The following is a 60,315-nucleotide window of genomic DNA, read 5'->3' as shown; positions in this document are numbered from 1 at the left end:
GCGGGAGCGACGGCAGCCGCGCCGCTGTGATGAGTCACGCGAAGGCAGCCAGACGCGTAGGTTCCTCACAGGAACCCGGAGGAAACCTGAGCGCACATCGCCTGTTACCTAATCCCTGCCTCCTTCGGGGCTTCCCTGGAGCTTCCGCCGCCGCCGCCGGCGCCTCCGCGGCTGCCGGAGGGTGCGCGGGGCCGGGGCGGCGGCGGGGGGCGGCCTGGGCTCACCCCGCCGTGAGGGGACGCCGCTGTCCCGCCGAGCAGCGGCCCGGGCCGGGGCCAGGAGCTGCCTCGGACAGCGGGTTTGACATCGGAGCGTGTTTGCGTGAGGGGAACTGGCCACGAGAAGGGAAGAGGGTAGGTTTAGTTTAGGTGTTCAGAAGTATGAAGCAGGGAGCACAGTGCCTGGGGAAAAGCAGGCCGCATAACTTTCTCAGTCTGGCCTGAGAAAGTGGCCTGGGAAATCATAAGGAGGAATTAAAACAATCCTCAGAGATAGAAGACAGCCTTGCAGGTGCTGTTTGTCAGTTTCTTGTTTTCTTGTAGGAGAAGGTCGAGGGGTGGTGTACCCCACTGACCCGTGATGGTGATGTGTTAGTTCACTGACCAATAAGAGTTTTATCTTTGTATACTTTCGCGTATGGGTCTATAAAAGAAGATCTGAAGTAACAAACTTTGCTCTCCTGTTCATGCACAAGAGAGTCTGTGTTGTTCTTCTCACCGTTCCCGGCAGAGCGACACGGAAGGAATTCTTGGCTGTGAGGGTGGAGAGGCCCCGGCAGAGGCTGCCCAGAGAAGCTGTGGCTGCCCCTGGATCCCTGGAAGTGCCCAAGGCCAGGCTGGATGGAGCTCTGAACACACAGGGTCAGTGGACAGTGTCCCTGCCCACAGCAGGGGTTGGAACAGATCATCTTTAAGTTCCCTTCCAAGCCAAACCATTCCATGATCCAATGATAAATTACATATTACACAATATCTACTCATTCCATGTTCCGGCAAAGGAGAATTTGTGACAAGCTGAAGATGCTACACCAACCAAAACTTAAAAGATAACCTGTCAGTGGGAGTCTAACTGTAATGAATATTCTCTTGCTGTCTAATAAATGTCTTTCATTTGTGAAAGGCATTTTGGCTTGTTTTAATCACTGCTGCTGGAAAGCTATTTTCAGAGCTATCAGGTCCATAAATACCAATAAATGAACAGGTATAATTGCCACACGTTTAAAATAGCTTGTACACATGGGAGGGAACGCTATCCTTAATGTCAGATATACCCTGAAAAATGGCCAAATCACGAGCCTCATATGCAAAAAGATCCTCAAATTTTTATGTATTGTAACAAGGACAGTATCTGGCTGAAACCTGTTGTTCTCTACATTGTAGCAATTACCTCCCGTGTGTCAGGTGCTCCTGTAAATCTGTCTTCTGTTTGGTGAATTATTTTAGAGCCAAACTAATTTTAGAATATTTCCGGCAACTGCATTGACTGATCATATTGCAATCTTGTGAATATGTAAAAGCCCTGAGAGTTAAAAATGTGATTGTCACAGTTAGTCTTAGTCTTTCACAGCCGACAGTGACAGAAAATCATATTGCTTGTCCTGGAAGGTTATCTCTAAGCAATATTTTTTTGATGCCATTTCTTTATTTTCAATTTAACACTTATTTGTTTAGGGAATGCCAGGTGGATTTGAAGGGTAAGAAACATTGGAGGGTAAAAAACATTGCAGTTCTTTTTGAGCAGAGAGCTCTCAGTTGCAGCTGACTATGTCATTGCTGTATTTTGGTTTTTTTTTTTTTTATGTTTGTGTGTTCTGCATCATCAGTGAGTCACAAGCCCCGGGAGGATGTATATCAATGCAAGTATCACAAAGCAGTTTTAACTTCATGGTCAGTTGTTTTTCACTCAGCATCCAGAGGCAGTTGGAGTTTCTAAGAAACTATAATCCAGATAATCTTAATGTAATATGATCTGAATTATAAAATTCCTATTATTACAATGTCTTAGGGAAGTCACAGCTAATTCAACAAGATGCAAGATCAGCTTTATGTTTTATGACAAACAGCAATTAAAACTAGCTAAGAAGAGATTCAAAAGTATTTAGGCAGCCTTTTCCTAAAATTTTTGTTAATTTTATATATTTTTTAGTTGTTTCAAACAGCACAGAAGAGTATCTGGGAGTAATACCTACTCTGTTTCATGTTGAAATGTTAAAGTTACCAGATGTCCTTGATTCATCTTGGCAGTCCCCATGTGCTTTTCATCATTTGTCTCATGGCAGAAGACACTAATTAAAATGAAATAGAGTAGAACTCCATGCTCAGGACACTTTGTCAACTTTTGGCACTATGGTCAAGCCAGGATTGTTTTGCTCTGGTATTAAGCAGAGAGCTGATGGCTCCGAGCCATGCTGACATTTGTTTCTGAGAGGAAAAGGTGGAAAACCTTTTTCATTAAGCTGGAACACAGAGCATGCGGTGGCTGTGGGTGGTGAGGCGGAGCCAGGCAGGAGGAACCTGCTGGCCCTGCTCTCCGTGGGGCCAATTCCCCCAGGAGGAGCCATCCCGCTCCTCGGTGCTGCCCAGAAAAGGAAGCTCTGAGCACCCACTGATCCCTCAGAGCGTGTGCTCCGTGCTGTTACAAAATGTTTGGAGTGTTCAGGAACTCTGGGAGCTAAATTTAGAGTGCCTAGCTGTGCTCTGGATATCGTTGGGTGGATGGCTCCTATGGGATAAGGGGAGGTGGATGGAATTAAACTCACAATTCACAACATTCTGAGACTGAGACCATTGGAAATCATATGGAGAATAAGGCTTGCACTTGATGTGAGAAGGAAACTCAAGTGTTTGCATCCTTTTCAGCTTAATCATATTGCTTTTTGTTTTAAAAAAACAACATTTGATAGTATTCTTTTGGAAGAAATCTGTTTTATTTCAGCTTTAAAATGCAGCCTTCCTCTTTCTCATTTGCTGCTGGGAAATAAGCAGGGTTTGAACAGGCCTCAGGGAGGTGACCTGAATTGTATGGAGGGCAAAAAGAAAAGTGCTTCGTAATTCTTTGTAACCTTTGGAAGTGACTCCTGTGAGCTGACAGAAGACAGGCAGGATCATGAAGAATGCTTTGACAGTTCTTAGCATAACTGTGATCCATGATCTGGTACCATATAAATGAGTTTAATGGCACAGATCCAGTGGTAAATGCCTCTTCAAAGTAGGGCTTCTTTCTTTAAAAAGTAGGACTTCTGCAGCAAACCTGGATTAATTTTAGCAGCTATATTCAGTTTTAATAATTCCAGTTTCTTAAGACTAAAGACAGCAAGAATTGTAAGGAACACAACGAGAAGTCTCTTGTTGTTGACAGAGTCAACATCCATCAAACTGCAGTTAATTTTCTTAGGTCCAGTCTGATCAGCTGCAGCTTGAAAAAGCTAAGTAACTTCTGTCACCACAGTTTTACTGGCTCCTTGACCATATTAAGGATTGTTTTGGGGTGTTCCTAAACACCAAAGTAATTCTTTCTTTTTGTTTATCTTACCATATTTTTTTTTAAGTTTTTGAGGTCAAGTCAGCTTTTCCAGATTAATAGTCAACGATTATTCTGAAATATCCCCATCCACTGCAAAACACAGGATTTCAGGCCTGAATCCCACTTCCAGCTGTCATGGAAATTTCCAGTCCTATCCCAAAGGAAAATTCCATTTTCAGCCTTCCATTCAAACTCCTGTTTAGGAAAGGGTGTGCTTTGAATTAGTGTCCCCCTCAAATCTCATTGATGCAGCTCATTCTAACTTCTTTCAACAGTATCAAACCCTGTGATTTATCCACAGAAAATCGTGCTCATTTCACAAATCAATGAATGAATGGCTTTTAAAGAGATAGATTTATGTGATGTAATACATATACTATCAAAAGTGTAGTAAGCAGTAAGTTTATCTAGTAAAAAAAAAAAAGAAAAAGGTGTTACAATCTCTTATTGACACACTGCACTTTATAGACATTATTTTCTTGCTGAGGAGACAACTTGTTCTTTAGCCCAAAACATTTTAATTTAGTAACATATATGATACAAAAAGAATTACTAAGTGAGTGTAGTTGTAACTGTGTTGCTAAAATTGCAGCAGTTCACACTAAATAAATTAAGGGTATTAGAGCGACATGTGTCAGAAATTTAAACCTCCAGGATAATGGCAACTGAGCAAGTATTCAAACAGCGTATTTGTGGCTTTGAGAAAAACATCCAGACCCAATTAGAACTATTTGTTGAGGTCTGTAGAGTTTCTTTTTTACTTTCCTATGTATGCTATAAAATATTTTAAACATTCCTCATTCTCATTGTTTGAAACTGAAATGTGATTTTTTTTTTTTTTAATATCCCAATGCTTCTTTGTCTCTGTTTTAATCAGTGGCAAGTAATTCTTGTAATAAAATGAGCAGTATTAGCTATAATTCTTGAAGGACAACTTAGTAAAATACGGACTTTTCTATGCATTCTTTTGGCACATAATCTAACATTTTTACTGCTTGCATAATGATGGAACTATTGGTTTTAATGCCATTTATTATTTCAGTAGAGTTCAAACTGTGTAGAGCCTAGGCTCTCTAATAGATAGATAGTGGATATTGTAGGAATATTTCTTGCTCGTGGGAAGCAAGACAGGAGCTGACAGTTTAACAGTGGGTGCATTTGTGGGTGAAATTCAGTACTGGGAAAGAGGCCAGTTCCCGGTGATTTCATTCTTCAGGAGAGAACATTAATGCAGGCATCTTGCTGTAGCCAAGGGAAGCCAGCTCCCCTGACCCTCATCATCCCAAATGAGAGCATGGCCAGGAGCCACGAGACACCGAGTGCCCAGCCCGGGGAACAGCGGAGGGAAGCCCGGAGCAGGGAGCAGCTGGCACCGGCTCCTGGAGCCGAGGGGCTGCGGAGGAGGAGGAGGAGAAGGGCTGGCCCGGCTGCTCCCGGCCACTGCCAGCACCACATTCCCCTGCAGCCAGGCTCCCTGCGGAGCTCTTAGCACGGCCCTGCTGCTTTGGGAACACAGGCTGACCCCTGCTTCTGATCCTTTTAAAAAACTGTTATTTCCCTTCTGTAATATTTGTGTTACTGCCATGTCAGTGCTCTGTTTATTCCATTTCTCTCACGACAAGAAAGCATCAAACCATACTTCTAAACTTACCACATATACTTCATATAGAATTAACATGTGTTAAAAGGGTAAAACACATCTTAATGTGCCCTTCTAAAGAATCATTATCCTGAGAATGGTAAAGCCAATCTTCTTGGAGAAGCTGGAGCACAATGACTTGCCCTTCCAACTTTCCTATCTTCTTTTGTTCAGGACAAGGGTGGAATTCAGAAAGCAGGCAGTAAGGATTTCACCTTTGTTGATAATCCATGAAACACCTGAGAATAAATCTGATCCTAAATTTAGTCCCCCTGTAAAATAACTAAAGGAACAGTAACTGAAATTGTACAGGAAAATGGTTATTATACTTTAAATGTACTTTTCTCTGCTCTGTATTCAACACTCAGGTTAGTGGCCAAATCTCCTTTCCACACAAATCAATCACTTTGTGACTGACTTCAATAGGAAACTGATTTCCTACTTTGAACCTTGGCTACACCTTTGTACCTCCAGTTAAGTTATTTCTTCACGTTTTCTCAAATTTACTCTACTTAGAGGCTTGCTGCTTTCCCAGTATTTCATAATGGAAAAGGTGCAGAACACATCAAATCAGGAACAAATAAATTGTTATTTTCCCTGTACAAACCAAAGAGTTTCAAAGAAGGACTCAGGGCTTGAGAATTCTCCTGTGACCGCATTGTTTGCCTGTTGCCAAGGCCTGTGGTGTGATCTGGGTTCTTGTTGTGGTGACAAAATAAGTTCTTCCACCACAAGTAAATGTCGTCCCCACAAAATGGAATAATTTCCAACTCAGCATGACAGTTAAAGCCCTTGGCTTTCAGTAAACTGGGACTTAAGCAGCAAATCAAACAACCCATTTTCTTTTTGATGCAGTGCCATGTGGTTGGCTACTTAGAATCTCACTTTTTGTGCAGTGATAAAATTCTCTTCTGCCCCTCACTATTGGGCATTTGCTGTGACATGCATGAGAATTCCAGGCACATATAGGAAAAAATCAACTTGCTATGGAAGATTTACTGGTGAGGCAACGGTCAAATTTTTTCTTTCTCTGCAATTCTGAGCCTGGAACAGCTTCCTTGTCTCCAGCAGATGAGAACGAAATCTGGCTCATTTAATCTAATTTTGTCTCCGCCAACAGATCTTTCTCTCAGTTCTGGTCTGCAGAGCTGATTTTTATAATAGCTTCAATAGGAAAAAAAGAGAGAAAAATTTAAAAATCTCACTGTAGAGAGCCTCCAATGTTTCCTCTGGACATATTATAACTCCCACTGTTAACCAGTAACTGTGTATCTTTTTTTTTTGAATAATGATGCACATAATACTGGAAGCTCTAACATTTACTCAGCCAAGACCATTTATCTTGTTATAACAGGATCAGCATCTCAGCTGGGGCTTCTGGATGCGACTCCACTACAAACAAAATTAAAACCACCAGTCAGCTGGAATTAATAGTATATAGGAGCCACACTGTTACTCTGCTCACACACAGAAGGACGTGTGGAGGGTGTTAAATCCCAGCACAATGCACTGAGAGAAATGGATTTTTCCATAATTACCAAACCCCTTAGATAGCAGCTATCACCAGGAACCAGGAGAGCTCCTGAAAATATTGCTCCAACATTCCTAATGGATGGTTTTCCTCGTGGCTACGTCGGCAAGAGCTCAGTGCCAGCTCCCCCCTCCTCCTGCACTGCAATACGTAGGAAGCCTTTATTCCCAAACGGGAGCGTTTGCTTGCTGACATCACATGCGGTAGGATCCTTTTGTTTGCCTGTGTCTCCTGCATTGAAATGTTTGTCTGAGTCACAGATCCCGCTGCCTCTCTTCCCCTATGTCATGCTGCTTGCTTCAGAGCTTCTCCCTGACTCATAGTTTTTAAATTTTGACACAGCCCAGTTTGCTGCATGGCAACTCAATACTTTTCCCTTTAATATTTTATTACGTAATTTTTATCTAAACCTTATAATGATGCAAAAACCACTGCCTCCCCCCCCCCCCTTTTTTTTTTTGCAGCCTTTTTTGAATAGGGAGATTTTATGACTCAGATTCAGCACTGAATTTCGTTTCAAGGCAAAGTCAGTTTAGTGTATACTAAATAAAAAATTTAAGATAGTGACTCCCACAACTTGAATTCTCCATTTAGCTGCTGGCTGAGTTTCCTCAGCTCTAACGTTACCGAGTGCTCTGCCAAAAGGGGTCATCTCTGTGCATGTGTACAAACACTCCTCATAATTGAAGTAATTACTGTTTTGCAGTGCAGCACCTTTCTTCTCCTCTAATAATCTCCTTGATTTGCTTTTTCTTAATAAAAAGAGGACAAAGAGCTGCTGTGCTTTCAGTATACTTTCATTCTCTGGGTTTAGACTCTGGAGCTGCTGATATTGCTGGTGCCTAAGTCTGGGTTTCCTCTTTATTACAGCCATGAACAAAAGAGATCCTGATTACAGCAAGAAATGAAATGAAGAACGTGGAAGTAAGGGCTATGCAGCAGTTTGGTTCAAGCCTGAGCCACGGTAAAATATTCCCACTTACTGAGACAGGAAGATAAAATTATCGTGCTAGATTAAATCCTTTGTCCTTCAGATACAGCCTTTCATCTCTTGTTGCCACTACAGGATAAATGAGAAGTTCAAAGCAGAGCTTTGATTGTCCTTGACCAAGGACTTTGCGGCAGGTGAGGGCTAAAGCCCCACTCTGGTGTAGCACAGAAAGCTGCATTTCTCTTCCAGCATCCACTGCCTGTGTCCTGCTCTGAGCCCGTGGTGAGCACACAGTGCTGCATCCAACCTCCTTAAAATTCAGGTACACACAAAGCCAGATGACTGATCCACATGCCTGTCATTAAATGTGCTGTGTTAGAGGCTCTCATTTCATTGTCATTTTACCCAGTGTGAAAGATGGTTGTAGCCCACCCCCCCCCAAAAAACAAACAAACGAACAAACAAACAAACAGCCCCAACCCTAAAGCTGAAACTGTTTGTTATAGAAAACATAGATTTTTTATTATAAAAGTACAATTATGTCATACACAAAGGAATTTTGTGCCACAGGAATTTGCACGTTGCAGTATTAATGTTCAAATAAAGTCCTGAGCAGGAAGTGAAGCTGAGAGTCTCTCAGGCTGCCTTTGGCTGCGTGTTCACTCTGCCACTGCTCTCCTGCAGGTTTTTAACATTCCACTTTGGAATCACTGTTGCTTCTCCTCCTCTGTCCGTGGCCGTTTCCGAGGGTTCAGCTCAGTTCCTTGTGCGTTGTGAGTGACAGCTGGAGGCTGCACATCTCGGAAGCCATGGGACTGGAAGATGGAAGGAAAATCATGTGCTAAGGCTTGTAGGGATAGAAAGCATGAGTAACCAGTCCCCAGAAGATCATGCTGTCATTTATTCAGGATGAGCAGCCACTGAATGTTTATAGACCAGGTTAAGCTCAGCACTGCAAACTTTAGAACACATGTGCCAACTTATGTCTGCTCATTTTGTTTTTTAAAGATATTTTATTTTCATCAACCAGGCTATCACTTTCATTTTACTGTTTATCACCCCTATGGCTATGAAAAACTGCTTCTCTGTAAATTAACTTATGTTGCCTATTTAAATAAATCAAAAGACAAATCCATCAGCTCCCACAGAAGCAAGGAGATGACTGGATTAATTGCCTCAGTCATTTTCAGAAACAAAACTGTGAATTTCTACAACCTAGGATATTTTTGTTCCGTGTACCTACTTAATGAACTGAAAACATCAATGAGACATTGTAAGAGAACAGCAGAGCTGAATCTGTCTCTAGACTGCAAAGACTCTTCCAGCATAGTAATTTATGGGACACAATGGGATGAAAACCTTTGACTGCCAAAAACTAAATGTAGAAGTGAAAACTACATGCTGCTACTCAGGAGAGTGCTTGAAGTGATCTATCTGGCCTAGTACCACTCGTATTTTCTGCAGTTCACAATTTAATTTTTAACCATTTTAAAATATGAAAGATCTCCAAGTCAGTTAGTTAAACATGTCATGGATGCAGATGGAGATGATGAGATGTTGTGTGAAGCCTGCAACTCTGAATTGCCATCTCCAGACAAATGCGGTGCAGAGAGCACTGCTGACAGCTCAGTGAAGACTCTGAGTGCAGACTTAGCGAGGAAAAGGCATTAATCAGAACACAAAATTGCTTTGCTGATCCAAAATGCTCAAGTAGAGACAATGTGGGGACGAGAGCATTTCAGGAACGCTGACATTTTGGGTTGGTGCAGTGTGAGGAAAGCAGGCAGAATTACCATCAGACGTGACTCTTCCCAAATGCCAGTGTGTCCCACACCAAGATCAATCCCAAATCCCAGCAAAATGTCTTGTTTAAGTCTCCCATTCTGTATTTCTATTTCTGAATGCCTCACCTCACCCAACCCAGGCTTTTTAAAGGAACAAACATCAAGAGGTGTTACAAGGGCAGGATCTGTGCAGCCCCTCTGCTATTTATAAGCAACTCAAGTGTTATTCTAAAGAGCATAATGGGGAATCTTCAAGTTTAATGTTTCACTGCATCTAATCTCTGCCATTTCCCTGAGGCACAAAGGTGGATCTGTAGCCAAGTATCCACTTAATCCAGAATGCTGACTCCCAGTGAAAGCATTCCAAGGGTTATAAGGGCCAGAACATAAAGCAGGCTGCCCAGGATGGGTGTCTTGCACTTGGTTCCAGGCAGTACCTTGAAAATGCAAGAATTTTGTGTATATTTGTGAGGTTTGGTAGTGAGTTTCAGATGGTGAGGATGTGCCTGCTCACATCCTTTGTCTCCAAGGACAAAGCTCAGTCTTCTGTCATTTTGAATTGTTCCTTGATGTCCTCTGGATTTACACCCTCTGCAGCAGGACTGGCAAGGGTAGATGTCTTTATTACCTGAGCAGCGCTCCCATTGCTGGCCTGGCACACCCTCCACAATTCAGGGAAACACAATTCCTACCCGGAATTTAGATCCTGGGTCTCTGTCTTTCACTATGAAATAATCAGGTCACATTCCTGGGAAATTCAGGTGAATCAGCCGAGCTACTTACTCCCTTGTGCATAAATCAATTTCCATTTCTATACTCTGCATTTAAGAATGAATCCTTATCAGCCTGTGGAAGAAAGGATTTCATGGGAGAGGAGTTCCACAGCCCCCTCAGAGTGGTGACTGACTCCAGTGTGCTGGAAAGGACAGGGATAAAAAAATCCCAGAGCTCACTCATGAATTTACACATTTCATCAGCTCATGGGTACTGAGAAGCTGCTTTGCAAATGGTACCAATGAACCTCATTTGCACATTTCTGAGTCCTAAGGAAATTTTTTTTTAAGTTTTTTTTTTTTTTTTTGTATGCTGGTTATACACAAATCTGAATTGGAAACACTGGACATGTACTGACATCTTTCAGTTTAACTATGGAATGAGAAATGGTAACAGCAGACTGTTATCAGACCTGAATTTCATGAAAGAAATGGGGATAATCCATTTTTTACTAAAAGAAATCATCTGCTGAAGCAATTCATCAGGATTAAGGGGAAAAAACACAGGGATAATCTTAAATTTTAACTAATCTTCGATTAGGATTCACTCTCAATTCCATTTCAAGATAGTGTGCATTCACACAGAAGAGAGCATAGATGTCTTATGGTGCTTATAAAACTGAAAGAAAAAGGCAATTAAACTAAGATAAAATCCATCTGTTTGTCAGCTGGAGAAAAAAGGACTCATATCACATGATCCAACCAACCTTGGGATGTAATCCCACTTCCCCTTCCAGTCTTTATAAAAGTATATATTTGCAGTATTTCTTCTGTCCAGGTGAATACATTCAGGAGTGTGGGGAAAAAAAAAATCTGATTTCTGTTTGAAAGTTTGAGGACCTCATCTGATGGCAGCATTAAAATCTGCAGAAAATGCTATGGCAACATGTTTCCATGAGGACATGTAGCAAATAGTTATGGAATTGTACCTATGGATCTGACATCTGAGGATGTAAGGGTTGAGTGGTGCTGTCTTTTTAAACCTAAATACAGCTTAGACAGCATCTCTTCTCATTAATATGTATCTAAGCACTCCACAACAGGAAATAATCACAGGATTTAACTAGGGATGAATAAGGACTCCAGCCATAAGCTGGAATCTCCTTCTATGATAGGGACAGAAGAGAAAAATCTGTGTATATTGGCTGGTGCAGGGTCAGTGTAGGATAAACTGGGTGGGTTACACCACACATAGAGCTGGGGAAATACCTATGGAACAAAGCACTGGTGAGGCCTCTGGAAAACCTGGTTTAATTCTGGTCATTCTCATCCCTCAAGATGAACTCAGCTGGAACAGATGCAAAGAGGCACCTGAGAAACCACACCCTACCTGACCAGAGAGAAAACTGTTCAGGTCTCCCAAAATGAAGGCTCAGATCACTCCTGGTGATCTGGTTAAAACTGCATTTAGGGCAAAAGTTAACATCAGGGGCAGATAAAATAAGCAGCACCAGCAGCAGAACAGAGGCAGACAGGCTGCCTGAAAGTTTGATCTGGAAATCAAAAGTATTTTGAGTAGACAAAACGCTGGACCACTTTTCTAAAGAAAAAATGAGCAAATTAGCCCTAAATCTGGAGATATCCCACTATTAATGCTTCCCTTCAGAAGGCAGCTGAAAAGCAACACTAAGAAAGCAAAGACCACTCTGAGATTTGTGTGAAATTCCTTTCCAGCTGACACTGCTCCCACCTGTGAATTTCCATCCCCAAAGGAATACTCACTGTGATGTGATAGGCTACGGTGGATTCCTTCTGACTTGGTGATTTGTACAACGTGGCCAACCTGGTAAAACAAACCCCAGGTAATTTTAATTAATTAATACACTAATAAACATACCAAATAGACAGTGACTAGACACAAGTTTTCCTACAGTACCAGTGGAATTCTTAGGGATGTATTTTCATATAGGTCATTCAAAATGTGGATTCCCATCCTTACATGACCTGTCAGCTCAAACACAATCTAGACCTACTAAAAAGAGTGAATGATTAATTAGCCTTGTTTCATCACAGTATTTGATGACATTTTTGGAACAATACTCATCATGAATTAATTCCAAATGTCACTTTCTTAAAATGCAAACAAAAAGGGTTTTGAGCACAACTCTTCCTTACTCCATTAATCACTTGTTCTTTGACCTCTCAAAGCTGGGAGAGACCTTCAAGAATTCCAGTACTTCCAGAGAGGCTTTTTCCAGAGATCTCACAAGCCTGTCAATATAACCCAGCAGCTGGAGATGTTCTATTTCTAAGCCTGCCCTTGCCACTGACACATAGCACAACCTTGAGAAAATAGTTTCCTTTTTATTTCTCCTCTGACACTTCCCTGATTTGCTGCATTTAGATTCTAAGCAATACACCTTGATTTGTGTTCTATAGTAAATGCTTGCATAATATAGAGAGAAAATTGCAAAGCAGCTTAAAAGGAAAGGGGTATTCAACCCTTGCCAGGGCTGCACCATGCCCACCTCCCCAAAACTCACACTTACATAAGGCAATCTAGAAAGTGTTCTGCTCTCTGTAGCAAGACACCCTGCCAAAAATCCTGTTAATTATTTTCGGGGGGTTTTTTCCTCCCTGAGGTGCCATTCTATTAGAGAGCACGTAATTACAGCCTGAGGAACGCTGCCACTTCATGTTAGCTACACAGGGAATTCCTCAGAACACTCAAATGCTGGGTTATACTTGACAAAATTGCCCAAATCTGGAGCTGCAGAAGCCAGGCTTTCACAAGAGCTCAGCTGGAGCCTCTGACTCAACTGGATCTTTCTTCCCAGCAAAGAGAACCCTTAGAATTCATCTCTGACATTTTCAGTAGTAGAGAGAAAGGAGGAGACAGGTATCAGAGTTGGCCAAAGACACTTCAAAAGTATTTTATAAAAGGCAAATGGATCCTCAAATGATCTTTGTGCCTCAATAACCTGGTATGAAAACAACAAAACCACAATGGGATCATCAGCTATGGGCAGCCTGTGCAGAAATAAGACAGCACTGAGCTATTTCTACTTTTACATTTGTATCCAGAGTTGCTGTTTCTGCAGGCCCCACTCCATGTCAGCTGCAGATTTACATCAGTAAATAAGCCAGGTTTGTCTGTCCTTGGCTTGTTTTCTGGAACTTCTATTTGCAGCCTTCCTAGCTCTGTTGCACAAGAAAAAAAGTTCTTTTCATATATAAAATTAACTTTTGTTCACTCTGCAATCATTATGTTGATGCAACTTGTCCTAAAAAGACTGTTAACTAATCAGTGATGTTAATTTAATTCCAAATTAAACAGCCTGCTGTAATCATCCTGCATTGCCTTCAAACTTAGAATGTAAAAACAAAACTCCCCAAGAAAGTGTCACTGCATTTTTCTTTCAAATTCAACAAGCAAAACTCTGCACAACAACATTCCAGCAGCATTTTTGCTCACTGTTTGCACAAGATTAGGGAATTATAGCACAGCTCCTTAATCTCAAGCTGCTGCATGATGATGTTATATACAGGACAAATTTAACTGACCAGGAAAGAGAAATGACCTTGCAATGTAAAGAAGGGAAAAAAGAATCAGGAAGCAAGAGGAGATCTCATTGCAACAAACAGAATTTCACAGTTTTGAGAAGGTTCAAGCCCTGAAGCTCAGGGTCAGCAGCCTGTCCTGAGGGTCACTGGCTACGTGGCTTTAAAACCCTCTTTGGCATCTCTGGCTTTGGACTAACAGGGGAGGAAAACATTGAAGCAAAAAAAATTCTTCTCAAAGTAATTATAGTGGCTACAACCAACCATGGAGGAGTGGGAGGTTCTTTATAATAAGACTGTTGAAATTTCACCTCTTCAGAGTGGGGCATAAAAACCACCTTGTGACCCACCAGCTCAATACCTGCACTGAGTCTATGGCAAAAATTCACATTAAAGTAAGTTTTACTCAAAAAAAACCCCACCCTTATCTCACAAAATGCAGATAGTAAATGAAATTTTCTACTCAGCCATCAGATCCTAAATCCTTGTGTGTGAACAACTGCCATTAGGACACTACACTTTTATAAACCATGGCATCTTGTCAGGAAGAACCCACCATGGTGGGGAGGAGGAACCTGACAGTTCAGCCCACACTGTCCCAGACTGAATGAGAAAATTCCTGAGCCTTGGGAGTCTGGGATGTAGCAGAGCAAGGCCAGGAGCCAAATTCAAACCTCTGCTTGGCCCCCATGGCCAGTTTGAAAGATTTTCCAGTGCCATTCTTGTATTTTCATGGATTTTCCTCACGTTTTCCCTCACCTCTGACTGTTGTCCCAGTGGAAGATTAAACGGACAGTGGCAGCGTGTCCCCAGCTTTCTCCTGAGGAACACAAAATGACAGATCATTATCTCTTACACCACCCCCAGCAGCAAGCTGAAATAAAATTAATCTTCAAACCCCCTCCCCCAACAATGATTAAAACAAAATATGCCTTTTTTGCTCTGATGCATCACATCTTTTTCATCCTTGCAAGGATTTCACAACAAATACACCGAGACAAGGAATAACCTCTGTAGTACATATGTTTTATGGATATCTTGATGCAATACTTCCATATTTGTAGAAAAATTTTATGGATGCCTAATAAAGGACAGGTACTAGACAAGTCTTGAAAACAGAGGCAGCTTGAAGAAGAGATTTGCCTAATTACTACTGAAGAAGTCTGGTGAGGAGATCTAAATCCTACTTCAGAACTGTGATATTCTGTCTCTCAGGCATAATTATGAGCAAACATTAGTCCCTTTGGGATACCAGCTTTGGGAGAAAGTCAACGATTATTAAAGTATTAAAGGCCCCTGAAGCAGTCTTCTGCTTCTGACAGCAAAATGCAAAATAACACAACCAAAAGCAAGGAGCAGGAAGGTGTGGTGGAGAGAAGGAAGTTTGGATTTTTATCCTGCTCCAGGGACTCAGTCCCATTGTTTCAGCTCACACCTGACCACAAGTCACTGTACAGACATCTTGATTGGGTGCTTTTTCCTCTGTTTATCCTGTCAGCAGTACAAAGCTGGATTGCATTTTAAACCAGTCAAGTTTCCCCTGTCCACCTGCTCTTTCCTGTCCACCCCTCCCTGGTCTCCTCCACATCCCCAGCCGCTGGTGCCCCCTGTGCTCTGGTATTTATTAGAGCAGAGTGAAGGAAAAAAAAATATGATCCCACTGTAATGAAGACCTAGACCCTCTGGGCATCTTGCCAGACCTTGCTCCACTATATCTGAGCTGGGATTAAAGATTTTGGCTCTCAGAAATGGCTCTGAGGCAGAGATCAAAACACATTTTACAATGGCTACAAATTCCACACCAACACATTTCCAACTGCATTGAATATGAGTGAAAAATGCTACTGTAAAATGAGATATTTCAGAGTTGAACTGCCTGTAGATTAGTATTTGACCTCCTTTCTAAATATATTTAGTAGAAATGTCTAGGAACACCCAGCTTAGCTATCACTAGTGGGAAAGAAAGCTGTCCCCTTCATAAAGCTCCTGACTTAATACCTTGCAGCATCTGTGCTTCTTTCTTTTTTCTTTTTTTTTCTCATAATTAAGATCTTCCCTTCTGCTAAGGAGCTGAATAAGAATTTAGAGATTAATGCTTTCATGAAAAAACTGTTTCTCAGGCAATGGGGGAAAAAAGCCAATTTAGTGATTTTACTTGGGGGTTTGCTGCTGACCCCTCCCTCAACAGTTCCTTTGGTTTCACCAAACCATGGAGGAGTGGGAGGTTCCTTAGCCTTTATGATGGGACTTTAGAAACACCATCTCTTCAGAGCAGAGCATCAAAACCACTTGGTTAAATATTTTCCCAACTGGGACCAAGATGCATTTTTGGAAGAGTTCACACTGCTCACTTTAACAATACTGTGGTCACACACACTGGGGAGAGTCACAGTCAGCTCCACAGGAGGTCATGTCAAATTAATTGTTTGTGAAAGAAATTATGCACAAGGCAAGGCAGGATATCTGGGAATTATAACCTCCCCTGAATGTCCTCACATTCTTTACTGTCCCCATGACTCAATAAACACAACAGCTCCCAAACAATGCTGGCCAGTGAAAAAAGACAGACTCTATTAGCTTTAATTGAGTTTGTAGCCAGAAAGGCTGCCAAAAATAATCCATCAGAGAGAGCAAGAGGCAAAACTGACAAAAAGGGTTTGATCCTGGGAGCTGGATCTGCTTGCACAGCTCCAAATTCCACGTTCTTCACATTCCTGCAGGAGATGGGCTGTGTTTGCTCATTTTACCCTATATCTCTGCCAAATGGTTTGGTACCTGTACAGACTCTGGGAACATCTTTGCCTTTGTACTGTCCCCTTCCCTCTCCTCTCCAGAGCAAGGGAATCATTACTTAGCTCACAGAAACTGAAGGATTTGTGCCTTTTAAATGAATCATAAAATAATGCAAAGCTACAGCCTGAAATAAGATTTAAATGCTGAACCTTTCCTTAATTTGTAGAAATCTCCACTTCAGAACTGTTTTATTTTCCCCTGTGACTGCAGCAGAAAGGCATGGATGAGGTATCTGCTCATTACAGGGCAAAATTGAGCAGCCTAGAAAAAAAATCTTTAACCTGTCTCAGGGCAGGCTGTGCCTGAGGATCCCACACAGAACTTCCCTCTACATCATAACTGCAGAGAATTCCAGTGGTACAGCAAATAAGAAATGCATTTGCAAATAATTAATGGGACATATTCAAGGGTAATGGGAAAATAAACAATTTAGACTGTTTGGGAGAGGCAGTGAATGGTTCTCAGGGAATTTAGGAAATTGCAGCTTAGTTTGGGGTATGCAACCATTAAGCTGGGTTTCTTTTTGAGTGATTTAACCTTCTCCTCACCACATCCCTGCTAGAGGTTTACTGCTCCCAGGTACATTTTTTGTATTATTTTTCTTGGTACATAAAGCCAAAGTAAAGGAACTCATATATCAATTTCCAACTCAAAGCTAAACACTTACCTAAAGCAGGTACCAATGTAGACTGGCTTTGTCCAATTCTTGTTGTCATTTGGTTTGTCAGAACTACCTGAAAGGGGAAACAGAAGCAAAGAAATAAGAAAATCTCCTGGTATTCATATTAGTGGTGGGAGGGAAGAGAGGGAATTTTCAAAAAAGCTTTTACTGATGAAGCAGTTACTCAGGCAAAATTCTTGGCAACTGTGATGAGGAGAGGCTGAAAAGGTACCTCATCTTTTCAGAACAAATTAAGAGAAACCTGCAAAATGTTATTTTTGGTTTGAATAGGAGATTTCTTTCATTCAAGACTTTAAAGAAATCCCAATTTCTCCCTCCCCAAGGAAGGCAAGCTCCACACAACTGATTTATCCCACAACATTTGTCCTAAATGCTGTTTGGATCTGTGTTTAGCTGCAGGTGACTTGCACTGGCCCTCCACAAGGAGCCAGCTCTCAGTCCCTGGGGTAAATGAACTTGGTGGTGCTGCTCACAATGTGTATTAGCCTGGTGATTACCTGAATTTCTGTGCTTTGTAGTCTAAAAATGCACAAGTGGGTACAACACAAAGCAGAATGGAAGTGAACAGACAGAGTGGGGGAGTGTTTTCGCAGCCCAAATCACTTGTGGGAGGCTCACAGACAGTCTAGGTTCGATCCCTGGTAGAAGTGGGGGTGAGTAAGACAGGAAAGAGCCAGGAATATTAATGACAAAGTTCATTAAAAATTAAAAATTGTACCCATCTAAGACCCTAGAGAGTTCCATTGTTTGACATGCTCAGATGATTCTTGCTGGAGCAGCTCAGAAAAGTGTGTGACAGCAAACAGTTCCACTGGGCACACCCTAAAACATTCACAGAGCTGAGAGCCCAGCACAGATATTGCACATTTTAGAGAAGTAACTCATCACAAGTGCATGGTAACAGCCCCAAATAGCCTCCTCATCTCCCTGCTGGAGAAGGGCTGGGCATCCTCACTCCGAGTCCAGCTTTAGGATCTGACTTCCTACCATATTAGAGCATCCAGAGCTGCCTGACAAGCAATCCCTGGCATGCAGGCTGGATTTAGCCTGCTCACAGCTCATGGAACTCACTCAGACACCACTAACAAGAGGGCAAATCCAAGTAAAACCATTCCTGAAGCTCTGACTCCTTTAGCAAGAGTTTATTTAGCAACTTTGTACTAAACTGCTCCCTGGTTCAGAAGAAATTATTTATGTATTTCATCCTTGACCAAAGAAAAACATTGTCCACTGACAGCAACTGCTCTTCAAGGTCACCACGTACCAAGCTGTGGGGGAAAGCACTCAGGAAACCTGAGGTTGTGCAAACCCCAGAACATCATCTCCCTGGTGCCCAGAGCAGCAGGAAGGAGCTCCACAGCTCATGTCAGGACACTTTGGGAATGCTGGGCTCTTCCCTTCCCACAGCTCCCAGAGGAAGCACAAGAGGAGTTTTATTTTTAGCAGCTTGGAACAAAAGCCAACTGCACCAGAGTGTTGTGGGTGACAAGGTCACAAATCACCTGGACACTCTTAGAGGCACAAGCACCATTTTGAGGGCTGGGGAAGCTCCAATTCCTAAACAATGCTTCTCTGAGCTGCCAGAGACTTCCAAAACAACTTCTGGAACAGCTGCAGCTTCCCAGTGCCATCTGCTGGCTGCGGGTCTGCTGCCTCCAGACCATCAGTGACGTAGGAACAATGCCCAGGAAGGAGGCTCTGGGTTTCCATGGATGCCAGAAGAGGAGGCCAATCCAGCAGATAAAGTGGTTTTCCTCCCTAGGAATGCTAAAACCATAGTTTATTTTTAAATAGAGAGTGGAAAGTTGTGTTGGAACTGCTGAATGTTCCGAGGTTTTTTTGTAGGTAAAGTCACCAGAGGAGCATTCCTTGTCCAAGCAAATCATTGGAGATGATGGCAAACAGCATTAAAAATGCCATACTACCACTTAATTAAGATCCATAGGATGCTGTTGATGCAAATTTTACTTATTTTGGCAAGTCTAGGAATTTGCCACCTTTTAGGTGTTTTACCTTTGTGATCTCTGTATGTTTACCAACTAAACTAGCAAGAGTGAATGCGGAGGGTCTTACTGCAGTTTTATTTTGCTATTTAGAGACAAAAGCAATTCACATTTCCTTAATTCTTTGTCAAAAAAAGTAGCATCTTTTGGGATTTAAGCCTGCCCTGGACTTACAGCTGATTTATGGTCGTTGGCTATGATGATGAGCTGCTGTGCCAGCCCGTTCAGCAGCCTCGTGCGCAGCGACAGGTCCTCAAAGTCGTGGCGAAAGGGAAAGGCAATTCCATCAATCACCACCAGACGGACCTAAATGCAGGAGAAAAGATAAAATACTGCCATTACCATCCTATAAAAAAATGACAAAAAGCAGCAAGACCTGTTTTTAAGTGCACTGGAGTGTTTTATATCATCCTTAGGTGAATACAACTGGCAAAGCTGAACTTAAAGCCTTGCAGAGGAGAAGCTGGAGAAAATAATCATTAAACAGCAGAACTGTACTTCAATCAACTCTCCACAACCATCAATTAATCCACCTTCTTCCTCAAAAAAGTAAATCCAAATCCAAATCAGAATTCAGGCTCTCTGGAGCCACTGCTGAGATAATTCAGCTGTTATCTGTGATCTGTCTTGGAAACATGTTTAACAGATGCCTAAAGACATTCCAGGCACACTGCACTGGAGCTGAGGATCTATCTTGCCTCGAGATGTTTGCTTTGCTGAATTATTTCTTTTGTAGCAATCATTAGCTGAAGTCAGAGAACACTGCAGCTGCTGGCTCATCACCCTCACGACACTGTATAAACATTAGTCTGGGATTTTGATTTATTCTAACTTCATTTGTTGTGGCTGTTTTGATGACCCAAGTCTGAAATACAGGAGGGAGATGGATGGTGTTACAGTGCATGCATGTTCAGGTGTCACTCAGATCCTTGATATCTACAAGCTCTTGCATTACTGCACAAGATAACAAAGCAGAAACGACACAAAAATCCTGATTTTCTGCATTACTGATTTAACTCATTACTGGAAAGTCTCTTTATGACTGGAACATACAAGCCTGCACAGACATCACTGTGAAATGGTCCTGGGCCTCCAACTGAAAAAAAAAAAATCCTCTTAATTTGCAAAAGAAGATTAAATAGTTGGGATTAAAAGAAGACATTCATCGTATTCTCATTTTCCCTTCTTCCTACAAATTCTTTTCCACGAGTCTGTACATCTTCCTCATGTATCATTCCTTTAAGAACAATCAGTTTAACAGCATAAACATGACTCATGCCAGACAGGAATGTATACGTGGTTATATAACTTGGCTATTAAAAATATGTCTAGGTGAGATGCAACTTAGTTAAATTTCTAGCAGACCTTAAAGAATTAGGTTTTTTATTACAAGAATATTTTCTATCAGTCTTTCTCATATTATTACAAGACCTCAAACTAATTCATATTTCTAAATGGCACATTTGGAGCTCTAACTCTACATCTTTCTCATCTCTAAACCTCTACAACTTTTTCCCTCTCCTAAAAACCCTAAAATCTGGAGGCTTCCTGTGGTCCCAGACTCGGCTCCAGAGGAATCAGACTAATTTTAATGAGAGCTGGACTGCAGTGAGCAATCTGTCAAGTCGCTTCTAGCCTGTCCAAGGAATCAGCAGAAGGTCTTGTGGTTCTTCTGCAACCTTCAGCACTTCAGGCTGCAGGCCAAGCCCAGATAATCAGCACAGATGGTTCCAGGGAGCTGCAGCCCAGTGGAACTGTGCTAATGAAGCCATGTACTTTCCACAAGAGCAAACACAACAGGGCACCGTTAGTACCTGGCAGGGAAAGGGAAATACCAGACTACACCGAGCAAAAGTGAGGCTCCCATCTGTGTTTTCAAGAACACAACAGCTCCCATGAATGAAAAATTTTGCAATATATACAAAAGACATTCTAATCTAGCACTGATTTGTGCTCTGATAGACCAAGGCACAGTCATATTTCCCAGATCCTGACAAGGAGTGATCTGCAGTGCAGAACCCAGAAATCTGGAGGGGAGGTGGTGAAAATCTGCCTTACAATAGCATTTCTCTAAGACATTAGGTACTAAGAAACTTTCTGGCTGCAGTCCACCCAAGAGTCAAGCTGCAGGCTCTGGTTGCTTGTAGCAACGGAAGATGCACTGAAAAGAAGAGACACTTGGATGGTACAGGATATTTCTGTTGCTCAGTGATCTTTTAGGGCAAAAACAGTGGCACCAAGCCTTTCTGATGCCAGCTTCATGGTCACCACATACCCCCTGGTTCTGTGGCTCTTGTGTGGAGCAGTTCTGTGCTGATTCACAGCTCAGTGCTCACAGAAATGGAACATGTGGCAGCACAGACCCAGTGTCCTCAACTCAGAGTGGAAATTCAGGAGGATGGCAAAAGCAAATTACTCTTGAGAGTAACTGGGACAGGAACGAAAAGGCAAACAAGCAGAAGGCTTTACATTTGTACTCTGCTATCAGCCAATATTTTACTGCCAAGCTGATGAGGTACCAAGGTGTTTACTCCTGTTACTACAGCAGACAAAAAACCTTCAGCGTGAAGATGAGTGACACCTCCTGAGAAGCCTGCAACAACCCTTACCTTGGAATGCTCTGACAGGAATTCTGGCAGGAGGTAGACCTGGGCCAGCAGCTCTGTGTAGTCACGACAACGGAAGTAATAGATGTGAGAGAGGATATTTTCCAGAGAGAAAGTCTCCAAAGCTTTCCGATGATCTGAGAACAAAACAAACAGATGAGTAAATGAGTCAGAATTCTGTACGAGCATATTGTTACTTTCATCATCCCACCAAACCCTGCCCTCCACACATAGCAACAGCAAAGCCCCCAGAAACAGAACAGGCAAGGTAAGGAGTGTGGAAACATATTTTCCATCTGGCTTGAAAGTCAGGAAGGTGGTGAGCAGATGCTATCCCAGCATTTGCACACAGACACTCTGGAGCCACCAAGGGAGGCCTCCAACAATGAAAAATTTATTTCTGAAGCAAGAACTTCTCCAGTAAATCATTTTCAAGCCAGAACACCACCAGAGGACATCAGGGACTATTAATCATCCCTTGTTTAATATACAGGCAGTAACTCGTTTAATACAGTCTTAAAAAACCTCAGTTGAAACAGAAGTTTGGTGCATAAATTCTCCACGAATAACACAAAAGTTGTGTCCTCATCCCCAAGAGACTGATGAGAGAATAAAACTCTTATTAAAAGCAGTCTGGCTATATTAACTATATGGAGGAGCTGAATTCCAGCTACAGCTTTACTCTATGGGCCTTCAGCAGCAACACTGTCTCATAATATTCTTCTGTTCCTCTTTTCTTTCCCCACCTGTTCCTGTGTTTTGAAACAAAACACTCAGTTTTGCTCAACAGGTGCAAATATGATCATTAATGTGCTAAAAAACTGGAAGGAAGGAAAAGAAAAGAGGAAAGGAGGAAGGGCAAACACCAAAACCCCACATGCTGCCCAAAACCCCCAAGATCAAAATGTTCACAAAATCACCATGTAGAAAAATAATTATTTTTGAAGTAGCCCAGCTCAGTCTGCTCCAGATACCGATGTAGTTCAGGGTTTGAGACACACAGGTGGAAATAAAAAGCTCTTGGCAAACACTCCAAAAGTAACACTGCAGCCTACAAGACACTTGTTTCACTCCATCCTTGCCTCCTCCAGAAAGAAATGAATTAGCAACCTACCCTCTTCTTGCTGAGCCTCAGCAATAAGGTGGCAGTGCTGCACACAGGCAGCTGCAATGTCCACCACTCTGTCCACCATAAAACTTCCCTCAGTGTCAATGAACACGGCTTCTCCAGCAACGCCTCCAAAGCACTCTGGGATCTGGACATCCACTGCCAGCTGCATGCTGCCATGGCAAACAGAAATAGAGATCAGTATCTGCATCCCAGAGCTGTCCCAGCTCACTCCAGGAGTGACATTCCTGCTGAGGAATACACGGGACAGGGACCAGTACAATTGTTATTATATTTATAATGTGGAGAAGAATCAGAGACTGCAGCCACGACAACAAGAAAAATGGACTTATTTCTCAGCTGAGTTAAACAAAAAGTGATTCTTGGTTGCACACGAGTCATGGGACAATGAAGTACCACAGCTGTGTTTTGCCGACACCGGGTGCTCCGCAGATCTCGGTGATTTTTGTCAGCTGTACTCCACCTCCCAGGATGTTGTCCAGTGCTGAACAGAAGGTGATGATGAAGCCCTGGGCTTGCTCTTCTTCCAGAAGCTCCAGGGCTGTGCATTTCCTGGTGGCACCTGATCCCCCAGCTGTCCTTGCTGCATCTCCGTGACATTCCTGCCTCACCACCTGCAGCGCTTCCAGTGCCTCTTCCCTGGAGATTCCAATTTCTAGAGAAGCCAAAACCACAAAACGCCACCTTTATTTTATAAGCAGTGACTGATTCTGCAGCAGGACACAAAATGATCCATATTCACCCTCTCAGGACAACATGCACACAGACCTGGTACTAACAATGTGATCTTCAAACTTTTATTGTCATAGATAGTAATAATTGATAATCAAAATCCCAGACTGGTTTGGGTTGGAAGGGGCTGTAAAGACCACCCAGTTCCACCCCTGCCATGGGCAGGGTCACCTTTCACTATCCCAGGTTGCTCAAAGCTTCATCCAGCCTGGCCTTGGACACTTCCAGGGATCCAGGGGCAGCCCCAGCTTCTGTGGGCACCCTGTGCCAGGGCCTGCCCACCCTCACAGGGAGGAATCACTACACACTCCCTGAAAAAGGCAATTTTCTAACTTCGAACAGGCTTGTTTTGTTTAAATTGCATAGTAAAAAGAAATACGAAGCTGGGGAAAGAGGAGGGATGAGCCTAAGAGAATCCTTTCGTTTTCCTGCATCCCATTTCCATCTATCAGTGTCAACAGATCTTTTACCAGAATCGTCTTTATTATTCACCGTGCCCATTTCCCGGAGGCCTCACTGGGGCGTCCCAGGGGCCGGGACAGGGAAGGGGAAAGGGCCCGGAAGATCCCGGGGAGGCCCCGCGGAGCCGAAGGCCGCCGGTACCTTTGCTCAGGCCGCAGGGGCCGGTGTCCAGCAGCTCCTGCGCCGTCTGGAAGCCGGCGGCGGCGAGGCGTGCGCGCAGGGCGGGGGCCAGCGGCAGCGTGCCCACCTCCCGCTGCATGGCGACCCCGCCACCGGGCCGCACCGGCACCGGACACGCCCCGGATGGCTCCGGACACGCCTCGGATCGCTCCGGACACGCCCCTGATCGCTCCGGACACGACCCTGATCGCTCCGGACACGCCCCGGATCGCTCCGGACACGCCTCGGATCGCTCCGGACACGCCCCGGACACGCCCAGAGATCAGCGAGCGCTCCCGGCTCCACCCACCGATCCCTGCCCTCACGGTCTGGCCCCGCCCCCGCCCCACCCTGGCGCGAACCTGGCGGGTGGCGGCGCTGCGCATGCGCGGAGCCGTTCCCGCGTGTCGGGGCCGTTCCCGCTCGTCGGAGCCGTTCGGGCCGGGGTGAGCGGATCTGCCTGGGCCGCGGGTGTCCGTGGGCTCTGGGAAGGGACTGGAGTGGGCATTCCTCACCCGGGAATGCCGCTGGATGAGAGCCGCCTATGTGCCCTCCGAGAGGCTGCTGCTCCTGGCAGGTTCTGTGATGTCCCGGTTGACGCCTCTCCCGTCCCACTTGTGCCCCCGCACCGGCCGTTCCCACAGGGCACTCTGAGGCAGGGCAGGAGGCTGTTTTCCCCTTCCATCTCTGGATATTTCTGCAGGAAGCAGACATAAATTTAAGCTACTGCAGGTTCTGAAGTCAGAAATAAGTTATTTACGCTGAGGTGCTTTGCAGAGGGATGATGTTTCCTACCTTTTCCCAGTTCTGTTCAGGAAAGAAGATGGCTCATCCCATCCCTCTCCCATTTCCATGCCCAGTCAAGCTTGGAAGTATAAAAGGAGACTCCCTGGAGGCTGACCTTCATGAGTATGTCAGGGAAGGGAACTATATGAAAGTGAAGAAGATTCTGAAAAAAGGTAATAGCTAAGTTTAGATAAGTACTGGCAGAAAAGATTTACTTTTTCCTGTATTCTTTTATTTCTGGTAAAAAATAGTCAGAATACTGCTTGTAGAATACCGTTTTCTGAGTGAAATATATTAGCAAAATGATTTATAGCTGCCTTTTCCATTAAGTGGGAATAGTTCTCGAATAAAAAAATATATTAAAATTAATTAATTGAGAGAAAACTAATCTTTTATTAGTAAAGTGCTGATAAGGACATGAGGCACTGTAAAACTGAAATTCTGAACGTCAGCTGTAGGAATGGGGTTTTAGTTTGTACTGCCAAATGCTTAAGGTACGGTTTAAGACCTTAAACATTTTGACAACCAGATTTGTAGCCACATAGGAATAGGGGATTTTGTAGATGAAACCAAACGTTCGGTGCAGTTTTATTCGCGTTACAGGATCGGGGATCTCGGGTTGTGCTCATCCAGAACTGCGAGTCCGCAGGGCGGGGCAGGCGGGGCCTGCGCGTCTCGGGGCGGAGCCGCAGCAGCCGCGCATCTGATTGGCCAGCGAGGGTAGAACATGCAAATCAAGGGGGCGTGTCCCGCCCGCCGCCACGCGCGGCCGTTCCGCGGGGCGCGGGCGCTCCCGGGGGGCTCGGGGCGCGCTCCCGCGGCCGCGGGGGCTCGGCGGGGCCGCGCCGGCTGCTCCCGCGGGCTGGCGGGGCGGGTGTTCGGGGATCGGCGTGTGCTGCGTGTGGGTGTGCGCGGGAGGGAGGCGCGCGGGCGGCGGGGTAGGGTTAAGACTATACTTTCAGGGATCATTTCTGTAGTTGGTCACTAGAGGAGAGTGATCGCACCTGATCGGCGTCACAAGCCACGAGGAGGAGCAGGGTGTTCTCTCCTGAGCGCGAAGCGGGCGGGCGGTGCTGCCTGGGCAGGGGCCGCTCGCCATTGATGACCGTTCCCGGCTCTGTTTTTGGGGCTCGGGAGGGAGAGAACACGGGCTGAGTGGTTTGTGGCCCTTTTTTTTTTTATTCGTGGTTTAAAAATAGTTCGGCTTCCCCATCATTCTCCCTTTAGTGGTCATCACCATCTCAGGTGATAATGAATTCCAAATAGTAATTAATTATTTTGATTAATTAAAGCAACTAAATATTGGAAATCATAAAGTGTTCTGACTGGAAAAGGACCCACAAACATCATAGATTTCATCTCTTAAGCAAATGGCCCATGCAGGGATCAAACCTGCAACCTTGGCATTATCGGCCCCATGCTCTGACCAATTAATAAAGAATAATTATTTATTAATAATATATAATTATGTAATAATTTATAATATGTTATGTTGTTATGTTATGTTATATATCATTGTAATATATACTATGTAATATTATTTATAATAATTATTTTAATTAATTTTTAATTATTTATTAATTCTGCCCTCCTGTGTTATGTGTGCTTATGTGTCAATCACTTGTACTAATACAGTATATATGTATATAATATTATATGTTTTTTAATATATTATTATACTCCTAAAATACAGTGATATAATTACTTAATATTTATTTTATAGTTATGTTTATTTATATATAATGTATTTTATATTAAATATAAATATATGTAATGTATATTATATATTTTTATATATCTATATCTATATATTTGTATATTTATACATCCATCCTTCTAATTTAAACACTACATATAAGTCCTTACTAATTCCTTACACAACACATAAAAGCACCATTTGTTGCTTACCCATCCTTTATTTCAAATCCTCATGGACAAGCAGCGCTTTCAATCCTTACAGAAAATCACATTAAATATAATTTTCTCTTTTTTTCCTTTAATTTGTGCTGCTTTATTTTCCTTTCTGCAGCAGCTCAGAGCTGTGAGATGAAGCAGCATTTTTATTAAAAGAAGCAGCACCTCGGAATGTTTGGTTTCCTTGCAGGAATTTTTGTTGATGCTGTGAATTCCATGGGTCAAACCTGTCTCTTCACTGCTGCGCTGCTGGGGCTGGGTAAAATCGTGGATGTGCTGCTCAGATTTGGCTCAGATGCCAATCAGTTAAGTATCAGATTTATTTTAATGAAAATTAATCCTTGAAAATTAATCCTATGAAACACAATATTCACTGGGCATAAACAAAAAATGTGCTTAAGATGCACATTGCTATTTTAGCCAAAGCTCCTCAGAGATAAATACAGGTTTATTCTGTTATTTGTTTATTCTGTTATTTGATGTGCTGCTGAAATCTGACTTAAATGCCAATCAGCTAAGTATCAAACTTATTTTTTAATGAAAATTAATCCTTGAAAATGAATCCTGTGAAACACAACATTCACTGGGCATAAACGTAAGATGCACATTGATACTTTAGCCAAAGTTCCTCAGAGATAAATACAGGTTTATTCTGTTATTTGTTTATTCTGTTATTTGATGTGCTGCTGAAATTTGGCTTAAATGCCAATCAGCTAATGAAATTTTTTAATTATTATTTAATTTTTAATTATTATTTAATTATTTAATTATTTTTAAATGAAAATTAATCCTTGAAAATGAATCCTGTGAAACACAACATTCACTGGGCATAAATGAAAGCTGCACATTGCTATTTTAACCCAAGCTCCTCAGAACTAAATAGAGCAATAATTTGCCATTTTTTTCATGGTTTATTCATTTATTCATAGTTTATTTATTTGGGAGTGCACAGGAATTCTGCTTTTCCCCTTGCTGAACGTTTTTTTTTGCTGTTCCCCAGTCGCTGCCACGATGGGAGCACCCCAGTGCACGCAGCTGCATTTTCAGGAAAGCAGCAGATCCTCAGCAGGTTACTGGATGAAGGAGGAGATCTCAGAGTCCACGACAAAGAGGGCAAAACTCCCCAGTTCTGGGCTTTATCAGCCAGGAAGGAAAGCAGTGCTCAGGTATTTGTGTGGAAAGCTGATTCTCAACTGCAATATTGATTTAAAACTCATTTTCTCTGTTATCACAACGCTCCTCTTAAAAAGAAACCTGGAATTATAATTTTCTGTGGGTGAATTTTCGAATTTTTTCTTCCATTTTCATGTAATTGATTTTCTTCAAGTTTTTTAATGCCTTGCTCAAAATGCTCATTTCGATATTGCAAATAACCACTTATTTTTTCCAATAGTCCTGATTTATGAATTTAAAATATTTTTTTCTTATTCTGAAGCCCTAATTTATTGTTTTTCCCTCCTCCTGCTGCTGCCCAGATGCTGGAATTTATCCAGCAGTGCACACTGCACATGCAAGCTGCAATTTGGAACCTTCCCTCAGATCTGCTCAGGAAAGTTGGCTCCTCAAGGGCCTTGATCTGCAGCCCCTCGAGGTTTGCTGGCCTTGTCCAAGGGTAACAAGAGATTTTATTTCCATTTTCTGTTATTTTAACATTAGCAAGTTCTTGTATCTTTTTGACAATAGCAGATTTAAGTCCACTGGGATTCATTTGATTTCTGTTGTGACAGCTCTAAGTAGAAAATTGATAAATATCTGTATATTAAGAGAAACTTTATTAATTAAACTCTTGAAATCAGCAAGCACTGGGTTTTAATAGCATTTTAATAGCATTGAAGTGTAGCATGAAATTGTTTTTTTGACTTTTTAAGATCACTGCAGATTTTTTTGAGGGTGTGTTCCCAACTGTTTCAAGAGTTTTTGTGTCAGATACATGTTGGGAAAAATACAGACTTGTGGACAAAAAGGCAGTGCAGGATATACAGTGTGTGCATATTTATTGGTTATCTTGCTTTAAATAAATAAATATCATGAAAATTCAAAAGTTTTAATGAGCTGCACAAGAATTTGCAATTTTAACATCCACATTATGTGTGTGGGACCAGTCAAGTGCAGGTTTCTGGCAGAAATTCTGCTTTTTTTTCCTCTCTCTCTCTCTCTCTCTCTGTATCCAAGTCTTGGAGTAAATAAGTTACTCTTATTGCTTTTGTTTTTGGTATTTAGAAATGCTGATAATTCACTGGGAAAATTCCTGAAAGGACACCCCAGTGTGGCCAGGAACATTTACAGCTTTGGTTTTGGGAAGGTAAGATGCTGTGGGTAGGGATTTTCTAATGATGTTAAAACATTTTTTTTCCCAGAATTTCCTACAATTATCCCACCTGTGCTATATTTTAACTTTTAGTGCATTCTTATTTCTGCTGAAAAGATGGGAAAAAACCCACAAAGGGCACAAATATCCAGGCCTTTGGTGGATGACAGGCCCTGGTTTGCTTTGGAACAGCAGAAATTCCTGTTAAATATCACCTGTGGGAATTCCTAAGGATGGGTTCTGCCTTTCCTCTTCCAGCTTCACTGGGCAATTCAGACTTTGGCCCTGATTTTTCAGATTTCATGGTGATGTTTGAGCTGGTGCTGCCCTCACAGTGATTACACTCAGGTTGTTAATGAGCTTGCTGGAATTTGGGAGCTGTTGGGTTTTCCTGTTGGTGATGCCCTGTTTCAGTTCTATCTCACAGGCAGTGGCCACCTGGGCTACCTGGCCTCTCTCCCAATTATTGGGGAGAAAGATGTGATTCAGGCTGATGATGAACCAGCATTTTCTTACCACGTGGGGCCCTACATGATCATGACCAAGTAAGTGGAATTAAAGAGATTTTAGCCCCTCTTTGTGTCTGTTACAACCACACAGCAAATTGTTGTATCAGTGCTTTGTTTGGGTAATTTTCCACGTCTGTTCTGTATTTATTCCCTGTTTCCTGCTTGCACCTTGTTTTCTGCTGTTCATTGATTAATATCTGAGTCAGACTGATGTCTGAGAGGCCAACAACAACCCACAAGCAATATTAACCCAATTATGGCTAATCACTGATGGCAGTGTTTCAGGATTGATCTCTTTGTGGTGGGAAATACATTTAGGGCTGCACAGATGGTGTTTTTTAGCATTTAATCCTTGTAAATCTTAGTCCAGGATGTCCTCTGGATATCCAGGTGTGCAGCCCACTTGCTCAAACCTGTGGTGAAATGAGAATTGCAAGGGCAGGCCGTGCATTTATTTAAAGTCTTTGGTATCATGTGATTGTTTTAATTATTGGTAATAATTACAGTGATATAGTCTTGTCTAATTGTTGTTTGTTAAGCAAGTGGTTGTGTCTCAAAGGCAGACAGAGAATTGACAAATTGGTGATTTAATCTCCCCAAAAGTCTGATTTGTGTCACTGATGGCCTTGCTGAAGGGAATTCCTGGTGGAAGGGGTGGGATTTTGGGCAGTGAACCTTTCCTGCTCCACCAGCCTTTAGCAGGATGAGTTTATTGTCAGTTTGGAAGAGCAGGACCCTCAAATTTAAGTTCCTGCCAGCGGCAGGCAGCACCAGAGCACCACCAAATTCTCAATAAATAACCCCATAACTGGGAAAAAAAGAGAAAAAAACACTGCTGGAAGCATCTGGTCCAAATCCCTCTTGTTGTTGTAGCTTGGTGTGGGGAGGCAGCAGAGTGACAGTGAAGGAGCTGAGCTTCCAGCCCCAGCAGAACTGCTGGAAGCTGCGCCTGGCTGATCTCCTCCTGGCAGAGCAGGAACACAGCAGGTGGGATTGGAGCTGCCCTTTGGGTCTCCAGGGATGGGAGGAATGGGATTTACCTCGGGGGGATTGGGATTTACCTCAGGAGTGTTAGGTTGGGGTTGCACTTCTTCCCCAGATAAGAAATACAGTTTCCTTCCTGCTCTCCTGATCTTTTAAAATCGAGTAATTCAGTGAAAAATACATTTACACTGAGATGCATTCCAGTGAAAACCCAACATTCATGTCATAGTGATAAAAACACTGAGCAGGCCAGGACTTTCCTTCTTTTTGTCTCACATTTGCCTTGCAAATTTGCCTTTCCCTCTCCCTTTGCAGCAAACTCCGCCACCCTCACTTGCTGCAGCTGATGTCTGTTTGTCTGTCCAGTGACCTGGAGAGAACTCGTTTGGTCTATGAGAGGGTTCACTTTGGCTCTCTCTACAGCATCCTCCATGAAAGGGTAACTGCAGTGCTTGAATTTCAAATAATTGTTCATCAGAAGTTTAGTGACTACCTCTAACATCTTTCCTGGAGAAGACAAAATCCTCAGTCTGTATCTGAGTTTCTGGGTCTTTTTCTTATTTTTTAAATCGATTTGTCTGTGTTTTATTGTTGTCATTTGATATTTTTCTCTTCTTTTTAAGGTGCTGTTATTTGGTTTGGCGTTGAGAACAAAAAAAAAATGAATTTCCTCCTTTTCCTCCAATAAATTTCACATTTGCTGCCTTCTGCAGCAAATAATAACCATAATAAATAAGAACAACTGTCTCTCACATCAAGTTTAAAGACTTGCCATGCTGATTTGGTGCTTTTGGGGCTGTTTTCCCAGCGTACAGAATTCCCAGTGCTGCAGACAGAGACCATTTTGCACATTTTGCTCCAGATCATCGATGCTCTGCGTTTCCTGCACTCCCGGGGATTTATCCACCGCTCCCTCTCCTCCTATGCCATCCAAATTGTGTCCTCTGGGGAGGCCAAGCTCTGCAACCTGGAGTACATGATAGAGAGGTGAAAAACTTCCTCAGGGCTGCTGGGAAATGAGGGCTTGAACATCCAAAACCTCGTTAAACTGGTGGCAATTAGGTGCCACCAATGAGACAAAGAGTATTTATTTTCATCTCAGTAAATTATTACTGAAATTATCCCCTAGAGACACTGTAGAACAAATTTATATTTTTTTTAGGCTTCCTTTCCAACTAAAGGGTTGTTTGTAAAGCTCATGTTGGGAGAAGTTCAGCTTGTTTTTAGTTCTTAAGCCATTAAAGGAGGTGTTGCTTTCTCCAGAAAATCTTTTGATTTTGAAGTAAATGAAGGCATTTACTTCACATTTCTATTTGCAGACATGCCCTGAACCTTTTATGTGTTAAACTAAAAGCTGTAACACACTCAGGTGTTTAATTCCTAAATATAAACCTTGTAGCTGAATTTGTTGTATGTCCTGATTTACAATTTTTTTCCTTTTTTGCAGCAAGGACAGTGGAGAACACAGTGACCTGACCCGAATTCCTGTCCCAATCCAGCTGTTCCGCTGGTGTTCCCCTGAAATAATCCTGGAGAAGCCTGGGACAGTTAAATCAGATGTTTACAGCTTCTGTGCAGTGCTGCAGGAAGCCTTGACAGGTGAATGCACAGCTTTGGGCTGGGATGGTTTAACTTAATAAATTCTCATTAAAAAATGAACCAGGCAAAAACCCCCCAAATATTAATGACAATAACAAAGATTATTGAGACCTCCTGTAAAATGTGATCAAAAAACTTCAAATTCTGTGGCTAAAGGATGAAATTAATGGTGGATATTACAGACATATAATGGTGTTTTGCTGATTATTTTTCTTCTTCCTACCAGCACAGCAAAACATTCAATTAAGTCTTTTCAGTGTTCAAAACAAGCTTGTGCAGCTTTCATGTGTTTGATCTCTGTGTTAACTTAGAGATAAGTTATTGTTACTGTATTATTATAATTCACTGTTGCTGTTGTTACAGATAATGTCTGTTCTGTTCTTCACTTTGACTATTCTGACAGTGAAATGGGATAAACAATTACTCTAAAAATTAATCCCAATGAAGAATTCAGAGCAGGGTTGTTTGCAGTGTCACTCTCCTCTAGATATTCCTGTCAGCTCCCTTGAAAGCATCTTGTGTTGGAATAACACAGGGAGGAGATGCCAGTGCTTGTTTTGAGTTGTGAATTAGGGAATGGACAGGGAATAATGTGATTTTTATTTTTTTATTTTTTTTTAGATTTTTTTTTCTATTTCCATTAACATTAACATACAGCTGGTGACATAAAGTCTGTACTTGTGTCTTTCAGAGAGCCCTCCATGGAAGGGTGTGGAAGACTCAGCTGTTAAGCAGCTCATCCTTTCAGGGGAGCACCTGGAAGCAGATGTCAGGCTCCCCCTGATCTATTATGAAGTTGTCAAGTCAGGGCTGGAACCCAAACAGAGGAACCGCTCCATGAAACTTCAGGATATTCAATATATCCTGAAAAATGACTTAAAGGTGATTTCCAGCATTCTAATCTTTGATGGATATGCTGTGTCCATTCAGATTCAAGTTGTTCTGCTTCAGTCTAGGGGAAGTGATCCCACACTCTGTTCTGCTCATGGAGCTGAACCCCCTCAGAAGAGCAGGCAGAGGCACAGAACTGTCAAATACAATTGTATTTTACTCCATTTTTGTTTTCTTTGACAGGATTTGGTTAAGTCTGAAAGTGGCCATGCTGGTGGAATACCCAAAGCACAGAGATCTGCTGTTCTTGCAGATGTGAACATCTGCTGGGCATCAGCTTTTAGCTTCCAGAAGAGGACAGTGGAATTCCAGGAAAAAGAGATAAGCAAGGCTGGTGAGTTTCTTGGAGCAGGATGTCACTGTGTCCTTCACGTGTTCCTCAGTCTGAAAATCATTAAAATGGGAGCACTCACAGATTTTATGATGTAGGTGGAAAATAGCAAGCAGTTGGCTTTGGATTTTAGCTGCCAGTAAATTGTTAATGTGGACTCAAGACTCTAAATCTGTTTTGTTCAGGCACAGTTTTCAGCAGAGGTGTCAAATGCTTGCAAATTTGGAATTTCTAAATTGCCAGAATTAACTCCTCAACGTGCCAAAGCAGCACGGCTGTCGGATATGTGGAGAAGTGATTTAATGTTTCAAATGGAATTTTTCAGGTGGCTTTTCTGCCCCCACAGGCTCTGTTTTCCCCAGGGAGAGCAGTGCTGTGGTGGTGCAGGAGGCAGCAGCCAGCGCAGAGCCAGCTGCACAGGACACAAGCCCCGATGTCTCCTCTGAAGTGCAGACAGGAGCTTCTCACTCCAGTGAGAGTGATGTGGATGAGAGCCTGTGCAGCTTTGAGATGAATGAAATCATGGCCAGTTATCCAGAAGGTCCCCAAGACTCCCTGGAAGAAGGACCTGGATTAGGCCACGCTCCAAAGGATGCAGAAAGGCAGCGAAAGGAAGGAGATCAGAGCCAGTGGGGGGATGAGGAGGAAGAGGAATCCCTGGGGTCCAGCATGGGGTTCACTGGAGAGGATGAGGAGGAGGAAACGGAGGAAGAAGAAGAGGAAAGGGTGAGAGAAGCCTCAGCCCTGTCCCAGGTGAGAGGAGATGCTGGCAGGAGGCTGAGCAGCCCTTCCCAAAGCAACCAGCACATCAGCAAGTGCGTCCTTGACGTCAAGATCATGCAGAGCATGGTGCAGCAGGCAGGAGATTGCCTGAGCAGGACAGAGGAGATCCTGGACAGGCTCAATGCCATAGGAGAGCAGAAGAAGCTGCTCCAGGAAAGCAGGATGAATCTGCTTCCTAAGGAAAGTTCTCAAGGAAGACGCTGGAATGGGCCTGATGGGCCTTCCCAAAGTACCAATAAAGCTTTTTCTGGAGTTGATATTTTTTTACACAAGGCTGTAGGTCCACCATCCAGGGACTACATTCCACCACCATTAAGGTGTCAGGCACCAGGCAGAGACTGCTTCCAGGCTGTTCCCAAGACAGCCAAGGAAAGAGAGGCAATTCAAAATGAGAAGTGGAAGAGCAAAATTGCAGCCAGCCGTTGTGATCCAGGCTACAGCAGGGGCAGAGGCCTGGATGATGAAGTGAGCCTGAACCAGGAGGTAAAGTGTTGAGCAGGGGGCCTGGTTATCATTTCTGTGTTCCTCAGCAGGCAAAGAGATGCAGGGATGGGTGGTGCTCAAGAGGAAGGGTGGATCTGTCCTTTAAAAGGTATTTGTGTGTGTTATATGCAGGAATGAAAACAGCCCAGCGGTGCAATTGTAGCATTTCCCCTTTCTCTCTGGTCCTCCCAGGGTAATACTGATCCAGTGTCTCAGGGTGGGGTTAGAATCCAAATCCTGCACTCAAATGGAGATGGGACTCCTGGGAAAAAGGCCAGTGGAGAAGTATTTTTGTTTGTGTTGAGGCCTAAGCTGTTATTGGGAAGGGTTTCTGGATCACTTTCATTATTAAATACATGGACCAAAGAGAAAGAGAGAAATTCAAGTACATATCTCCTGTGGGGATACTCTTGAGTCATCCAGGTCCATTCATCTCCCTGGAAGATGCACATTTTGATTGTCTTCCTGCACCTGAAACCTGCCATAAATCCAGGGCAGATTTTGTTAGGCTGAGGCCTGGAGTTGTCATCCTCTCTCCTGAGCAGAGCAGCTAAAATAGAACTCAGGGTATAAAGTTTGTGCTGTCCTGTTCTTAGGCTACCTCCCAGACAGCTCAGGCAGTAATTAGCAGAATGCCCAGAGTGTGCTGAATCATGGCTTGTTGGACTCATTTCAGCATTTCCTCCCACACGTGGCTGCGAGGTGCCAAAAAAAGTTCAACTTGCAGTGTCAGAGAGGAGCTGATTCACATCCTGCAGCAAGAAGGGAAGAGGAGAAGTGGTGAGTTTTGATCTTATTCATAGAAGAGTTAATTCTGACAGATTCATCTGGAGAGAGACGCTGTCAGAAGGAGGCACATCAGGATCAAGGCTGGTATTAAATGTTCCTCAGTAAGGCAAAAGCCATCTGTACAGAGAGGAGCCTGCTGTGAGTCACTGTCAGCTGCAGAGCTGCTGTGACAGGGCACTTTGTGGTAAAGAATGGTGTTAGAAAAGATTTCACATGCCTCTGGGGTGGAGGTCAGTGGTCCTAAACTGTACCAGTGCCTAAGGAGGGAAATCTGGGAAGATATTAATAGAGGTGGTTCTCCTCTCTGGGCACAGCCTCCTTCAATTCCAAGTATAAATACTTTTAAAGTCATCTCTTTATGTTTTTAAGCATGAGTGGAAAGCACATGTTGAAATTACCTGGCAAAACTTGTGCAGATTCATGTTGGAAAGTGTCTGTCACTTCTTTCAGTGTTTGGTCAAATCAGGAAAACTGTTGAAGTTAAACTTTAAACTTAAAATTAATCCATGATCCATTTGGATCAGAAAGACCTGTTGGTAAAGGTTAGAACAGAAATATTCCAGGTGCTGACATGGTCAGTGAAGGTCAGGCAGTGAACTCTGCTGGGAGAGTCGTTGTTGTCCAGCTCTGATCTGTGATCTCCTCAATAAAACAATCCCCACATCATCCATGGTGTGTTTTGGGAGCTGCAGCATCTGAAGGCAGCTGACAGCTCTGAGGTGCAGAGCTGAATGTCTGGTTAATCTAGAATAGACCTAAATAATTGTCTGTGCTTTCCAAGCTTCTGGCTGCTCAATCTGCTGGTTCTGCTGGGTTGTTAAAAGGCTGAGAGCACACGTGCTCTAATTAATGTTAAAACAACTTGGAGCCTTTTCCTGGCTGGGGAATACTTGACACAATATGCTCGTGCTCTAAAGGAGTTTGTGCATTTCATGATCATTTACTGCAGGTGCCATTCAAAACCAAGGGCTGAATTCTGCAGCAAAAAAAAGAGTGAGAAGAAGAGGGTGATGCAGTCAGGATGGAGGAGTGAGTAAATCAGTGTTAAATCAGTGTTAAATCAGTGTTAAATCAGTGTTAAATCATCATCAATATCAGAAATCTCGCTGCAGTGCAGTGCATTAAACTCAACACACGAGGAGAGGTCTCTGTGCCTGAATTGCTGAAGCTCTCTGAGGTGGTTCTTGGATGGAATCCAAGTGAGTGGGATCCCGTGTCTTGCACATTCTGGGCATAAAATAATCCCAGGCACGTTGGGTTGATGGAGCTGAAGGAATTTCTAGCCTGGTTTTGGATGGTGTGTGGATGCAGGAAGGGCAGGGATGGCAGTGCCCAGTGGATGGCAGCACGGGCACGGATAATAGAGAGTCAGACTAACAAAACCTGTTCCTGGAGACACTTGAGTTAAGCAATTTGTGCAGGTTTTAAGATTTATTTAAAATGGAAGGAAGTGTTCAGCTCTTCTCATGACAAAGGCTGTCGTGCTACCAGCTCTAACATTTCCAAGTCTGCAATGAACCAATTCCAAGGCACAAGGAAACGCAGGGGATGCTTTGAGGGTCTGGATTCTGTGGTGTGGGTCCAGATTCTGTGGTGTGGGTCCAGATTCTGTGGTGTGGGTCCAGATTCTGTGGTGTGGAGTGGTAATTTTGTTCTTTTTGTGTAGCTGAAGTGGAGCAGTTGGCCAGAAGAGCGGTCTCAGGACGGCTGGGGCTCAGCTGTCCGTACCCTGCCAGTGAATGCACGTCTGAAAGTGAAGCAGAAAGTGCCAAGGAAACCTCCCAGCAGGTCCCTGCTGGAGCCCCACACAGCCAGGACCAGCAGAGGTGTGGCTGGCAGCCAGCTGAGGGTGCTGAGTCCTGGGACCTGGGCACTGAGGGTAGAACTGAGTCTGGGGAGAGCGATCTGGAGCCTGCGCTCACGAGTTCCACAGGTGAGGCTGAGAATGAAAACTCTGCTCTCTTTTTGTCTCCTTCCATTTCCAGTCAGATTTCAGCTGCTGTGATTTTTTTTTTTTTTTTTTTTTACAAGAATTGTCCATTTTATCTTCCAGAGTTTTGCCCTCAGAGCAAGTCAGTCACTCCTTGATGGGCATAAATAGAGATAAGATGAGTATTAGGTGTTAATAGGTGGAGGAAAGGAGCTTGGAGCCTTCATCATCACTGATTATTGTTATCAGCATGAGAAACCCAAAGCTTTCAGACCCTTGAGTGTGCTTTCACACTTTCATTTCTTCCAGTCTCACCACACACATCTGCTTTTACTCTTTTTCTTTTTTTCTGGAGCAACTTAGTAGGTAAAGCTTTTGAAAAAGTTCTGGACAAAGGAACAGGGCAAGGTTCCCCTGCTTAGATTAATTAATGAGGTGAGCATTTAAATGTCATTATTCCTCCGTGTTCCTGACAGACAATTAGTGTCACTGTCTGCTCTCATTGATATTCCAGCAGTGCCTCAGATCACTCACTTCATGTCTTTGTTTTGGTTTTTTTTTTTGCTTAATAATTTTGTTCCATTCTGACATCCTAGGGAGGAGCTGCCAGTCCCCAGCACCAGATGAGCAAGCAGAGTCTGGAACAGCCATTCCTGAGAGTTCAGTCCTTCCTCAGCAAGCTGAGGATCTCTCTAGGGTATGTACAGAAATCCAAGGAATTTAGTGGCAGCTGCTTCTCTGTGGAAAAGTTTAGCCTGGTGTTGCATCCTGAGCTGATCTGAGGAACAATTCCCCTCCTCCTTCCCCCTTTTTATGGTTACTTTGTGTTATAAACAAAGGTAATGCAAGGAGCAGGACGTGGGTTGAAAGCCAGTGAACAAATTAAATAGAATTTCAGAATTTCAGTGTTTTTTCTTGGCTGAAATATATATTTTTTATTAATAGAGAGTGAGATCATCTCAGGTGATGATGTCTTTCACAGGGACATTCAAGGGAATTACATGGTTCTCTTAACTCACCTCCTGATGTGACTGAAGAATTCTTCACTCCTGATTATTTCCTTCCTCCTGCTCTTGAGGGAAGGTCAGAAGCAGAGGTAAAAAGAACATTTTTTTGGACATTGGCTACACAATGTGGTTTAATTTTGCTCTCATTTGATTTGAAGAGAGCTGTGGAAAATAGGAGATTTTTTTCATTATTATTCTTTTCTTTTGAAATAGTACCTGCAAATAAAGATTTAGGTAAGAGTAATTAATCAATTAATCTCCATTGATTTCTGGAAGATGCAAAACTTTTCTATTTTACTGTTAAATCCAATCTGGGCTGTTTGATGAGGAGCTCCTGAAAAGTTTTTCTCTCCACTCATTATGGGGAACATCATCCTGTGAGGGCTGTCCTGCCCTTTGCTGCTGCTCTGTCAAAAATTGAATTAATTTCTTTTTTGCCCCTTTCCAGACCTCAAATTTTGAGGGCAAAGCAGAAGAAGTTTGTGCAGGATTTTTACAGAAATTACCTGGAGATGCAGCATCAGGAATTCAGGCTCCAGGTAAATGTCCTTTTCCTTGAAGCACTTGTGGGTCAGGGACATGGAATTGTTGCATAGAAATTTTTGCCAGCAGCTTTCCTGTCACAAGGCTGGGCCTTCATTCTTCAGGCTCAATTGATCTCTTATTCCTCATTATTTCTGGGAAGGTTCAGGACATTTAGGATTTTGGTTTGGGCATTGCAGTGCCTGAAATGATTTCAGATGCAGTGTTTATGTACTTTGCTGTGTTTCAGTTAAAAAGCCAAAACAAAAACTTGTTTGAAACCTTTTTATTTTTACCCTGGGGCTAAGTTTAATCTTTTTATGCAACTTGCTGTGGTGCTGGAAACTGAATTAGAGTTGTATTTACACATTAATATTCTCATTGCTGGGAGGATCTTGGGCTTAAAAACAGTGAGAGCTGACAGAGTGCGTGTGCAGAATAATGGAAGAATCATTGTTTCCTTACTCTGCTGTCTCTTTTAGCTCAAATTTGTAAATGTTGTGATATTCCCCAGTGCTTCAGTGCCTGTCTGGCAGCTGTGCCATGTTTATGAAAATGCATCTTTAAAACACATTTGTCTCTCGATAACAACAAAGGTCGCAAGAACTCAGACAAAAAAAAATATAATAAAAAAAAATTTAATAAAGTCACAATTTCCTGTTCAATGAGTTGTTTTGTTTTCTTTTGTACTTGCAAAAGCCAATAACAGGGAACATTTGTTATTTGTATTCAGGAGGAAAAATACTATTCTGCAGCACAACACCACAGAGCAGTGGCAGTAACAAGCTGGGAGTGAATCAGCTGAGCCAAATGCCTGGAGCCAGGTAGAGAAACTCATTTTCATTGTTCCTTCAGGCATAAATTAGCTTTTAAAGTGTGCTCTCTTCATTAATTCTGCTTATATATCTAATATTCAAATAAGATGCCAGTGATGGTTTTTAATGATTATCTACATAACTCAGCTCCTTGCTAAGGGAATATGAAAAGGGCTTTTCACAGGTCTCAAGGGGTTTTGTCTTTTTGCAGAGTTTGGTGGGGTTTTTTTTGCCTTAATGAGGGAGCTAAAATAAGAAAAATAGAAAGCCATGTACATATCACAATTCCTTTTCCACTGATAAACCACAGCCTGAAATGGAGCAAAGATAATTCAAATGAAGGCTTCAGTCATCTGCTTTAATTCTGTTGTGCTTTGGTTGTGGAGCTGGAGTGCCATGAAATCCTGCCTTTCCCAATCCCAGGGGATGAGCCCAGTGCAGGAATGTTCACTGGATCTTGCCTGGGGGTAACATCAGGTTTGGCACTCTTGGAGATTTGGCTGTCTCTGAAAAACAGGAGGGGTTTTTGTCCTGTAAATTTTGTATTTTACCAGCATGGGGAGAATTTGGCCAGAGCTCTGTGACTGTCAGGGCTGGGCTCCCTCCTCCCCACACAGGAGCTGAGTTCCCTGGGCCAAAGGGAGGCACCAGCAGTGGAAATCACTCAGCTTTAGGATAAAAAAAGAATGTTTTTGGTTGCTCCCTTGACTCAGGAACTTTGGCAGCAGGACAGAGGGGATGTTGCTCTCTGAGCATCTGCCTAATCCTCTTTGACCTTGGGTGGGCTTGGCATAATCTGAGACAGATCAAAGGATGATGAAACAATGGAGTGGTGTGGATTCCTAGATTTTGGGTTCTTTTATTTCATTTCAGTTTTGTTCTGGAGCTGCAAATGTCGATTAAAAGTTTTAACAGATCCTTAATCTGTTTAAAATTACACTTTTTACCAGTCTCCACCTTCTAAGGTTTTAAGCAAAAAGTGTTTATGAGCTGCAGTCCACCTCAGAGAGAAGGTAGTGCTTAAACTTCCTGAAAGGAAGGAAACCAAATCCTTCTATTTCCATAATTTTCTGAGGGTGAATATGACCTTTCCTCCCTCATTTCAGTGTGGATGCAGCACGAGAAGCGACACTGTGGGAGCCACAGGAAGAATGCCAAGAAAAAGATGTGTAAGAGCCACATTTTACAGCAAAACTTCAGCAGATTGGTCATTAACTAAAGAATTTTGTGTTGGTGCAAGACAGGGAGATGAACCAGACCAAGAGAAAACTCCCCAGAGTATTGAGAGTATTTTCCTGTGAAAAGTTGTGAGATTGGTGTAAAAGAGTTGTCCTTAGTTGGAAATATTTTCATATTCAGAAGTAATTAACTTGCTGTTAATCTGGGTGTTCTTCTTCCCATTAAAGTGTGAGGATTCCTCGTTCCTTCTCTCCATATGGCACAGGGGAAATAAAATCACTTTAAAGAGCAAATTGCTTGTGTGGAGCCAAATAAATTTTATTACAGAAATAGCCCTGTGATTTTCAGGGGAAAAAAAAAAAATTAGCAGAATATGTTTATGACTCAACTAATGAAGTTAATTTATTTTTACAGCTAATGGAGATTTGCATAAAATTACTGATTTACAGGAGGTGTCTGTTCTTTTCTTGGCCTTTGAGGACGATTTAATCCAGGGTGTATCTCCTCAAAATTTGATCAATTTGGATTGCATTTTTTTCACTTGGGGGTGTTTCAGTGCCTGTGCAGATCTTCAGCAGTCTCAGTTTATCATTCTTTTAAATGCTCCCAAGACCTACATTTAGTCTTAATTAATGGCTCATTAAATTTTGTTAACCCTTGAGGTTTTCCCTTGGCTTTGGGGAATTTTTCTGCCTTTTGGTTCACATTTGGAGTTCCTGCCATTTCTGGAAGCAGCTTCCTGAGCTGGTTTTATAGAGGATTATTTAAAAAATCCTGGAAAGGAAGGGGAAGGAAATAATTAACCTTTTCTGCCTCTGCAACATTCCTGAGGATGGTGATTTTGGGCTTTCCAGTATTCCTGTGGGAAGTTTCAAAGGGAACATCTCCCTCCATTCCAGTGAACTAGATAACACTGCACAAAATTAAAATTTCAAGACCCTGAAAATAGCAGGATCTGGTGATTCACAGGTGCAGGAAGTGGCTATTCTAACTGTCAGAACATCTCTCAATAATTCAGATCAGTGGCAGATATTCAGGATTTGTCCAGCATCCCCTGTGAGCAGAACTTCCAGAGGGGTGTGGAGTGTAAAACACCCCGGCTGAGCCGCGCTCCCACCAGTGTCAGCACCCCCCTGGGCTCAGGTAATGCAGGGAGGGGAAAAAGAGGATTCACAGGGAATGATTTCTCCTCTCTGTACCAGCCAGACCTTTCTGCCAGGATTTTTTGATGTAAAAACCATCAAGGTGAATCATGGGTGCTCCATTGACACTGCAGAAATGTCAGGCTTGCAATGAGTAACCACAATAAATGCTGTTCCCGTTGTTTGAAATCTCATTCTCCAACAAAGACATAGAATTAAAGGAGAATTCACAGGGACACAGCTGAAAAAGTCACTGCCTGAAAGGTCCCTGGAAGACACTGGCAGCCTTCATAAATCAGAAATTAAGTCATTCATGTTTGAACTGATCCACGTGAATTTTAGCATTTTAAAGGCAATTTCATGAGCACTCAGTGTGGTTTGAGTGTTGCTAGCAAGTTAAATAATACAACAAATGTTTGTTGCACTGGAGTGCTTAAGAGGAGTTGAACTAACATTTGCTTTGTGCTTCATTAATTTGGTGTAACACAGTGGCTGGAATTTCTCAGCTGGCAAAGTTTTGTGTGAGGTGAATCTCCTGGGTTTTCAGTTTGGTCTTTCATGGGTAAGAGTTTCTCAAGAGTTTCTTGTGCAGGTGCCTGTTCCCTTTAAACTTTATTCTGCTTCTGTTGAAATGTGATAAACATACAAAATTCCAGAAATAATTCTCCAGCTTTGCTGTCCTTTCTTTTTTTTCCCGTTTTTTTTTGTTTTTTTGTTTTTTTGTTTTTTTTTTTTTTTAATTCTAGGGGAAAGATTTCCATTAGCCTTTGAGAAATACAAACACTGCCGTGAATTTTCTTCAGATTCTTCCTTTTGTGCCTCTCAAGAAACCTCCTCCACAGTGTTCAAGACTTTCACCACAGCCTGTGAAGGGGACAGGAGCATGGAAATTCCAGTGGTGGCTCCAAGAGTTTTCCCATTTGGACTGAAGGAGCCTGTAAGTCAGAAAACAACTTAGGCCAGGAGTTTCTTTAAATGTTCTTTTAATGTTCCTTAAAAATATTTTTGACAATACTTTTCACAAAAATAAATGCAAGCAGAGAAATGCTTGTAGGTCTTTGTGAGTATTTTGGAGTCCTGGCTCTGTTGATAAAGTGGGAAAAGTCCTGTTTGATTTCAAGGCAGTGTTGCCACTGATTATTCAAAGATTTGGGTTCCTTTCCCTTGTAAATGTTGGCCTCTCTCAGATTGGCCCTTCCCTGCCCTCCATCCCTTCTCTGGCTGTAAGGAATTTCCATTTCCCAGCCTCTGGAATCTTGGAACACCAGAGTGATAAAAACCTGCGAAATCTTGGGCTGAAGGAGCCCTTGGCTCAGGGCTTTGTCCTTTTTCTGCACATAAAATGTTCCCAATCTCATCAGTTTTGTTGTGTCAGAACCCCTCCCTTTGGAGTGCAGAGTTTCCAAAGTCACTGCAGCGATTTCCAGGGATCCTTTTGGCACTGAAGGTGTTCCTGAGCCACAGCATTACCTCAAATTGTCTTTGCAGACAGTTTGGTATAAGATATTTGCCTTTTCACCTTTGTTAATGTTTCCAGTGCTGGGGCTGTCGTTCAGAGCTGGAATCAGAGTTTGCTCAGGCAGGGCAGCAGTGAGTGCTCATTGTGCAGCTGACCTGGCACAGGCAGGTCTGTGCCACCCTGCTCCTGTGCCACAGCATTTGGAATTCATTACACTCATTACAGGGCAAAGCTGCCCTGAGTGGCTCTGCTGATGCTGTCACTTCTTGTCCAAAACCTTATTCTAGAATTAAGTGCATATTTCCATTTTGAGGGCAGTGGGGATTGGCCTCTGGTTACAAATTCTTAATTTTGGGGGGCTCTTCTGATTAACAGATTTGTCTGGCTTTAATAATGAAGGATTCCAGCAGAGAATGGGAACTGAAGAAGTCTTAGAACTGTCCAGTCAGAAAATTCCCATCCAATTATCCATTCAGAGTGTGGAAATAAAGATTATGTAGCTGATGGTAACTCACAGCTAAAATAAGAGTGCACAGCAGCCTAAGCAAAATTTTTGACACATCAGTCTTACTCTGTTTTAATATTCTGGATTGATTTAAAAGATTAGTTTAAAATTTATTGGTCAGCTCAGGCTTTAATTGAAGGTTCTACCTAATTTTGGATTTAGGATGTTGAAGGGGAGGATTGAAGATCAGCAATTTTTCAATTTATCTTCTTGTGTTTCATTCTGTTTGATATCACACAGGTTGGGTTGCCACCAGTTGCTTCATCCCTGAGAAACACCAGGCAGGAACATGGTAAGTCTTTTATCCCAGCCCCAGCCAAAATAAATTGTTCAATAAACAGAGAATTGTGTTTGAAAGGAAATACAGCAGTCTATTAATTATTTTTCATTTTTTCCCCTTCTTCTTTTGCTCCTGGATGTCTCTTTTAGAGGGATAAACAGCTTTGCACTCAGCCATGTACTGCTGGTGCTAATTAGGTTATGGATTTTCTGTTTGCACCTGCAGACTAAGAACTCTGACCTCCAAATCAACCTCTGTTTGAAGTGTAAATATTACAGGCCTCAAATTTCTGATACAGCATTGGGAGCTGAATGCACAAGTCTGGCTTGAAGTAATTTTTCCATTATGGAATTATTTAGGGAAATTTGATAAAATGTGAATGAGCCAGGCTTGTGCAGGGTGTTAAATGAAATATGTAAGCAAGATGCTATCAGAGTGTAAGCCTGTGTCACAGTTATTAAGAATTAATCACTGATAATTAACTAGATTTTTTTTTCCTCTGTCTCAGCACTCTCAGAGCCCCTCTCCATTGATGAGCTGCCTCCACCAGCCCAAGAGCTGCTGGATGAAATTGGTAAGAGGCACTTTACCCCAAATGGTGGGAGGCTTTCCAGCTGTGCTCAGTCAGGATTTCTCCCAGACCATTCACTGGCAAAATACACCAGAGCTTCCAAATTAGTTGCAGTCAGTGATTAGGAAGTTGGGCATCAACAGCTTAAATAACTGGCAGTTCCTGGAGCATCTGCATTTCTCTGAGTGGTTCCTTGCTGCTGCTGACAGCACACTGAGTGCAGGTGGAGTTTAACACAGAGAGGAATTTGTGTACACTGAATTTTTCAAAGGTGTCCTGGAGCAACTCGTGTTCCTCATTAGAGGAGGCAGCTGCACCCCCCAGGTGTCTGTGCAGAGCTCAGTGATTTACATTTCTTTTTGTGTTCACACACCTCTCCAGTCAGAAGGTGTAAAAATGCTGTGTGGTTTTCACAGGGAGGGTGTTGGAGAAGGGTTTGCTTTGCTTATCCATCATTAAGCTCTTCCTAAATTAACAGCAGACATTGGGATAATTAAAATGTCCATCCTGACCTTATTTCCTCGTTCACCAAAACAAGAACCCATGGAGATCATCATCAGTGATGCCATTAATGATGGCATTAATGATGCAGTTTGTGGGTTAAGATATGAAAGGATTATAAATCATGTACAAGTTTTCCTCTAGGGCTGGATAAAGTTTTATGGTACTTTAGTGTATAGTCAACCTAGATCAATATGGAAATAATGCTGTTTTTTAACAGAACACTTAAAGCAGCAAGATTCCATCACTCCAGACTCGGAAGGGATGGGATTGCAAGACTCCAGAGCACAAGTGAATGGTTTGTTGCTAACAGTCCCAATGTAGAGATTAAAAATAGAGAATTCCTTTTGCCTTGCTGCAAAATGCCTCTGAGTTCTCTCTGCACACGTCACTGTGTGTTCAGCTGTAACAATAAACTGCAGTTTTTAGCTTGGTGCCCCCACCAGTGTTTGCTGCCTTTCCCTGTGTGTTCCCTCTGAAGTCCACGGGGAGCTGCTGTGGGAGGTTTGCAGGTCTAACCATGAGAATTAATTTTATTATGCCACTGTAGCTTGTGCTGTGTTCAAACACAGGTGACAACACCCACAGGAGGAGAGGTGGTGGGCAGGTGATGTCAAATCCATTGAAGTTTCCATTCTGGGAGGGTGATTCAGTTCAGAAAGTGGCCAGTGCACCCTAGCTGTTAATGTTCCTAATTCTCCAGCATGAAATAATGCCTCTGATTTCATAGAGTAAGAAAATAGCTTCCACTGGGGTAATGAATATTGTATTTCCTGCTCTGTTACAAAGACAGCAGAGTGGTGAATCTTTGTGCTGCTGCAAATGCAAATGGTGCTAAGTGGGAATCATTTTTAGATGTACAACAAGTCGTGTCAGAGGAGCAGAAAACCTAAATGTTTATAGGCTGTGCTTTTTTTTTTTCCCTCCAGTGAGTCACAAAGTGAGCAGCAGTAAAAAAAAAAAAAATAAAGCAGACAAAAAAAGGAAAAAAAAAAAGAAAAAAGGCAGAACATGAGTTAAGTCTGTAAAAAGCTAAATAGCACAGTCACTTGAGAATGATGCTGGCACACGTTTGGTTATCCTACAGCTTTGTTAAGTCTTTTCCTGAGGGATGGAAGTTCATTGGAGCTTCTTGTTTTTAGGGGGAGAGGACTGCAGCAGGCTATTGCTGGCTGCTCAATCACTGTGGTTTTCTTGTATTTGCATAAAGCACAGCTATTTCAGACTCCCATTTCTTGTGGCAGCCTCGTGCTTCCTTTTATCACAGCCCAGCAGAAGGGGCTGAAATATTCCCCAATAGCCTAAACCTAAATTTAACCCCATCACCATGAATTTCCAGATGTGAAAATTCACCATGGGATGCCCTTCCCAGCCCCTGGAGTCTTTCACTCCACCCTAAGCCCAACCCTCACCCTGATTTCTGTGGGGAACAGAACTTGCTGATAAGTCTTTGAGGGGAAATCACTGGATTTTGATCAGTAGACAAACCAAGATGACATGCTCAGGTTTCCCTTGGATTTCTCTCCCATATCTGGGATTGGAAAAGGAAAGATTAAAGATTCATTTCCACATGCATTTTTCATTTCAGTGGGAAACAAAATGTTGAGTCCTGTGAATCTGGAAATGTGTTGGAGTGAAATATTTATCTGGGCCTTGCTGCTGGCCACTTTTGGCTGCAGATAATGGGATTTTGTTCATCTGGTAAAAAATCAGACCAATGAGAAAAGAGTGACTGAGAAGTGGGCAACTGGAAATTTCCCAAGTGTAGCAGAGAAAACAACATTTTAATGTCTTTATTATCTTCTTTGATACTAAAATCTTGCTGTTTATATGAATAGCTCCTGATCAAGTTACAATGGAAAACAGAGAGTCAGGAAAAGAATCTGAGAGAAATGAGAAGATAAATCAGAGTTTATGGACTAAGGAGTCATTTAATCAAGCAGAGGATACAGAAAGGTATGAAAAAAGATGGGAAGGCATGTTTGGCTTTGAGTTACAAAGACTTAGAATTTTAGCAAGATTCAATGCTTACAGAAAACCTTCAATACCCTTTTGACTGTTTTATTTGGAAATTTGCAGCATGAACCTTGTCACCACTACTTAGAAATCTTTTATTTAACAGGGCTCACTCCAGTCTGGATGATATTTTGGAAAGAATGCTCCACGCAGTTCCTGGAGATGAGGAGATCCAAGAACAACCTCAGGGACACACTCTTGGGTGAGCTGATAATTTATATTTGTGTTCAAGGGTTTATTTTGTGTGGTGTGTGCAGATCTGTGCAGGACTTTTCAGAAAATGGGCTGTGACTCCTTAGGGAGTGGAGTGTCAGGGAACTTGCCTGGAGGCATCATTGTGAACTCTCCTACTAAATTGAGAGGGAAAAGAATGATTTGTTAATACAATTTCCTGTAGGTGGAAAGCAAATAATTCAACAGGCTTGGAAGGCAGTGCTTGGTCTTCACAGAAATCAGAGATAATTTGACAGAATGGGGGAATTTTTTGAGACAGAGAAAATGTGCATGAAGAAAACAGAGTCATGAAAGCTCTTTATAAAGAAGAATTTGTGAAAATGGTTGTGCTTTCATGGCAGTATATTAGAGAATTTGAAGAACATGGCAGAAAACATCATTTTAAGGAAAAGATTCATATCCCAAATAACTTTTTTTCCTCTTAGAACTAGAGATCAGAGCTCAGTAACTCTGAACAACTCCACAGTGAGTGCTCATAACTTGTCCCTAACTCTATCTCGCTGAGGAACTCAAGACATTCTTGTGTTTGGCATCACAATTTTCTGTTTCATCCTGTTCAAAAATAAAAAGAGAGAGGATGATATAGAAAACTCTGTCATTGAAGGGCTGCCAGCCTGCAGGATCCAGAAGATGCTGGAAGGAAGAATGGAGTAGAGGAGAGTGGAGCCTGGGCTGGAGGCAGAGCACCAGGAAGCTGTGCAGGGACTTCAGCAGGTGCTCTTTGTCTGTAGAGCTGCTGGATGCACCCAAAGTTTGAAATGTTCCAAATCTCTGGTTACTTTTGAAAATATTGATGGTGATTTTTAAATGTAGAAGCCTGGGGATGTGACAATACTTGTCTTTGGACAGCATTAGCAGCTGTGCCCCTGGTTTTTGTCAGAGCTCCACTGCTGAGCTGGGATTGGGCTTCAGGGACTGAAACCAGGATTGGTTTCTGATCACCACGAGGGTCCTGGGCTCTGATTCCAAATGGGGCTGAATGAATCAGGCAGAGAAACCTGTAGCTCTTGATTCACTTGCTGTCTCTGGGGTGTTGTGTGGCTTTCATGTTCTGAACTGAATTTCTCTGCTTTTTTAGACCAGCACCCCAAAGATCAGAAATTCCACCCCCATCAGTGGCTGACTCCAGCTCCACCCTTCAGGTGAGACTCTCTGTGAGTTAAACTGGAATTGTGCTGGAAATTTATGTGTGGCATGAGCTGCATTCCTGTTTTCCATGAAAAAGAAGCACTATGAAATCCCATTCCCTTCATCTTGTTTATATGATTAAAAACAACCCTTTTCTTCCTCTTTTTTTTTTGTTTTTGTCCCCTGCAGGATAATTGTTTTGGATGAGAACTCTCTCCATGATTAAAACAGAGAGTGAATAAATTCTACACATCACCTGCTTGCTGCTGCTTGCACAGTGTTTAGTCTGTGAATTACAGCCCTTTTTGGCCACATAAACACCTGTAAAGCTCAGACTTCCTTTAAGTGCAGCAGCAAATTTTGAAGAAAATCTAATGCTGTGTGTTCTGATATGGTTTGTACTGGTTTGATGCCACTGTTGCATGCACAGGCAGTGTCAGTGTTGCAAAAGTGAACTGTTTTTTTTTTACTGTCACATCCTTATGAAACTGGTTTTTATTCTGCACGTGCTCATTCTCATAAGCTAAAGAATTTATTGCTCTGTTGCATTATGCAGTTTTCACATTAAAGACAAAATGATTGTAATTCTGTGGGCTGCTGGTGCTGCTCAGGCACTGAAATGTTTCCATGCTAGAGTGTTACAGCCCATGTAGTGTCTGTTTTTCCTTGCTCATTAAATTTAACAAGGTAATTTCTTGTTTTCTCTTTACTTAGTGCTTTTGTGATCTAGTGTTGAACTGATTTGACTGATTAAAGGGATTAATTGCTGTGCAAAAAGCTAATGAGGAAAAGGCAGTGTTCTCCAGAGATTGCAAGTGCAGCAATATGTTCCCTGCCAGCATCAGACAAGAATGTGAAAAAAAATGTGGTTGTTATGAAGATACCTGATGTTTAATTCAACCACATTTTTGGTAGGACTCATAAAAAACAACAACAACAACAACAACAACAAAAAAAAAAAAAACAACAAAAAAACCCTAGATATAATTGAGTTTGGATTAGAATTTTGATAGGCACAGCAATTTCATATTTAACAGATTTTTTTTGGTGATAAATACAGTTCAAAGTGCAGGAGTGAAGGTTGTTCTGTTCCCTGACAGACACACAGGGCTTTGAGCTGGTTTTGCACATCTGGGTGGGTCAAGTTTTGCATCTTCATTCCTGTTTTTGCAGGGAAATGCTCCAACTCTGTACCTGTTAATTTGGTTTAACAACGTTAATAAAAGTTTCCAAGGTTATTGTGTTGCCATGTGGTTCTTTCTCATGAAAAATGAACCATGAGGTTCATTTTTTGGGTTGTTTCGTTGGGTTTTTCACTTGTTTTTAACGCTGCTTCCCATCATCAGACCATGATACAACCAGGTACTGATAGAGCTGCTCCAGGGAGGATGCTGCAGAGCTGAGGGAGCTTTCTGAGGAAAGATCAAGAGAAAATAAAAATATTTGATGGTTTTGTCCTGTTGTGACAGTGACAGAGCTGGAGCAGAAGCGCCTCAGGATAAGTGAGGCCTAGAACAGGCCTCACCCTGGGCTGTGACACAGTTCTGTCCAAAAAAAGGTTTAATCTTTTCTAACCCAGGCTTGTACCAATGTGGATTCTCTGTGTGGGACTTCTGTGCTCCAGGCAGAAGGGTTTTTATTCCTGACAGGAGCTGCTGGAACAAGATCCTGCTCCCCATGGCCCTGAGGCTGTGTTACCTGCAGGGATAGAGTGCAAAAGTTAAATTGCAAATTTTTATTGTGTGATCCTCGGTGGCTTGTGCCTCCTAGCTGAGGGTCATTCCCTCTCAGTTTGGGCAGTGTTTTTGTTGTGTTTCAGGCTTATTCAATAACATAAAAAGTAGCTAAAGCCCATGGGGCTGCAGCAGTGTGGTGGAACAGCACATGAGTGTTTTCACATGCACAGAATTATCAATCATATTGGGCTGCAACATGTAAAATCTCAGCTTCCTGCATTTCTTGTTCTATTTTATCTGTGGGACCAAATGGTGAGCAGACTGTGAACTGTTTCCCTATCTTTTTTTAATCTTACTGTGGAGAATTTTTATTTCTGTTGGTGCAGGGCCTTTCAAATAGCCCCATAGCCTGTCTGATCTCCTTATCGGGGCCAGAACAGAGATTGCAGTTTCTCAGCTGCTTGTACTTTCCCAGATTTAAGTTTAGCATGGATGTAAATCATCCTGATAATATAAAGCACGGACACAAAAGCTGTAATTAACAGGAACAATTAAACAGGGACCAGTGCAAGACAGCAGAGGAGATCAGAGGGGCCCATCTAATGCTGCTTTTCCCAGAGAATGAAAGCCCAAATAATTAAATTAAAACAGTGATACTGAGCTGTTCTAATTCCTCTCTGAGCTGTGTGAGCTGAGCTGTTCTGCACAGCAGGAGAGAGGGAGGCTGGCACAGGGATGGGGATGGGTGTCCTGTCCCCTCACTCCAGGTCATGGAATCATGGAACAGTTTGGGTTGGAAACTACCATAAATATGATTTAGTTCCACCTCTCTGCTACCTTCCACTAGACCAGGTTGCTCCAGCATGTTTCATTCTTTTGTACTGGGCTGGTTTGGGGATTTTTGATTCATTTTTGGTTTGAAGCAGAGATTCTCAGATTGTGGAAAAAGAAAAAAACCCAAACCCTCAGTCTCCCAAATCTCATCATCCTCCATGGCAGTGCAAATTTCTGGGGTGCCTGGCTGTGGATCACCTCATTTTGAAAGCAATTCAAAGGTTCAGGATCAAAAATCTATAAGGCAGCTCTGAAGGCAGGCAGGCTTTTTTAGAGATGGAGGAATTGGGTGAAACCCAGTTTCAGCCAAGTCCTGCCTTCAATATCACCTTTAGAAGCCTTTCCTGGGCTCCTGAATGACAGAATCTGCCTCCAAAAACAGAAGTGTGATTGCAGCTGGGGTAGATAAACAGTGTGGTTTGAGATTTAAGATGAGGTGTGAAGCCTCGTGGAGGTTTTTTTCTCTTTTATTTTATCCTTACAGGCTTTGGCATCTTTTGTTTGCTGCTTGTGGGCAGTGCCACCTCTGCTCTGCCTTGGGGCCCATTACCATTTGTGTTTTCACCCTTGCTGGGAAATCAATGGGTTCAGACCTTTTATTGCCTTAACTCTAAAAAAAAAATTAACTTTGCATCTGTTTTTCCTCTGGCTTTCTGCAGTGATGTTTGTGGCACTTGCCACGAAGGGTGTGCCAGCTCTGGTGGCAGGAGGTGATGTGTTTTCTGTCAAACCCTCTATCAGCCAATGAAACAGATGAACTGCTCAGTATTTATTAGTGTTTATTAACACAGTTGGCTCTTAAACATTCCTGCTGGATTTTTGCCAGATTTGCAGCATCTCCCTGAACTTCACAGCAGGACCAGACATTGCAGACAGGGCTTGGTCTGTCTGGGGATGGTGACAGATCATTTTCCACCTGACTCAGGGCCAAACAGAAATCTGGGATGTTGTGCACTGAGGAGAAATTACTGTTCATTTTTTATTTTGTGTTCTTGAAAGGCTCCAAGGTGAGGGGCTGGGAGGGAGGGGGTTCTTTAGGAGAGTGGAGTAGTGATAATTACAGTTTCTCCCATGATGGGATGGCTCCTCGCCTACAAGAAGACACTGTCATGTCTTTTTTTGTTTGTTTGTTTTTTGTTGGGGACCCCTCCAACCTCTGAAATCCCCCCACCAGCTCCACCCTGAGCCCCTCTGTGCTGCTGTGGGTGGCACAGGCAGATCCTGGAGCTGGCACTGGTGCAGGCAGGATGTGGCAGCTGTCACACGGGGTGGGATGGTGTCACCTTGTTCCTCAGCCCCTCTGCAGCACCCTGGGGACTGGGGGCAGCTGGAGAGGTTTTCCCCATCCCTCGGGGGTGGTAACCACAGCACAGCATTCCCAGCAGGCAGCTCTGGAACTGGGCAGGGAAGGAAGGGGCAGGTTATTTGTGGCAGCAGAAATTCAGTGTCACCTCAAGATTCAGCAGGTTGGATGCTGGTTATATTTTGGGAAAGATCTCTGTCTATTCCCAGCCCAACTCTGCAGTTTATGAACAATAAAAGTTTCATTCTGTTTGCTTTGTACCTTCAACGAGCAGCTTGTGATCCAACATTAAGTTGCCTGACCCCATAAAACCATGGAAGCAGAAAATGAGCTCTTGTTCAGTCTCACAGGCTCCTCCCTCCCTTTCCATTTTATTCCCCAAATCCTTGCTGCTTACACAGCAACCCTGGGTGACACACAGTGACCACACTTGCAAATAGGATAGACGGTTCCTCCAGGATTTTTGGGCCTGTCAAGCTGTTCTCCAGCACCCCCAGTGAAGCTGTGCTTTTTTTTGGAGCTTTCTCACCTGTTTGTTCATGAAGACGTAGATGATGGGGTTGTAAACCGTGGCTGTCTTGGAGAAGTAGGAGGGCAGGGATGCCAGGGCTGGCTGGATGACAATGTCCTTGTTGGTGGCCACCACCAGTGCAAAGGTGGTGTAGGGCAGCCAGCAGGTGAGGAAGGCCACCACCATGGCCACCACCATGCGTGTCACCTCCCTCTCCGCCTGCTGCGTCGTGTCCGACTCCTGCTGCTGCGCCGCGGCCTGCGGGGAGTTGGGGAGAGAGGGAGGTGCCTGTCAGCAGCTTGGAACAGCACTTCCATCCCTTGGGAGCCCTGATGGCAGCGCCAGGAGGTGCCAGCTCCTTTGGCTGTCCCCAGATCCTGCCCTGAGGCTCTTCATCCCGATGGAGACGCTTTGGGAACGGCGCGCACTTACCGCCCGCAGGGTCAGCAGCAGGTTGGTGTAGGAGAAGAGGATCAGGCTGAGGGGCATCACAAAGCAGGTGACAAACAAGGCCAGGATGTAGCTGCTGTTGTTGCTGCCACCCGTGTACCAGTTGGGCCCGCAGGAGGTTCTCAGGCCTGGAATAAAGGTTGGGGATGAGCCTAAACCAGTTAGGGCCTGGATCAGGGCTCAAGGATGGGCTCCAAAACAGCCGTGCCACCCAAGCACCGCTCACTTTTCCATCCCCAAGGGCCTGGAGATCAGCCACTGGGGTTTTTGGCTGGCCAGGTGCCCTCTGTGGTTTGTTGTGGAGTTGTGCCAGGCCCTGACAAGGACAGCTTTGGGCTGGGTGTGCACTGGGTGCTGCTCCAGCAGGGAGAGCAGCTCCTGCCTCCAGTGAGAACGCCTGCAGAGTGTCCTGTGCTGGGGAACTTCCAAAGAACAGCCTCAAGGGGAGGAGTGTTGGCTGAGCAAGCAGGAGATATTAACAGGAGCTATTAACCCCTTAAACTCCAGCACAGACACTCTCCAGCTACCCCGGGCTTCAAACCAAGACGCAAGAAGACAAGAGAGCAGAGTCTGATGCACATCTCCCCTACCTTCAGGCACGTAGCTGCTCCAGCCCAGGAGCGGTGGGGTTGTCCAGAGCAGGGACCAGCCCCAGGTGAAGGCACAGCCGCTGGCAGCGTGCCGGTGCTGGAACCGAAAGTCTCTCAGGGGTCTGCAGACCACCAGGTACCTCTCCAAGGCCAGGATGGCCAGGGACCACAGCCCCACGATGCCTGGGGGGACAGCGAGGGGTTGTGTCTCAGGGACAGGTTCTGCTGCCTGTGCTGGCACCTGGTTGATGATGGTTTAGTTCAAGTAAATATTGTTTGAACAAGAAGTGGGATGTTTTTTCCTTGCAGCAGGGAGAGGTGTGATATTTGGCCGTTAAAAACTGTGATTTTGGCACTGCTTCTCTCACAGCAGGGACAACTGTGATTTTGGCCCTTAGAAATGAGGTTGGCAATGGGTGGCTGTGATGCCTCGTGGTTACAACAACTGAGTGTCCTCAAGCAGAGTTTTTGCTCAATTTCCTGTCCCTGGTGCACAGCCAGCCCCAGGTGTGCTGGTACAGCAGCCAGCACCCATGAAATGCATCCCAGACAAGGATTCCCCATGTTCTCAAGTGGCATTTCCCACTCTGTCCAGACCAGGACTGACCTGGCACAGCCAACCTTCTCCCCAGCCCTTCCCAGTGCTAACCAAGGGCTGAAGGACACGAGTTTCACAACCTCAAAGTGTTGACTGTAGGTGGTGAAACATCTCCAAAGCCCCTCTGCCAAACCCAAAAGCATCAGCCAGAGCCCAAGGCAGGTCTGGAATTTATCTCCTTACCTGTCAGGGACACCATGAAGCCCTCCAGCTCGCAGAGCCGTTTCCCAAACACAAAGAAGCCGCTGATGTTGTTGGAGAGGCTGACGGAGCTGCCGCAGAGCGTCACCAGCAGGTTGGCCACGGCCAGGTTCACCAGGATGTAGTTCAGGGGTGAGCGGAGCTTCTTGTGCCTGATGGACACCACGATGACCAGGCCATTGAGCACCGAGGCCGAGGCCACCACGAGCCCCATGAGCACGGCCACCGCCAGGTACATGGCCCGGGGACCCTGGTGGGGCCACTGGGGGCCATCAAAAGGCCCCGGGGTGCTGTTGTTTGGGGGCTCCTGGGTGCTGTCCATGGAGCAGCAGCACCTGGGGCAGGTGAGCTTCCCCAAAAGCAGAGCCTCTTTATAGAGCAGGAGGGGCTGACGTGCCCCAGAGCAGCTTGGCATCCAAATACCTTAAGCTTTATTTTAATCTGAAGGGTTTGTCCTCCCGCTTTTTATAATCAGCTCTTTATTCCCAAGGGGATAAAGAGTGACTTAAACAAAAATCTGATGACTGAACAGAGCATCATTTAATTGAGTAAATATTTTTTTTTTAACTCATGCTTTCCAGTTGGATTTTCCTGTAAGCCCAGCCTTGGCACCTGAGATAATTCCCTGTGCCCTGGATTTGCTGGGCTGCACAGCTACTAAATATATATTAAACATAAATACACATGTAGTATATATATTTAATTGGGCCATATAAATGTATTTTCTCTCTTCATATATATATATATATATATATATATCCCCATATATATATCCCCATATATATACTTATAAATACTTGTAAGTACATATATAGTATTTATGCTATACTGTGCCAAGAAGCCCCTAATGCTCTGGTTTAAAATAATTTCTTCCCAAATCCTTGCCATCCCCCAATTTCAAAAGCTGCACCACCAGCATCAACCTTTTTTTTTTATTTATTTTTTTAAACTTTTTTTTTTTATTTTCGGTTCTCATTATAAATATTAACAAATCTGACCAAAAGTACACAGATAGGTAATATTGAAATACAAAAGTCTCTCAGGATGCAGGTAAGGATGGTTTCTGCAGCCTTCACATGGTAGCAAAACATTGGTACCAAACATTTCACGAGGCCTGGCATGACAACCACCAACTCTGCATGCAGCTGGGACGAGGGACAGTGTCCACTTAGAAAAGACTGGGGCACAAAGTGAAGGAACCCACACACACACACGTCCTACTCCACCTCAGGCATAAACCAGTTTCATAGGCTGGAAAAAAGGATGGATTGAAGGGAACTTTGCCAGAAAAGGGAGGCACAGCCAACCTGGTGCTCCTGGAGCTTCCCTGGAGGCTCAGACCCCAACCAGGTTTTAAAGTGCTGGATCAGGAAGGATTTTTGGGAACATCTGACTCCACAGGCTGCCAGCATTCAAATAAAATCCATGCATATCTGCAGGATGCATTACAAATATTAAGTTATTAAAAAAACCCCTATGAATGTTGTTTTTTTATTCTTTTATCTCCCCCCAATATCAAACAAGGTGTAACAAGGTGTAACACGATCGTCACTTGGAAAAGTAAACACAGGTTTCCAGAGATTCCACTGCTTCCCAAGAGACAAAAATGAAGTTGGCAATACGTGCACAGGGGCTTGGAAGCTGAGGGTAACTGAGACTCGTGGGGAAAGAGCAGCTCTCCCTAAGAAATCATTCTTTAAAGGCTTCAAGAAATTTTGGGAATGGTGCAGCATTTCCTAGAAAGTTTTAGCTCATCCCACTGGGTGTCTGGTGGGATGAGGATGAGCCAAGACAGATCACAGAGAATGATATCTGAGATTATGGTAATATTCATGTATTATTACTGTGCCATATTAATATTACTGTGCCATACACAGAAATTTATTTGGTTTGGATGCTGTTTGAGGCAGAAAATGACTCAACCTCACGGCCATGCTGAACTACAAACACAATTCCAGCTCAGCTCCGAGGCTCAGCATCTTCATTAATTAATTGATTGAATTGGAAAGGGATGAAAAAGGGAAAAATGATAGAAAAATTCAGCCTGGAAGCTGGCTTTGCTGGAAAAACAGCCGTGCTGCTGCATGGCATGGTTTCATTAGGAGAGAGGCTGCTGCCAGTCCTGGGAAGCAAGAACAGCCAGGCTGTTCCAGGGAGCTTTTTATTTTGCCTCCCAAACGTGATCCAGGAGGAAAAGTGTGCTCTGCACAGCTCTGCTGCCTTCACGTGAGTTACTGGAGAGGACGAGCACAACATTCCTGGAAGGAAAGCGAACACTCTTTCCAGGTTTACACAATCATTCCAACAGAGGAGCTTTAAATGCATAAAAGACTGTTTAGGCCCAAACCACAGAGACTGACAAACCACCAGAGATATGGCACAAGCTGCCCCGAGGAGACAGTTCTGTGTTTTGTGTGTTTTTAGGGACGCCTTTTGCCGATGCCGGACACACGGACACGGACGGACGCATTCATTTTTGCCACTGACTTGCAAGGCAGCGAGAAGGTGAGTGAGTAGAGGCAGGATTTGGGAGAGGAGGCAGACTGCAGTGCATGCAGGGGTGCACACCTGCGTGTGTGTGAGCTGAGTGTGGCCGTGCCCGCTCCAGAGCGGGGCTGGGAGCGCGGCAGGGCGCAAAGAGGCGTTCTGGAAAAGCCTTGGCAGCCTTGGGAGCGGCCGCCAGAGCAAACCACCTGTGCCTTCTTCCCTGGGAAGGGCTTCCCTGCAGCCAGGCCCTGCTGGGGGGTGTCCTGCTGTCCTGGCTGTCCCGGGATCCCCCGGATCCAAAGCTGGGAGGAGCCCAAAGGCTGTGGAGCTGTGGCCCCCAGGGCTCAGTCGCTGAGGACGGCGCCCGGCAGCTCGTTGGTCAGCGTGTGCCAGCGCTCGATTTTCTTGTCCTTGTTTTTCAGGCAGTCGAACCAGTGCTTCAGCCGCTCCCCTTTGGCATTAATTCCTAACACGACTCCGCCTTGGGAGGGAGACAGAGAGAGGGAGAGCTGTGGGGGGAGCATCGGCTCTGCGAGGGATGCTGAGAGATGCCGAGGGACACCGGGGGATGCTGCAGGGAGCCGGGTGATTCAGCATCCTCGCAGCATCCAAGCTGATGTGAAATGCGGCCCAAATTCCCCACCCCCTGATGGCTGGGATGTGGGACCTGTCCCTGGCAGTGCCCCTGTCCCATGCAGTGTCCCTGTCCCTGGCAGTGCCCCTGTCCCTGGTGCCAAGGGCTCTCTGCAATCACAGCGGCTGCCGGAGGTACCGGGCTCTTGGTAGTGATAAATCACAGCAACAAAATCACAACAAGCCCAGACATCCAACAGAGATAAATGAAACCTCCCTGTTAAACCTGTTTTTCACTCAGAGGAAAACATCTGAAAACAGAAGGGGAGAGGCAGGTGTGTTTTCTCCCTGCTTGGATGCTCCTTGAGAGGCTCAGGGGCAGGAGAGGGATAAAAGCAGAACTGAAAGCCAGAGAGAATGAATGTGGGCATGGAGAACAAACCGGGAGGCTGGAGGAGTGCAGGAGAAGGAAGAGGCACAGAAAATGAAGATAAATAAAAAAGAGGCCAAGGAGACCTTCTGGAGTGTGCTACTCACCTATGAAATCGTTGGATTTCCCGATATCATAGTCCCACACAGTGACTTCTAAGGTTTTCTTTGCCAGGTCACCGTGCTTTATCTCATAGAAAAACTCCTGTGGAGGAGCAGAGGTAGAATCAGGATGAAACAGGGGCTGGGGCAGCTCATCCTCCTCCTCAGACTTTGCTGCCCACGGGGAACCCAACCCCAATCCCCCCCTCACACAGTGACTGAGGTGGGGGGAGTTTTATCTTTTAAGTCTGAGGTTGAGAAAAGCCCCTCGGTGAGAACCACACCCACCCCAAACCCACCTCATTGAACTCGGGGTTCAGCGTTTTCTTCTTCACTGCTGTCTTGTGCTTGGATTTCTTGTCCTCATCTGGTTTCAAGTAACTGCAAGGAGACCAAAGCATCCCCGTGGGTCCCAGTGAGGGGGGCAGTGTCTGTGGCTGCAGGACCAGCTCCTGAGCAGAGCCAGCGGGAGGTGGGTGGCTGAGCCCCCTGAACCTCCAAATCCTCCTCCCCTGCTCTCCCCTGCCAAAACTCTGGGGATGGCTGGGAGGAGGCAGCATTTCCCCACCTTAGAACCAAGCCCAGCTGCTGGCTGCAATCAGAGAGCACCGATTATCCCATCTCCAGACCCTAGGGGACACTGGCACTGCACACACGCTCCCCAAAGCCATCACTGCCAGCCCAGCCCAGTCCAGACTCAGGTGTGTGACTGGTCTGCTCAGGCAGAGCCTCTCCAGGGGACAGGAACCACATTCAGGGTGGAAAAGGAGCAGCTTCGGGCTGTTCCCCACAGATATTCTGCAGCACAGCACCAGAGCTGGACATCAAACGAGACTAAAGTGTCATCAGGCAGAGAGGGGACCAGAAACGTGGGTCAGGACAAAGTCAATCCATCGTGGTTTTGTGCTGCTGCTGCGCCTTTAAACATCAGTTCTGCTTCCTTGCTGCACGTTCCAGATCTTGCTCATAATTAAAAATTAGGGCTTGTACCGAGAAGCATCACTTTTCTATCTGCTCTGATCCCAGCCCTGCAGATGCAATCTCCTGTGGATAGCACAGGGGACACCCAAAACTGGCTGGGTGTAATGGGAATTGTGTTGCCCGGGAACTGAGCCTCCCATGGGCATCTAAAAAAGCAAGAGGGGATTTTTTTTTTTTACAAACACCTCCACCCCTAAAAACCACTTAAATAAGGAGGTGAAAATGTGCTGCTGATACACTCCATTACTGGGTCTCCCAGCTGTGGTTCCTCCCAGCAGTTCTGCCTTAGCAAATACCATCCCTAAAAGTGCCCGAGTTTGGGTCAGCACGGTGGGGACAAGGAGGTGGGACAGGCACAGGGTCCCTCCTCGCCATGGTCACCCCCTCTCTGCAGAGAATTTGAAAAATTCCATCCCCCCAAAAACCCAGGAGCTGCGGTGGGACAGGAGGGACAACCCCACAGCACCCAGTCCTGCCCCAGCTCACCTGGAAGCTCTGCCAGACAATGGCCAGGGAATAACGCTCCAGGCACAGGCGAGCTGCTGCCCGACCGCCTCATTTGCATCTCCTAATGAGAGCAATTAATTCCCGCTGCGGGGAGAGGCGGCAGGGGACAGCAGGGCTGCGGGTGACACTCACATTTTGACAGGTGACACTCACATTTTGA

At 43.8% G+C, this 60,315-nt stretch overlaps 4 protein-coding genes and 1 non-coding gene across 12 annotated transcripts in view; 2 read left to right on the top strand and 3 right to left on the bottom strand.

Moving 5' to 3' along the window:
* Positions 1 to 8,119: 8,119 nt before the first annotated feature.
* Positions 8,120 to 25,220, bottom strand: RAD51C (RAD51 paralog C). 4 transcript variants are annotated; one of them, XM_033518828.1, is made up of 10 exons: positions 25,043 to 25,217; positions 24,610 to 24,944; positions 23,291 to 23,549; positions 22,880 to 23,046; positions 21,769 to 21,902; positions 19,334 to 19,465; positions 17,142 to 17,208; positions 14,441 to 14,501; positions 11,903 to 11,963; positions 8,120 to 8,438 (listed from the first exon to the last, which is right to left on the bottom strand). In XM_033518828.1, the coding sequence occupies exons 1-10, from the start codon at positions 25,099 to 25,101 to the stop codon at positions 8,331 to 8,333; spliced, it is 1,383 nt and encodes a 460-aa protein (XP_033374719.1). In that variant the 5' UTR covers positions 25,102 to 25,217; the 3' UTR covers positions 8,120 to 8,330. The 4 variants fall into 4 exon arrangements, with proteins under 4 accessions (XP_033374719.1, XP_015501998.1, XP_033374720.1 ...); XM_015646512.1 differs by lacking the exons at positions 24,610 to 24,944; positions 25,043 to 25,217 and adding an exon at positions 24,230 to 24,438; XM_033518830.1 differs by lacking the exon at positions 14,441 to 14,501 and having other exon boundaries at positions 8,325 to 8,438; positions 25,043 to 25,220.
* TEX14 (testis expressed 14, intercellular bridge forming factor) lies at positions 24,610 to 50,151 on the top strand. 5 transcript variants are annotated; one of them, XM_015646507.2, is made up of 32 exons: positions 24,610 to 24,693; positions 25,053 to 25,206; positions 27,138 to 27,252; positions 27,948 to 28,113; positions 28,423 to 28,559; positions 29,168 to 29,249; positions 29,670 to 29,800; positions 30,638 to 30,751; positions 31,064 to 31,187; positions 31,557 to 31,735; positions 32,196 to 32,347; positions 33,039 to 33,229; positions 33,422 to 33,572; positions 33,895 to 34,835; positions 35,512 to 35,615; positions 36,574 to 36,653; positions 37,291 to 37,557; positions 38,151 to 38,251; positions 38,537 to 38,650; positions 39,010 to 39,100; positions 39,817 to 39,907; positions 41,005 to 41,067; positions 42,096 to 42,220; positions 43,023 to 43,156; positions 44,424 to 44,475; positions 44,972 to 45,037; positions 45,756 to 45,833; positions 47,374 to 47,491; positions 47,658 to 47,753; positions 48,390 to 48,499; positions 48,864 to 48,927; positions 49,103 to 50,151. In XM_015646507.2, the coding sequence occupies exons 2-32, from the start codon at positions 25,071 to 25,073 to the stop codon at positions 49,137 to 49,139; spliced, it is 4,410 nt and encodes a 1,469-aa protein (XP_015501993.2). In that variant the 5' UTR covers positions 24,610 to 24,693; positions 25,053 to 25,070; the 3' UTR covers positions 49,140 to 50,151. The 5 variants fall into 5 exon arrangements, with proteins under 5 accessions (XP_015501993.2, XP_015501992.2, XP_015501994.2 ...); XM_015646506.2 differs by having other exon boundaries at positions 42,966 to 43,156; XM_015646508.2 differs by lacking the exon at positions 30,638 to 30,751 and having other exon boundaries at positions 42,966 to 43,156.
* On the top strand, positions 25,980 to 26,193 carry LOC117245313. The gene has a single exon (XR_004499912.1). It is a non-coding gene; the product is annotated as a small nucleolar RNA U3 (small nucleolar RNA).
* Positions 50,152 to 52,495: 2,344 nt separating the features above from the next.
* On the bottom strand, positions 52,496 to 55,398 carry LOC107212694 (pinopsin). Its single transcript, XM_015646225.2, has 5 exons — positions 55,059 to 55,398; positions 54,278 to 54,460; positions 53,670 to 53,815; positions 53,256 to 53,495; positions 52,496 to 52,820 (listed from the first exon to the last, which is right to left on the bottom strand). The coding sequence occupies exons 1-5, from the start codon at positions 55,396 to 55,398 to the stop codon at positions 52,683 to 52,685; spliced, it is 1,047 nt and encodes a 348-aa protein (XP_015501711.1). The 3' UTR covers positions 52,496 to 52,682.
* A 1,243-nt stretch (positions 55,399 to 56,641) lies between these two features.
* The window catches only part of DOC2B (double C2 domain beta), a 28,748-nt gene continuing 25,074 nt past the window's right edge, over positions 56,642 to 60,315 (bottom strand). Inside the window, exons 7-9 of the mRNA XM_019008650.2 lie at positions 58,967 to 59,052; positions 58,674 to 58,770; positions 56,642 to 58,044 (exon numbers count right to left, since the gene is read on the bottom strand). Of these exons, the coding sequence (XP_018864195.1) occupies positions 57,908 to 58,044; positions 58,674 to 58,770; positions 58,967 to 59,052 (320 nt within the window). The 3' untranslated portion in view covers positions 56,642 to 57,907. The remainder of the gene's footprint in view (positions 58,045 to 58,673; positions 58,771 to 58,966; positions 59,053 to 60,315) is intronic.

This window comes from Parus major, chromosome 19, assembly GCF_001522545.3.
Source record: "Parus major isolate Abel chromosome 19, Parus_major1.1, whole genome shotgun sequence".
NCBI lineage: Eukaryota > Metazoa > Chordata > Aves > Passeriformes > Paridae > Parus > Parus major.
This window is presented reverse-complemented; position numbering and strand designations above follow the sequence as displayed.

What these genes read in the sequence shown, in the direction of transcription:
- TEX14 (XM_015646506.2), top strand. Translation starts at nt 25,071, where the DNA reads ATGGCTCATCCCATCCCTCTCCCATTTCCATGCCCAGTCAAGCTTGGA. An exon ending in ACAGCTTTGGTTTTGGGAAG is followed by an intron (nt 29,250 to 29,669) that starts GTAAGATGCTGT and finishes GCCCTGTTTCAG; the next exon opens with TTCTATCTCACAGGCAGTGG. An exon ending in ACAGCATCCTCCATGAAAGG is followed by an intron (nt 31,188 to 31,556) that starts GTAACTGCAGTG and finishes CTGTTTTCCCAG; the next exon opens with CGTACAGAATTCCCAGTGCT.
- RAD51C (XM_033518828.1), bottom strand. Translation starts at nt 25,101, where the DNA reads ATGGAAATGGGAGAGGGATGGGATGAGCCATCTTCTTTCCTGAACAGA. An exon ending in CCAACGACCATAAATCAGCT is followed by an intron (nt 17,209 to 19,333) that starts GTAAGTCCAGGG and finishes TTCCCCTTTCAG; the next exon opens with GTAGTTCTGACAAACCAAAT. An exon ending in CCGTAGCCTATCACATCACA is followed by an intron (nt 8,439 to 11,902) that starts GTGAGTATTCCT and finishes TCCATCTTCCAG; the next exon opens with TCCCATGGCTTCCGAGATGT.
- LOC107212694 (XM_015646225.2), bottom strand. Translation starts at nt 55,398, where the DNA reads ATGGACAGCACCCAGGAGCCCCCAAACAACAGCACCCCGGGGCCTTTT. An exon ending in TGCTGCTGACCCTGCGGGCG is followed by an intron (nt 53,496 to 53,669) that starts GTAAGTGCGCGC and finishes AACTCCCCGCAG; the next exon opens with GCCGCGGCGCAGCAGCAGGA. An exon ending in ACGTCTTCATGAACAAACAG is followed by an intron (nt 52,821 to 53,255) that starts GTGAGAAAGCTC and finishes TTCCCTGCCCAG; the next exon opens with TTCCAGAGCTGCCTGCTGGG.